Source organism: Chiloscyllium punctatum, chromosome 31, assembly GCF_047496795.1.
Source record: "Chiloscyllium punctatum isolate Juve2018m chromosome 31, sChiPun1.3, whole genome shotgun sequence".
In the NCBI taxonomy this organism is placed as follows: domain Eukaryota; kingdom Metazoa; phylum Chordata; class Chondrichthyes; order Orectolobiformes; family Hemiscylliidae; genus Chiloscyllium; species Chiloscyllium punctatum.
The window spans coordinates 39,046,773-39,118,861 of NC_092769.1; the positions used below are offsets into that span (position 1 = coordinate 39,046,773).

General features: G+C 43.9%; 1 long non-coding RNA gene across 2 annotated transcripts; it reads right to left on the minus strand.

The window, feature by feature from the left end:
• Nucleotides 1-33,991: 33,991 nt before the first annotated feature.
• On the minus strand, nt 33,992-56,376 carry LOC140456939 (uncharacterized). 2 transcript variants are annotated; one of them, XR_011953233.1, is made up of 3 exons: nt 56,131-56,376; nt 54,416-54,527; nt 33,992-34,252 (listed from the first exon to the last, which is right to left on the minus strand). It is a non-coding gene; the product is annotated as an uncharacterized lncRNA (long non-coding RNA). The 2 variants fall into 2 exon arrangements; XR_011953232.1 differs by having other exon boundaries at nt 33,992-34,438.
• Nucleotides 56,377-72,089: the final 15,713 nt, after the last annotated feature.

A 72,089-nucleotide genomic window follows, 5' to 3' on the forward strand; every position in this document is an offset into this window, starting at 1 on the left:
TCTGGTCCAAAGTTTCCAGTTTGAAAACAACCCTCCACCTCCACCATGTCTCCTGCCATAAGGCAGACATACACCGAAACACACACACACACAACCCTCCACCACTACCCTGTCTCCTACCATAAAGCAGACATACACCGAAACACACACACACACAACCCTCCACCACTACCCTGTCTCCTACCATAAAGCAGACATACACCGAAACACACACAACCCTCCACCACTACCCTGTCTCCTGCCATAAAGCAGACATACACCGAAACACACACACACACAACCCTCCACCTCCACCATGTCTCCTACCATAAAGCAGACATACACCGAAACACACACACACACAACCCTCCACCTCCACCATGTCTCCTGCCATAAAGCAGACATACACCGAAACACACACACACACACAACCCTCCACCACTACCCTGTCTCCTACCATAAAGCAGACATACACCGAAACACACACACACACAACCCTCCACCTCCACCATGTCTCCTACCATAAAGCAGACATACACCGAAACATACACACACACACAACCCTCCACCTCCACCATGTCTCCTACCATAAAGCAGACATACACCGAAACACACACACACACACACAACCCTCCACCTCCACCATGTCTCCTGCCATAAAGCAGACATACACCGAAACACACACACACACAACACTCCACCACTACCCTGTCTCCTGCCATAAAGCAGACATACACCGAAACACACACACACACAACCCTCCACCACTACCCTGTCTCCTGCCATAAAGCAGACATACACCGAAACACACACACACACACAACCCTCCACCACTACCCTGTCTCCTGCCATTAAACTGATTTGCACAATAAAACACACACAAACCCTCCACCATAAACCTGTCACCAACAGTTATACACAGGAACACACACACACATAATCCTCCACCACCACCCCGTGTCCTGCATTAAACAGATATACACAAAACACGCACACATAACCCTCCTCCACCACCCTTTATCCCTCTATTAAACAGATATACACAGAAACAGACGCACACACAAACACACATCTATATTGAGACACAGGTACAGTCATGTCTTTAATACAGAGATATATAATTTTTGATGAAAACATGGGTCCAGAGTTACATTGACAATGCAGGGGAATTGTGTTGAGAAACATGTCAGGCAGGTCCGAACAGCAAAGTCGAGCTGATGGGCCAAATGATCTTATTTCAATTTCCTATGCTGTGTGGCCTTCAGATGAAAGGAATATTTTTTGGAGTGTGCAATGGAGGCTGAGCTTGATAAATACTTTACTGAACAGTCAAAGCGATTATGGAATATGTTTGAGGAGCTGATTGGTCTACGTCTGTTCACATTTGTTGTGCTGTTATTTCTCAGAATGGGGGCGACTTTCTGTGAGGTTAACACACTTTAAAATTAAAGAGTCTCCCATTAACTTTTGAGATAACGTTGTTCTGTTCTCCTTCAGACTGTGCAATCTGTGGCGCTGTCATACTCAGGGAACAGTGAAGACTGGGTCATTGAAAATACTCAAGGCTGATCTTGACTGATCTTTGAAGGGACGCAGAATCAATGTTTATTGAGAACAGACAGGAAAGGGGTGTTCAGCTACAGTCAGTCCAGCCATGACGTTTCTAAACTGAGCAGCAGGCTGGAGGGGTCGATTGGTCAAGTGCTGCTCTTATCCCACATGTGGTCCTCCCATTCTCCCCTCGAAGCTGTTACAGAGAGAGAGAGAGGTAGGCCCCTTTCAGCCAGTCAAATGCATTATAATCACAGAGGAGGAGACCATTCTGCCTCTCAATGGAGTTACACAGGAATAGAATATATTCATTCAACCCATTGACTAAGTTACATTGCACAGGAAGAGGCTATACAACCTTTCTGGGCAGCTACACAGGAACAGGGAAGCCCTGGCTAACTAGCTAGAAATACAGAGTAGAGATAAGTTTCAGCTTGGAAAGCTGTAACTAGTGGAATTCCTCAGGGATCAGTGTGAGTTTATCAACAGTTTATAATCTAGGTTTATGCCTTGGATGAAGAGGCTGAATGAACTGGAGCTCAGTTTGTTCATACACCAGGACAAACAGTCAATAAGGAGTCAAGTGGAAGCAGAGCTTCTGCAATGGGATACAGACAGGGGAGGGCAGTGAGTAAACCTGCAGCAAAAACAAAGCAGTACAATGTGGGTGACTGGAACTTTGTGTTTTGGGGAATTAACAAAACAGCATAAATAATTTAAATGGAGAGAGAATGCAGAACTTGGTGGTATACAGGGATTTGTGTGTCTTAGTAGGTGAATCACATCAAGTTACTGTGAAGATGCGTCAATTGATTTGGAAGGGAAATGGAATGATGCTGTTTCGTGCAATGGGTATCGGGTTTGAACTTAGCAATATTTCCCTGCATCTGTAAAAGGCATTGCGGAGACCACATCTGACGTAAAGTTTGAAGTTATGATCCCCAAAACTGAAAAATAAGCGAAGTTGTTTTCAAACATTACAAAGATACTTTTCTTTACTCCGCCTTGGGATGAAGGCATTATGTTATGAAGGATTACCAGTTTAGGCCTGAGAACGAGAGATGTTCTTATTGATCATATACAATCATGAGGTGCGTGCAGCTAGTGAATACCTGATAGATATTTCCTCTTGTGTGGGAGAATAAAAGTGGGAATGTAATTTAAGAATAAGACAGATTCTGAGGCAGGGTCACTGGACCAGAAAGGATAACTCTCATTTCGCTTCAGACATGCTGCCTGACGTGCTGAGCATTTCCAGCAATCTCTGTATTTCTTTAAGAATAAAACATATTCATTTTAATGCAGATATTGTGAAGATATTAAACATTTTATTTTTATATTACGCAGGCACATATAAACACATCTTCAGATCAAGTCGGGTAATTATTTGTTAATGAAATGATTCTGTGTATGACAGCACCATAGATGTACCTGCATGGAGCAGGGAATATGATGGCGTCATATCATTCAAACAATGTTCAAGGAGAGCTCATATGGTCCAGTTTGCGTACTGACAACATCTCTGAATCAATTTAGAGCTGGAAAAATGCAACCCATCTGAGAAGAAACAGCTTATTCCTCCCTTTCTCTTTCCCTGTCCCTCATCACAGCAATGTGTGCGAGCAAAAACAAAAACATAGTCGGTTTTATCACTCACAGAGGACTCCGGTTGAGGATTCATTGAAAACTCCCCACTGCTTGAAGGAAAGGGAATTCAGCCAATTTCATCTGCTCCGGGAAGGAATCACATTTTCAGAAGCTTGTGTGAGCAGAATAACTTCAGAAATAATTATTAAGATTCGATAGTTTGGTGGTGGTGGTGGTGGGGTTGGGGGATGGTGTCAGACAGACAGGAGATTATGTGGCTGCAAATGGGAACCCAGGATTGTGGGATTGTGTGTAACCTCACAAATGCCAGGGTCCAGGATGTCTCAGAGCAGCTGCAAATCGTTCTCAAGGGGGAGGGGCAGCAGCCAGAGGTCATTGTGCACGTTGGTACAAATGATAGAGGTAGAAATAGGGATGAGGTCCTGCAGAGTGATTGTGGAGAACTAGGAAAAATAGATAAAAACCATGCCCATGGCATTGGTAATATCCGGTTTACTTCCAGTGCTACATGCTAGTGACGGTAAGAACAGGAGGACATAGCAGATGAATGTGTGGCTAAAGAATTGGTGCAGCAGGCAGAAATTCAGATTTTTAGATCATTGGTGGGGCAGAGGTAACCTGTTCAAGAGGGACTGGTTATACCTGAACTAGAGGGTGTCCAATATGTTGCCAGGCAAGTTTGCTGGTGCTACAAGGGAGGGTTTAAACTTGATTGACTGGGGCTGGGGATGCTATTGAGAGTGGGATCCTCAACAGTAGGGAGAAAAGTGCGAGGATGGAAGGAGATACAGTAATCAGAAACAGTAAAGTGAAGAGACAGGTCAGGCTGGAACACGACAGAGGGCAAGAAATCTGTTGGATTAAGTTGCATCTGTTTCAATGCAAGATGGCTGACAGCTAAGGCTGATAAACTCAGGGCGGGGATAGGTACGTGGGACTGGGATATCGTAGCCATTACACAAACAGGGCAAAGGGAGTGACAGGACTGGCAGCTTAATGTACCAGGGTACAGCTACTTTAGGCAGGAGAGTGGTGATGTAAGGAGCAGAGGGAGAGTTGCATTTTTGATTAAGGTGAGTATCACAGCAGTGACCAGATATAAAATAACTGAAGGATCTTCCAGTGAAGCTTTGCGGGTGGAACTAAGAATTGAGAATGGAATGGTGACATTATTGGGGTTGTACTATAGGCCCCCAAATAGTCAATGGGAATTCGAGGAAGAAAAATATGTGGAGTGACTGGGGAGACTTGCAAGGTCAGTAGGATTGTCATTGCAGGAGATTTTAACTTTCCTAACATAGACTGGGACTTACACAGAATTAAGGTCTTCGATTGGGTGGACGTATGAAGTGTGTTCAGGGAAATTTCCCCCAGCAGTATGTAGAGGAGCCTACTTGGGGAGGGGCAAAACTCGACCTACTCTTGGGAAATAGAGCAGGACAGGTGACTGAGGTGACAGTGGGGGAGCACTTTGAGACCAGTTACCATTGTTCTATTAATTTTATAATAGTTATGGAGAGGGACAAACTGGTCCACAGCTGCAAGATCTAACTTGAGGCCAGGTGAATTTTGATAGAATTAGACAGAAACTTGCAGGGGCTAATTGGAGTAGTTTGTTTGCAGGCAAACAGACCTCCAGCAACTGGGGGGGGGGGGGGGGGGGCATTTAAAAATGAGATAACAAGAGTTCAAGGTCTATATGCTCCCGTGAGGGTGACGGGCAAAGTTGGCATGAAGAGGAAACACTGGATGACAAGAGATATTGAGGCTTTAACCAAAAGAAGGAGGCGTGGGTGAGGTGCAGGCAGATGGGATCAAAGGAATCCCTGGACATATACAGGGAATACAGGAGTTTACTGAAGAAGGAAATCAGGAGGGTGAGAAGGGGGCACGAGATAACCTTGGCTGAGAAGATCAGGATGAATCCAAAGAGGTTGTTTACATACATTAAAGAAAAGAGAATAACTACGGTGAGAATACGACCCCTCAAGGACCAAAGTGGATATGTATATGCAGAACTGCAGGAAATTCTGAAGGTTCTTAATTAATATTTCTCCTCTGTATTTATCATAGATAAATACATCAAGACTTGATGTGGGAGCTTATGGAAGTTAGTGGTGATATCTTTGGGGACAGTCATCATAGTAGTGGAGGTGTTGGATGTACAGGTATTAGAATGTAGAAAGGTGGAGAAATCTCCTGGTTCTGATCATATGCATCAAAGAACACAGCAGGAGGCTAAAGAAGAAACTACAGGGACTCTGGCTAATATTTTTGCATCATCGCTAGCTACAGGTGGGGTCCCAGAAGACTGGAGGGTAGCGAATGTTGTTCCCTTATTCAAGAAGGGAAGGAAAGGAATAACTGGGCACTATAGACCAGTAAATCTAACAGAATTTGCTGATGAAAGTGAGGGAAGTTTTCAGAAATTGTAGCAGGACCTTGATTAGCTGGGGAAGTGGGCCGAAAAATGGGAAAATGTAGTTTAATACAGACAAATGTGTGTTTTGCATTTTGTGAAGTCAAATCAAGGCAGGAATTTCGTGGTGAATTGCAGGGAGTTAAATGGTGTAGTGGAACAGAGGGACAGAGTACAGGTGCATGGTTCTCTGAAAGTAAAGTCACAGGCAGACAGTTGAGTGAAATTGTTTTTTGCACACTGGCATTCATCAGTCAGTGCATTGAGTGTGAAAGTTGGGAAGTTCTGTTGCAAGTTTCAGGATGTTGCTGAGGCTGCACTTGCATTGTTGTGTTCAGTTTTGGTCACATTGCTATCAGAAGGATGTTATTAAACTGGAAAGATTGCAGACGAAATTTACAAGGATGTTCACATAACCCAACAGTCTGATTTACAGGGAGAGGTTGGAGAAGCAATGACATTTTTCTTTAGAGCATAGGAGACTGAGGGGGACTGATGGTGCGGAAAGGTACAAGATAATGGGAGGAACGGATATGGTGAATGATCACAGTCTTTTTTCCCGGAGTTTTGGAATCGAGAACTCGAGTGCATCAGCTAAAGGTTAGAGGGGAAATAATAAAAGAGACCAAGAAGGGGATATGTTTCACAGAGGGTGATATGCATATGGAATGAGCTGTCAGTGGTTAAGACATTTACATTAACAATATTTAAAAGGCAATTGAACAAGAACATGGAGAGGAAAGGTTCAGAAACATATGGGCCAAGTGCAGGGGAATGGGTTTAGCGTGGATGGACATTAAGGTCAACATAGACTAATTTGGGGCAAAGCGCCTGTCTTCATGTTGTAGGACTCTCTGACGCTACAAGTAGAATAACATTTGGGCCAAACTCTCATTTTTCCTTTTGTCATGAGTTCCAATAATATTTGGACAACGTTCTTTCAAGTTAACATCGCAGAGATTTTGATTTCCAGGTTGTTTCTCCATCAAGTGTGTGTGTGTGTGTGTGTGTGTGTATGTGTGTGTGTGTGTGTGTGTGTGTGTGTGTGTATGTGTGTGTGTGTGTGTGTGTGTGTGTGTGTGTGTGTGTGTGTGTGTGTGTGTGTTCCTCAGTATTTTTCAAAGGGAAAACTAAATGTACATGTTTTCAATACCCACTCATCATTCTTCTTTCGATCATAGTTTGAGTAACATTGTTTTAGTCGTAAACATGTTGTTTTAGCAGATGAAAGAAATCTGCCTGACTTGTTCCTAACACTGACCCTGACACACTCTGAGATCTGTATCATTGGCCATTTCATTAACCTAGTAATAATTGAAAATTTTGGGACCAGTAGAAGAGTGGGACTAGAAAAGGAAACAGTGATCTAAAAACACAGTTAACTATCAACTCAGTGAGCCTAACGTCAGCATAGTGTAGGTTGTTGGAGGAGGTTTTGAGGGATATGTTTTACATGCATTTAGAAAGACAATGACTGGTTTGGGGTAGTCAACATGGCTTTGTGCCATGTAAATCAAGTATCATTAATGTGATTGAGTATTTTGAAGACGTGACAAAGAAGGTTGAAGAAGGTAGTCTGATGTACATTGTTTACACTGGCTACAGCTAGGCATTTAATGAGGTTCCTCATTCTAACAGATTACTAAGGTTAGGTCACATGGAATTCAGGGAACGTTAACCAATTAAATACAAAATTGTCTTGAAGGTAAAGGATTGTTTTCCAGACTGGAGGAATGTGGCCAGGGGTGTCCTGAAAGAATCACTGCTGAGCTCACTGCTTTTCAACATGCAGATAAATAATTTGGATGTGAATATCAGAGGCATTGTTAATAAGTTTGCAGATAACATCAACAGAGTGGTGTAGCGGACAGTGAAGAAGATTATCTTACAGTACAGCGGCATCCTTGACCATCAAAGGGCCAAGGACTGGCAGATAAGTTTAATTTAGATATTTGTGAGGTTTTACATTTTGGTAAATTAAAGCAGGGTCGTGCCCTCGGGAATGTTACTGAACAAAGAGACCTACAGGTGCAGGTTGACAGTTCCTTGAAAGTGGTGTCACAGGATGGTGAAGAACACGTTTGACATGCTTGCCCCAGACCTCACCTAGTGATTTCTCACAGAGTCCTCTGGTGTCCTTAACTGTAATATTCAACAACAGACGTACCAGGAAAATCACACCCACTAACTTTTCAATAACAGAATGGGAGAACATCAGAAACAGGAACAAATCGTTCAAACCCCAATCCTGCCTTGCTCTTCACTAAGGTCATTGTTGATCTGCTCTAGTTCTCAAATCCTCTTTAATGCCCGATTCCTCATAGCCCTCACGTCTCTGAGGGGTCAAACTCCATCTACCCCCCTTGAAATAGAAGATACAACATAGAACAGTACAGCACAGTACAGGCCCATCGGCCCTCGATGTTCCACCGATCTTTTATCCTACTCTCCGATCAGACTAGACTACATACACTACATTGTACTATCCTCCCATGTGCCTATGTAAGAGTCACTTACATGTCCCTAATATACCTGACTAAATCCCACTGCTGGCAGTGCATTTCATGCACCCACCACTCTCTGTGTAAGGATCTGACCTCTGAGATCTCCTCGAAACCTCACTTCAAATGATGCCCCATCGTGATAGCCATTTCTGGCTTGGAAAAAGCCTCTGGCTATCCAATATATATATATGCCTCTCACCATCTTGTTTATCTCTATCAAGTCACCTCTCATCCTTCTTCACACCAATGTTAAAAGCCCTAACTGTCAAACTTTCTTCATAAGACCTACCCTCCAGTCCAGGCAGCATTCTGGTAAATTTCCTCTACACCCTTTCTAAATTTTCCGTATCTTTCCTTTAATTGGATGACCAAAATTGGACCCAATATGTCAAGTGTGGTCTAACCAGGGCTCTATAGAGCTGCAGCATAACCTCACAGCTCTTAAAATCAATCACCCTGTTAATGAACGCGAACACCATTCGCCTTGTTAACAACCCGGTCAATTTAGGCCGCAACTTTGAAGGATGTAAGGATATGAACACCAAGATCCCTCTATTACTCCACACTGGAAAGAATTCTGCCTATAACCCTGCATTCAAATTCAAATTCAAACTTACAAAAATAATCACTTCACACTTTTCCAATTTGAACTTCATCTGCCGCTTCTTAGCCCAGCTCGGCATTATGTCAATATCCCGTTGCAACTTACAACAGCCCCCCACGCTATGTATCAATCTACAAACCTTCGTGTTATCAGCAAACTTACTAACCCACCCTTCCACTTCCTCATCTAAGTCATTTATAAAGGTTACAACGAGCAGAGGTCCCAGAATTGATCCCTGAAGAACACCATTGGTCCCTTTCAGTGATCTCGCTCCATTAACTCTCTGTGCAAGAGAATTCCTGATATTCACTACCCTCTGTTTGAAGAAAACATTCTCTGCTTCTACACCATGACCTATTGATGTGAACAAAAGAGTAAACACGGGGGCTCAGGTAAGAGAGACTGGCCCTGAACTCAAGGCAGTATTAGACTGAGGATGACATCAAGGAGTCTGAGCAAAATCGCACTTAATGAGAATCGATTGTGACCTCTCCACTGTTTGGAATCAGTCACATGCACAACGGAAGATGGCTATCACCAGCGGACATCAATCATCTCAGCCATGGGACACATTTGTAGGAGATCCTCGGTGTAGCTCCCTCAGCCCAGGCATCTCCAGTTGGTCATTATAGAATCCCAACAGTGTCGGAGGAGGCCATTGAGTCCAAACTGAGAAAGAATGGGGATATTCACAGAAGTTTACATCATGTTCAAAACAAGTTGTCACTACTCAGCTCTTGAAGTAGAGAGTGTCCATGTGCAACTAGAACTGGACACCATTCAAGATCATGCTGTTAAAGCCTGGGTAACATTCATGTAACAGCAATGGCAGACACTGCACATTTCCACAGTAAACGGAGGTGCTCATTCTGCACCACAATCTGGGTTCACAAGAATATGGGGAAGTTACTTAGCCAATCAAACTACTGGACAGGACGTGTGGTAGCTCATTCAATCCCTCCTGCCTATTACACAGGAAAAGAAGGGATCTGCTAACTCCCACATGTCACTTACATGGGATCAGAAAGAGACCATTTCACGCCCGGAGTCACGTACATAAGGAACAGGAAGACGTCATTCAGCTTCACAAGTCACTAATACAGGAACGGGAAGGTGCCAGAGATGCTGCAAAATCACAAACAAATGGAGCAGTGACTGAACAGGTGGACTGTTCCAAACAGGTCCACACGGCGAATTACTCATACTGCCTATGTGCTACTTTCACATGGTTTTCTGGTAGTAGGAATGAAGCCAACTTTATTAACCATTTTCCAAGATGTCTTCCATCTTCAAGAAAGCAGACCCATGGTCTCTATGGAGGTCAGAAGCTTGTGCAGAATTGTTAACTCTTTCAAAACGAAGGTATTGTGACTGCTGACAGGCTTGTGTACAAAGTGACATTTAGTACAGTGTCACACAGTAACTGTGCATTCAAGTGCCCAGAGTTCATTCAGAGCCTGTACCTTTCTGTCAATCGACATGGAGGCTCTGCAGAGACATGCAAACTTTTGGGAATCAAACATCCAATGAATAGTGTGCAATTTTGACCCTATTCAGCTGTTTAGGATGTAATGAGTGTCTGTCCGTAACCATCAAGTATCAACTTCTTATTCTCTCACAGAGCTACAGGTTAAACTCATATTTCCTGCACTCTCTCCTTCTGATAACATCATGCCAGGGTTTAGTCTGGTAAAACTCCTTTGGACTCTCTCAGTAACAAAGAGATCATTATTTATAAAACAGACCAAATCTATACGCAATGCACCAAATACTCTCTCAAAAAAACACTACCATTAGGAAAGATATACCAACTCTGGGACTTCAATCATTTTGCATGAAAAGCCACATATTACTTACTTCCTGCAACGCAATAATTCTGTTACTGACTTATGACCAAGGTCATCCAGGTCCTTTTAAACAACAACACTTCCCAATTTCTCACCATTGAAAAAAAACATAAATGTGACTGAAGATGTTTGTTCACATCTGATTCAGTTTTTAAAACTCGTGAACAGCTATTGGGCAAACACTGATTATTCTGATACCCAACAAGCCTTCAGTCCAGAGAAAAATCCCACTCCCTTCATTGTCTCCAACATCCAATTTTTATACCATGTAGTATATATTTCACATCTACATACCCATGGAATTTAAATTTCCCCACTCAACTGTATTCAACAATGTCAAATATCAGCTGAAAAAATAAATACTCCATTCCTATTGGTTCTCAATTTTCAATGTCACAGCGGACAATCTCCATAATTTCCAGCAAGTTAATCAAAGATAATTTCCCTTTCCAGAATCTAAGCCGACTCTACCAAATCAGATCACTATTCTCCAAGTGTCTAGTTCTCAAATCCATTACAAAAGGTTACAATGTCTTTTTCTCACAGCTGATACAGAGCTACTTAGTTTTCTGTTTTCCCTCTCCGTTCTGTTGTAAATATTTACGTTTACAATAGCTGCTTTCCAGTCTGCAGGATCCTTTCCAGAATATAACAAGCTTTGAAGAATAATCAGTAGTTCTTTCACGAGCTTTTACAATATATTTTAATGATATAGAAGATGGTATTAGTAATAACATTACCAAATTTGCTGATGATATTAAACAGGGTGGCAGGGTGAACGGTGAGGAAGATGTGAGGAGATTACAGGGTGACCTGGACAGGTTAGGTGAGTGGTCAGATGCATGGCAGATGCAGTTTAATGTGGATAAATGCATGGTTATCCACTTTGGTGGCAAGAGCAGGAAGGCAGATTACTACCTAATTGGAATCAATTTAGGTAAAGGGGCAGTACAAAGAGATCTGGGTGTTCTTGTACACCAATCAACGAAGGTAAGCATGCAGGTACAGCAGGTAGTGAAGAAGGTTAATAGAATGCTGGTATTCATAACAAGAGGGATTGAGTATAGAAGAAAAGAGGTTCCTCTGCAGCTGTACATGGCACTGGTGAGACCACACCTGGAGTATTGTGTGCAGTTCTGGTCTCCAAATTTGAGGAAAGACATTCTGGCTATTGAGGGAGTGCAGAATGGCCTACTCCTGCACCTATTGTCTATTGTCTATTGAGCTCTAATACCACCTCCTGAATACTCTGGGATGCAGCTCTGCAGATTCAGCAACTTATGAAACTTCAATTCAATTAGATTTTCAAAAAACATAGTTTTCATTAATTCTAATTTCCAGCAGTTTCTTATTTTTACCAGTCCCCCTCTTCCCTATTTCTGGAAGTTAGTTTCTGCACCTTCCCCTGTGGAGATGGAACCAATGTATTCTTCTCAACAGGCAGATGGTTTCTGACAGCTCTTGGTACATCGGAGGACTGCACTTCAGAGATGGTGGATACATTATGCACTCCTGCCTGGAAAGTTCCAGAATTGTAACAGTTCACTTCATGGTGAGAGTCAGCACCCTGGTGCGAAGCGGCAGGTTATACTGAATGAGGGGACACAGCTCAGTGACCACCTCATTTTTGAAACAAACTGGTTTTGCACTTGACACTTGTCATGGGTCCATTTTAGACAAATGTTCCTGGAAATCCAAGGGAGGAATGTGCAGTGCCCAGCCCCACCCTGTTTACAGAGCTTCCCTTCTGTGGAGTCTCAGCTCCATTTGTTTCCCATGCACCCAGACACTCTGTAAATTCACTGTCCAGAGTGGGTTCACCAGAGCATCGGGTCTTCCTGAATGAACGCAGCAGCTGACGATACAAACCCGAGAATCCAATCCAAAAAAACTCCACTGAATTTCTAATGACAGCAGCAAGTCAATTCCCCCAACCCATTCAGGGTTGTAAATGCCTCCCTCTCCTCAGTTTCTCTTCCTAGCGAAGAAAGCTATTACGTCTCCACACAGTCTCCCGATACCAGTTCATCTGTCTACAGAAGCAGTTGACAATGTAACATTAGGTTTCTCTGTATCTGAGCAACTTGACGTGCAGCACCAGTATTGCTGATGGAGTTGATCACCCCACTCAGAGAAGAGAGATAGAAGGAAAATAACTAACTTTAAACAGGGACATACCGAAATGACATGATATTCAGGAATATCGGAAGGCGAAATGTTAGAATAACTTCCCATTCTATTTTCCTTCCAGTTCATCATCAGCAATCCTTCTGTTTGTTTTGCCTTTCTCTTGCTCTGTCTCTCTTTTTCTGAACGTTTATCAATTCATTCAACACAAACCTCCCACTCACCCTTCTAACCATCCCTGATATAAATAATATTATTTCCCAGTTACATTACGTTTTGATAGGATCACTGCATTCGAAACATTATCTGTGCTTCGCCCGACAGAGAGACATGACTACTGAGATTCTCCAACACTTCTAGATGCTGCAGAATTTTATGTCAAATCTTCAATATCCATTTGTTTATTTCATTTTTAATGTTGTTGTTTCCCAGGATGCCAGCATTACTGGTAAGGGCAGCATTTGTTATCCATCACTAATTGCTATTGACTGTGAGGCCATTTGTCAAGAAAATATGGAGCCAACCACAATGTTGTGGGTCTGAATTCACACTTAGTCCAGACTGGGCAAAAGTCTTAAGGTTCTTTACCAAAGGTTATCAGCAAAATGAGGAAAAATAAATCTGGTGGTTTACGGTTGCCATGAGTGAATTTAGGTTTCATTCCAATTTTTATCATTCGAATTTCTGTTCTGTCACCAGCTTTTAGAGTCATAGCCTGTGCCTCTGAAGTACACAGTCAGTGATATTCTTACTCTGATACAGTGTCCCTGGTGTAAAGTAACTGTAGAGACAAGAAAAAGTCTGTGGTCAAAATATTTGTAATGGGGAAGGAAGGTCAGAAGAGAAGTGAAGCCATAAAGTTTGAAGTTAACAAAGGGGTAGATGACAAGCTCATTCAGAAGTGGAGACTGGGGATATTATAGAGGTTGAATTTGACCGTTTTAATGACAGAGAGAATCCAGAATGGTAAAACAGTTTAGAGTAAAACGGGGACTCAAAGTTCTAATCAGTCTAGTTCCTTCTTATATATTCATAAAGATTTTGAAATGCATGAAAAGGAAGTGGAGTTTATGACTGAAAGTTTATATTTGCTAAATATCAATAACCGAAGTAACAATAACGTTCACCATCATTTATAGAATTGACAGAGGTAGGCTTACCAGGAACACCAACGATAGCGAGGATGGGGTAGTAATCTGCCTGAATAATCATCAGTACGGCTTCTATCTGCAACTATAACCATGCCCAATCCAGAGAAAACCAGTAAAGACCAAAGGATAAACTCCTGTCCATTGTTGGAACATTCCAGTCTAACGTTCTCAGATTCTGATCCATTGTTGGAACATTCCAGTCTAATGTTCTCAGATTCTGATCCATTGTTTGAACATTCCTGTCTAATGTTCTCAGATTCTGATCCATTGTTTGAACATTCCAGTCTAATGTTCTCAGATTCTGATCCATTGTTGGAACATTCCAGTCTAATGTTCTCAGATTCTGATCCATTGTTGGAACATTCCAGTCTAATGTTCTCAGATTCTGATCCATTGTTTGAACATTCCAGTCTAATGTTCTCAGATTCTGATCCATTGTTGGAATATTCCAGTCTATTGTTCTCAGATTCTGATCCATTGTTTGAACATTCCAGTCTAATGTTCTCAGATTCTGATCCATTGTTGGAACATTACAGTCTAATGCTCTCAGATTCTGATCTCTCCCTCTCTCTGCATCCGCTGATCCCAATCTTGTTGAGGTTGACTCTGCCCCAAATACTATAGCATAACAAGTAGAAAGAAGGCCATAATTATGGAAGAGGGAAAGCCTCCAGTGACCCAGTTAGATCCAGGAAGACTGATATTAATAACAGTCACTGAACAATCAGCTTCAGTTAACTCATTTCATGACAACCCTGACATACCCCAACAATACTTGAACTGGATGGAATATTGACATCGCTGACTGTTGGGTGAATGGTACATCTCTAATTTTGAGATGAGGGAGGGAGATGATGATTTCTCTCAAAAGCTCAATAATTGTACTTTGTTTTGGCCGGGTAGGAATTTCTGGGCACCTAACGACGTCTGTGTCTGATCATCAGGCCTGGGCATCCTTTCGGTTTATTTATTTATGTTTAACTTTGACATTTATTTGACCATCATTTAACGGCTTAAGTGGAGTTAGGCATTTTGAGAGGCTCCTACAGTGCCATATATTGTGTAGATACAGTCCATTCCTTGTGGTCCTTGCAGCCGTGGCCTGGTCCTGTGGAGTGATGGTCATTTTCTCCCAGAACCAGGATTATTAGTTTTCCCACTCGCCAGTTATTCTGGGGTTCTCAGCAGGGTTGGAAGGCAGGAAATCTCTCCAGGCTGCTACACACTCTCTCTCTGAGATTTCTCTTTTGATTGTTTCTTGATGTTCTTTCCGCCTGGGTTTGAGAACTGTATGTGAGACAATCTATTTCCTGGATTTGTTTTTAGACAAATTTGTGTTTCTGGGATGTTACCATATTGGTTGGTGAAAAATGTGTTGCTGGAAAAGAATTGACGTTTCAGGCAAGGGCTTATGCCCGAAACGTCGATTCTCCTGCTCCTTGGATGCTGCCTGACCTGCTGCGCTTTTCCAGCAACACGTTTTTCAGCTCTGATCTCCAGCATCTGCAGTCCTCACTTTTTCCCCCGTTACCATATTGGATCAGTTACTGTTAGTTAAATAACCTATTATTCTGTTTAAATTTCCAAAAGAATTAAGTTATTCCAAGATTCACTTATTAGATTAGATTAGATTACTTACAGTGTGGAAACAGGCCCTTCGGCCCAACAAGTCCACACCGCCCCGCCGAAGCGTAACCCACCCATACCCCTACATCTACATCTACCCCTTACCTAACACTACTGGCAATTTAGCATGGCCAATTCACCTGACCTGCACATCTTTGGACTGTGGGAGGAAACCGGAGCACCCGGAGGAAACCCACGCAGACACGGGGAGAATGTGCAAACTCCACACAGTCAGTCGCCTGAGGCGGGAATTGAACCCGGGTCTCTGGCGCTGTGAGGCAGCAGTGCTAACCACTGTGCCACCGTGCCACCCATTTGTTCGTTATATTTTGTGTACTGTGCTTGAATAGATTGTGTTTTGCTTAATGTTATATATTTTGACCAATTAAATTGTAGCTGAAACACAGCACCTGACATTTACCTTTACAATAAGAAAACATTCGGGCCGAGACTACCGTCTCCATGTACTTTGAGGGGTTCTGCTCTGCTCCATAACAGAGGGATAGATGTTCGCGTTTTGCTTGGGCAATTGCTTAATGGACAACATATTGCAGAAATATGGGGTTTGACAGCAGAATTGACCCAGCTAGAGGAGTGATAGTTATGTCAGGATTTATATCGGATACTCATTCCTTGTCACAGATCCAGCCCGGACACATATAAGGCAAGATGAGATATCTGTTGATCATGAAATACTGCGTAGACCAATATACTGCTAGGTTACAGCTCCACAATCCATCCAGGATTGAACAATGTTCAGAGCTTACCAAGTGAGCACTGGTGCCATTTTTAAAAGGCCAATGGGCACAGGTTTGACCTTTCTCAGTTCAGAGCTGCTTTGCACAATTTCCCCTGAGCATGGCATTTAAGGGGCAATTAAACCACGGTTTGTTGACAGGGACACGGAGATCCTAGTGGAGAAGAGGTACAGAAGATGACCATTCTATTCCCAGAGCAGGCCACACCACCAGACAAACCGAGCATGGTCTGAGCTCCCCACCAGCTCAGTGCAGTATCTGTTGTCTGAAGAAATTTCCAGCAATACAGGACAAACATCAATAACATAAGGATAAGGGTCACCATATTCTCTCTGCTCCCTCACACTCACTGTATATCTGTTATAGCACCTACTGCCGAACAAGGCTCACACTCCACCACTCTCACTACTGCATGCAGCACCTCCTCACCCTCTCACCTATGCAATACCCCTACATGGTGATAAATTCTTCTGGAAAATACTGTAACTAGAATTCTCTGGATAATGTAGTTTTTTACAATATTCCAGATAGTTTCCCAAATAATTCCCAGGTTCAGGCAAATGTTTGTCCCCCAGTTTGTAACACATCAGTAGAAGGAGATATTTTTAATCCCGCAGGATGAAAGTATATCATGAGACCATTCATCCTCTCAAAAATACTGCATCATTCAGACAAACATAGTATCTAAACACTTGAAGACTCACTCCATTCTTGAAGACAGGCGCCACATTGGAGGTTCGCCAGTTTCACTGGAACATTCCTGTAATCCAGAGAATTATGGAATATTTCGCACAGTGCCCCCAGTCACTTTGCAACCACTTTTAAAAGTCCAGCTATGAATTACTGACGACCTATCTACCCTTATTCTTACCTGTGTGTTAGAAAAATCCTTTTGTTAAAGACAGTTCAAGAACTTTCATCTGACTACGGTTTTGTTTATATTATTGAATTACTTTGTGGCTCCGTATGTGGCTGAACACATGATCAGCTGAGAGTGATGCCATTCTCCCAGTTTCTCTGGCTCTGTCATTTCTGTATGGGGATGTCACATTCCAGTGGGAAGCTTCCGACATGACCACCTTTTCTCTCAAATAAGAAATCCTCTCTGATGGACTGACCCTTGAGCTGTGACTGCCCCATCCCCCTCACTTCTGCCCTCATACCTTCCCCTCTTTCCCAGAACAATGATAGATCTCCCCTTGCCCTCAATTCCTACTGCACTAGAATCTACTTTCACAGAATCATCCTCCGCTACTTCCACCACCTCCAGTCGAACAGCACCTTCAACACATCTTCTCCTCCCATCCACTGCCAGCATTTCACAGTAACGATCCCCTTTCTGACACCTTCCATCACCTCGAACCCTTCCCCCACTTCCTCGTGGCACCTTCCCATGCAATTGCAGAAGCTGCAAAGCTTGCCCATTCACCTCTTCCCTCCTCACTGTCTAAGGCCCCAAACACACCTCCCAGGTGAAGCAACATTTCACTTGTACACTTTCAATCCAGTCTCCTGTCATTGCTGCTCAAAATGCAGTCTACCTTACACTTGGGAGACCAGAGACTGCTTTGAGGAACACTTCCACTTTACGAATAACCCTGATGTTGTGATTGCTCCCCATTTCAATAAATACCTTTCCCTCAAGTTAATGAGAATCCTTTGAAGAGGTAACAAGCAGTTTAGATCAAGGAGACACAATGGAGTTAGCAATGTAGACAATCAGTTTGCCTCTAATACGGTACCGCACAGGAGGCTGCAGAGTAAGATAAAGACCCATGGTGTTCGCGGCCAAGTACGAACATGGATAAGTATGGCTATCTGGCGGGAGGCACAGTGGGGATAAAATGGTCCTTCTCAGGATGGCAGCTGGTGACTAGTAGTGTTCCACAAGGGTCAGTGTTTGGAGCACAACATTTCACTTTGTAGGTTAATGAATTGTACGGCAGAACTGAGGGCATTCTGGCTACCTTTGCAGATGATGCAAAGATAGGTGGATGGGCAGGTAGTATTGAGGAGGCAGGGAGCCTGCAGGAAGACTTAGACAGTTTAGGAGAATGGGAAAAGGAGTATTAGATGGAGAGTGTGGGGTCATGCATTATGGTATGAAGAATACAGGCATGGACTATTTGCTAAATGGGAAGAAAATTCAGAAATCTGAATTCAAAGAGACTTGGGATTCCAAGTCCAGGATTCGCTGAAGATAAACTTGTAGATTGAGTCATTAGTTCAGAAGGCAAATACGATGTTATTATTCATCTCGAGAGGACTACAATGTAAAGGTGGGGATTTTGAGGCTTTCTCAGGTTCTGGACAGACCACATTTCCAGGATTTACACTTCCTGATGAAGAGCTCGAAACCGCGATTTTCGTGCACTTCAGATGCTGCCTGACCAGCTGTGCTTTTCCATTAACACACACCCATGTCTGTGAGTATCTAAATGTGGGTGCAGTTCTGACAGTCTCTGTGGTGCTTAAAATGACACAATCTCTCCCGCAGCTGGCCTCTGCATGCAACTGCAGTGACAGTCGCAGAGTGTGATAACATACAATGATTCGGTCTGGGTGGGAGAGAGGGCAGCAGCTCACAGCACCATCAACACACACACACACACACACACACAGACACAATGCTGGTAGATGGAGGGTTGCAAATATACTTGGGACTGTCAGAATGGAAATGCTCACCTCTGAGTGAACCATTTTGTACGGAAATAAGAATTTATTTCTCATTCTGTGTCTTGCAATGCTTAAAAAATGTGAGAAAATATTGAAAAATCCTGACAAAGGCCTAGCAGTAATATCGCTCAATATTGATGAAACTGTTCTGTGTGTTCAAAGATATCATTCGAAAAACTGAACAGCAATGCAGTTTCAGAGATCGACAGTAAAGGATTTGTTATCTTATCAGAGAGTTAAGATAACAAATGATGCAGTGGTGCAGGAAGGCCAGCAGAGGGTAGAATTGTATGAATCTAATCATAAAGCTCATTGGTTCTCACTGCTGCATCACAGCACCAGGTACCCAGGTTCAATTTCACCCTCGGGAACTGACTGTGTGGAGTTTGCCCATTATCCCTGTGTCTGCATGGGTTTTCTCTGGGTGCTCCAGTTTCCTCCCAAAGTCCAAAGATGTGAAGGTTAGGTGAATTGGCGAAGGGAAATTGCCCATAGTGTCCGGGGGTGTGTAGATTAGGGACATTAGTCATGCATAAAAGTAGGATAGTAGGGGGATGGGTCTGGGTGTGTTACTCTTCGAAGGATCAGTGTCGATGTGTTGGGCCGAAGGGCCTGCTTCCACACTGTAGGGATTCCATGAGCTCTATGAACAACAGGGTCAGACAGAGAGAGAGGAGGAAGGAGACTGATTCCAATTTCAATGTATTTTCGTCAAAAACATTGCATGAAGATGCAGACAGAGGTGCACACAAACGTAGATACTGACACTAACACACATAACACATGCACACAGAGATACGCACATGGATATAGACATTTACACACAAACACCACGAACACAACCCCACGTGCAGGCACACACAATGTCTTTAATACATATATATATTATTAATAAGCAATCAATGGTCAGTTGAAGACACAATAATGGGGTTGATAAACATTTCAGCCGTGATCAAATACCATGGCAGAGTAGTTGGGCTGAATGGCCTTATTATGCTCCAGTGTCTCATGCTGATATGATCTTGTGGTGCCTGGGATTGTCTTCCCACAAGTTCAGTGGAGACCCAAATTGGTAAGTATGTGATTTAGGAGAGTTAATGGGAATATGAGTAGGTTTGGGGATTGAATGGTCAATATTTGTTCCTAATTATAATCTCCCTGTATCTCAAAAGAGTGGTGATTGGTTTGAGGATAGCACATTTTGAGAATAAGCACCTTCCCATTTCAGACTGAGACAGGGATGCTCCTTTCTCTTTAGGGTTGTGTGATCTGTGGTGTTCTCATGCAAAAGTAGCAATGAAGACTGGGTTACTGAAAACACTCAAGGTTGATTTCCATAGGTCTTTGATGAACAACAGAATCCAAGTTTAGTGGAACAGACTGGAGAGGGAGATTTAGTTACAATCACATCAGCAATGCACATTCTGAACGGTGCAGCAGGCTCGAGGGGCTGAATGACCAGCTGCTGCTCCTAACCCATGTGTTGTTCTCTGAAGCACTCAGTAATATTACAGAGATAAAGGAAGTTCCCAATCAGCCAGTCAGCATCGTTGTAATGAGACCATTCTGCCCTCTAAGGATTTATGCAGGAATAGATTGATGTCATTCAGCCTGCTAAGTACATCTTACAATGACCTAAACCCGGACTTCAAACCCACCACAGCAGACGGTGGAACTTGAATTCAATAAAACATTTGGAATTAGCAATCTAATGAAATATTGTTGGTGGTCAAAACTAAAAAGCCCTGGCTCACTAGTGTCCTTCACAGAAGGAAATTTGCTATCTTCACTGGTCTGACTTACATGCGATTCCAGGCCGTCAGCAATGATAGACTCTCAAATGCCCATTTGCAATGCCCATGCCAGCTATTAAGGCATAATACTACAAGTTCTCAAAGAAGTGAAACCAGACAGACCTGAGTACTTGTAGCCGATAGTATGTCTAAGTGCATGGGTTTAGAAAGGCAGTTCCCCAACACCTTCTCAAGAGCAACTCGGAAAGGGAAATAAATGCTGGCCCATTAATGAATGGAAGATGTCCACACTCAGGAAAGAGAGGTGGAGAGGAGAGAACTCACGTGAAACATGGACTTGGAAACATACCTACATGTGCATGATACACAGGAATATGCGAAAAGGTGAAAATTCGTGAAAATACTCTCACATTTTAATTCCATCGCAGCTGATTATCAATAATCCATTTTTAATCCTTCTATTTCTCCATATACTCCAATCATTCCACCAACACACATTCCACAATTTCCCAGGTGCTTTCAGATCTGATACATGTTTAGTGGATTCAAATGCTAACTCTATTTTTCTCTCGACAGAGGCTGCCAAAACTACTGTTTCCCTAGCACTCTGTTTCTTTTTGTTTCTGATCACCAGTAACTTATTTTGTTTGATTTAACTTTTTTTTTATTTTGTGGGACATTGGCCCATTGAATCCACACTGACTGTCTGCACAGCATTTCACCCAGAACCACCTCATATCCTACTTCTGCACTTGCATTTGTTCACCCGTTTTCTAGCTTATACAAGCATTTTCCATAGCTAACACACCTAGCTGCACATGGTGGGTAATTTATCATGACCAATACACTGAATCAGTTTGGACTGTAGAAGGAACCATGAGGAAACACTAGCAGACCCGTGGAGAATGTCAAAACTCAATACAGTGTAAACTGTGTTCCTGGGACTGTGAGACAGCTGTCTTCATCACTGAGATACCGTGCTGCCCTCCCTCTCCCGCTCTCCCCCCCCACCCAAACTGGGTCCCTGGTACTGTGAGACAGCCGTGCTAACCACTGAGACACCATGCCCCCTCCCCCTCCTCCCCACAAACCGGGCCATTGGTACTGTGAAACAGCCGTTCTAAACACTGAGACACCATGGTGGCCTCCCCCTCTCCCCCAAACCGGATCCCTGGTACTGTGAAACAACCATGCTAACCACTGACACACCATACCCCCCCCCCTCCCTCAAAACGGAGTCACTGTGCTTGGGAATACTGGGGAAAATGTAAATTTGAAATACAAAGAGTAAACAGTGACAAAACACCACAGATGAGTCAGGATCTGGAGGTAGAAACAGAGGCAGCATATTGAGTCTGATATGATCATCTTCTGAAAAAACTCATATTGGACTCAAGAAGTTAATTACGTATTCTCTCTTCTCAGAACCTGCACATGTTTTCCTGCACTTTCAACTTAGTTACTCTTTTGGACTGTGGATATTTGTCTGATCTGAAAGGGAACAGTGAAGCTGCCATTTCTGTTGACGCTCAAGTTACGGTTTTTGAATGAATAATTAAAAACTCTGTGCCTGACAACTCCCTAAATACCGATAGTTTATTGCCATTGTCATAATGCATCATGAAAATGTTGAACTCTGTGGTCATGACATCACATGAGCAATCCTCTGAATATAACTGATTGAAGTACTGATCCCAATTGTTATCAAATTCTTATCATGTTCCTGTTGTCACTGGCATCGTACTCATCCAGCAAGGTCTTACCTTTCTGATAGTTTGCATATAACTATGAAAACATAAAATATCTTTGTATTTTTAACAAGACATATTCTTCCGGGATTTGGAAGGCACCAGCAAGGGCAGACTTAATTTGTCATCCCCAATGGCTCTGGAATAAGCGACACAGAGTTGCCCTATTTTACCTCTTCAATCCGAACTGAAGCAGATTCAGATAGAGCTGTTTGTAGGGGCATTCCAAGATTTTTTAACAAATACTTGTGAAGGAACAGCAAATTAGTCCCTTGTCAGGATGACATGCAACTTGGAAGATACCTTTCAGAGACTGATTTTTCTCTTGTTCCCATTCCCACTGCAGAATGTTCTCCAATTCCCATTAATCATAGTTTTGCTCAGGGTCCTTGATTCCACCCTCAGTCAAGTCCTGCTTCGATTGAAAGGGAAGTCACTCTGATCTCACCTCGAATTACAGGGAAATATAAGTTGAAAGAATAAGGAGCAAAAGACAAGAACACTGTTTGTTTGAACAATGTCCTCGCAATATTCAAAAGAAAATTATTGCGTGGTCTTCTTTAATGCATTATATCTACATGACATCACTTTTCAAACAATATTCAGAATGTTGGGTATTTGTTCTTTGTATTTGCTTCCCATTCAACGTAGAAATGAGAACGTGAATTAACTTCTATAGTGTGTTTATAATCCAGAATTTAATTCAATCTTTATCATCATTGCTCTAGCTCTTTCAAACAAAATTAATGAATAAGCCTGTGTCCATCCTGCAGATGAAAGGGTTCTTTCAGCTCCGACTATTACAACGAATATTGTAAAGAATAAATTACAGGACCACGTAAAATGGAAATGCTGCAGGACAAGGTGCCAAAAGTTAGTCCAAGGTTAATGATGTCCAAGCATTATGAATAATACATGCAGAGGGGCAGAGTATAAAAGCAGAATTCAACTCCATGTCCAAAATACTGTTTGAGGCTCTCTCACAAAAGACCATAACTGATTCACGCTGTAAATTCACCAAAATTGGAAAAAACAAGAGACTGGAATTCCCAATTCTGAAACCACGTTGGTAGAACAGGAAGAAAATCAAGTTTTTTTTCTGAAATTCATAAATGGTGATGATAAGAATGTGGGAGATGGTGGGGGGTGGGTGATATTGGAGGATGATAAACAATGTTGTAGATGACACAATGATTAGCCAGTGGGTCATAATGAGGTAAAACTGAGATATGTGAGGTGTTGCATTTTGGAAGATGTAACAAGACAAGAGAGAACTCAAACCATGAAGATAGGTTACATTTGCTTTTGGAGCAGAGAAGGGTGAGGGGTGAACCTGACAGAGGTGTACTATAGCATGAGAGGTATGGGACGAGTGAACAGACAACAGCTATTCCCCTTAGTCAATGGGGAAATACGTTTGAAGTGAAAGAGAGGATACTAAGAGAGAGTTTGTGAAATCTGTTTTGAACCCAGAGCATAATATGTGTCAAAAATGCATTGTCTGGGAGGGTGGTTCAGGAAGGTAACCTCACAAACTTTATATAGCACTTTTATCAGCACTGAGTGATGGAGACACGATGGGCGTTGTCTTTATTAAATGATTCCATGTGTTGGCATCCATGAAAGCTCTGATATATACTGAAGCAGCAGACAGTTGGACTTGTTGGCTTGTTCCATCGAACTGTGCTTAGTAAGTGACGAGATTACTAACAAGCATCATCCCATGGAGTATCAGCACTTACTCAACTTCGGACAGCCCAGCCATCTCTGAAATCATCCAGGATAATTCACATGCACAGTGCAAGAATTGCCCAACGACAGCATCAGCATTACTTCAGCTGTTTAACACAGTTATTTTAAGTTCACCAATAACACAGAAACAGACTTCGTTTCATTATTATATAGACTTCTCGTGTAAGGTTGTTATTTCTCTGAAGACTAATGAATTCCTTCCCATATATTTGTATTGACAAAGAGTCTGTTATCTTGCGAGCTGTTCATCACAACGTGGCAGTTTGTTTAACACTCCATCCACCACCAGTAATATTTACTCCCAGTTAAACCGTCACATGAGATGCACTGCTGGTACTCCCTCTCAACAGCCACTTGGATGGACCAACATCAACTGGACTGGAAATTCTCAAGGGCAATTAATGCTGGTCTAGCGACGTTAAAATCTCAAATGAACTAAAAAGACAACCCGATTTTCTAATAATTATTAAACAATGAGGACATTTTATTGATCTGATGGGTTTGACGCTGTCATTGAAATTGTGTGATCTATTTCTGTGAAATCATTTCGTGCATATATTGAAAGAACAAAACAGCTCAGTACACAGATACACGGTAATGCAGCGTTTAAACGCAAAATGAAAGGGAATAGTAGGCTATAGGTCTTCAGGTAACTGGGAATAACATAGATTGGTGTTTTCTGGCTGATGTATTTGTTTTGGGCTGGAGGGTCGGTTTGTATGCTGTATGACTGTCACTTTAATTATTGGAAACAGAGAATGTGGTCTCACTATTTCCATAGCTTGTGAGCATCAAATAGTGAGGAATACAATCTCCAAGGACACACAGGATTTGAAGCTATATCATTCTCCCTTCACTATCAAATTGTTAAGAACCCTATTTCTCCCGTTGTAACATTCATAGAACATAGAACATAGAACATAGAACAATACAGCACAGAACAGGCCCTTCGGCCCACGATGTTGTGCCGAACTTCTATCCTAGATTAAGCACCCATCCATGTACCTATCCAAATGCCGCTTAAAGGTCGCCAATGAATCTGACTCTACCACTCCCTCGGGCAGCGCATTCCATGCCCCCACCACTCTCTGGGTAAAGAACCCACCCCTGACATCTCCCCTATACCTTCCACCCTTCACCTTAAATTTATGTCCCCTTGTAACACTCTGTTGTACCCGGGGAAAAAGTTTCTGACTGTCTACTCTATCTATTCCTCTGATCATCTTATAAACCTCTATCAAGTCACCCCTCATCCTTCGCCGTTCCAGCGAGAAAAGGCCGAGAACTCTCAACCTATCCTCGTACGACCTACTCTCCATTCCAGGCAACATCCTCGTAAATCTTCTCTGCACCCTCTCCAAAGCTTCCACATCTTTCCTAAAGTGAGGCGACCAGAACTGCACACAGTACTCCAAATGTGGCCTAACCAAAGTCCTGTACAGCTGCAACATCACCTCACGACTCTTGAATTCAATCCCTCTGCTAATGAACGATAATACTCCATAGGCCTTCTTACAAACTCTATCCACCTGAGTCGCAACCTTCAAAGATTTATGTACATAGACCCCAAGATCCCTCTGTTCCTCCACCTGTTAGTGTTCCTGTGCCACAAGAACCCCTGGGGTTGATCACCATATTCTGATCAGAAATTAAACACAGGCAACAGAATGCTGGCCTTGCTAATGAAACGCACCTCATAACAACAACTGAAAGGAATCTGCATTGTTAAAGTTATCCATTCGACCCAATCTGATTCCTAAAGCAGTTTCAAGCGAGGCTTTCCCTTTGTCCTATGCTCCTGATGTCTCTACAACATCATGAATCTTTCCTGAGTGCTTTTGAGTGCCGTTTAAAAGTCACATATGGAAAGCTGTGCCCAATAATCTGAAAAGAAAAATCTTCATGTTCATGAGAAACGTGTCATTTTTTTTCAGTATCTGAAGACAACAAAAATGTAGAAACTAGCGTCAGGAATAAGGAATCTAAACAGCTCCGTCATGTGATAAGGTCGTGGATGATCTGATTGTGACCTCAATCACACATCACTCCTTTGCCCTGACAACGTTAGTGCGTCATTCTTAGTCAACAATCTGTTTTAGGATTATTCAATGCCTTATCCCTCAGTGCTATCTGGGAAGAGAGTTCCACAAAGACACAACACTTTGAGAGGATTACATCAAATCACCATCTTCTTTACTGAGATATTCTTCCGTCCACTCGTGGTAATCGCTCACACAAGCTGAAATATTGTTTCAGAATTCAATTTGTAACAACTACTTGGAATATTCTGGAGTTAAACAAGATCACATGTTGTTTGCCTAAACCCCAGCAGATCCAGGGCCAGTCAGTTCAAGATTTCCTCCTGAAATAAACGATCCTCACAAGAGTCAGCTGAATGAATCTTCTCTGTACAGCATTTCATATCATTGTGGTCATAGCACTTTCGATGTGGTTAAACCATTACCTTGTAGATCTGTAGAAAATATTCCCTATTTTTAAATGTATTCTATTTCAGAAACTTTCAACATTTAACTTACCTCCCTAAAAAATGATGTGCACCGAAAGGTTTTATTTTGTAATTCAGGTTCCCAGTTCCTCGGTTCCTCTGTGCCTCAAGCCAATCTCTCCATTGAAATAATACCCTGCGTTTCCATTCAACCTTCAGACAACTTTGAGCATAGACATATTTTCCAACTGTGCTCTATACACCAATATTTGGCTGTTCACTTGACCCATCTTAATCTCTTTATAGACTCATGTCGTCGTCATATCTTCATTCTCTCACATTTTCAAAAGTTTGTATTCTTCCATAATACAGACAGAATATTTGGCCAAAGATATACACTCTGGCGACATTTCAAAGTAATTGACAATTAAATATTTTTTACTCAATGACTTAGCTCGAAATTTGTGGTAATGCTGGAGTATTTTGCAGTCCCATCACTCAGTTCCCATTACTCGAAGTAGAGTCAGATGGTATGGAATATGTGTGGGCAGAATTGAGGAACCACAAAGGTGCAAAACCATAGGTGGATTTATGTACAGGCCTAAGAATCGTAGGCAGGAGCTGGGACACAAGACAGAACAGGAGATGGCAAGAAAAAAAGCATGTGTAGGAAAGGCAAAGGTACACTGATTTGGGGGATTTCAATATGCAGGTAGACTGGGAAAATCACTGGCAGTCGTTTGCAAGAAAAGGAATTTGTGGAATGTCTACGAGATGGATATTTGGAGCACCTTATGTGCAGGCAACAAGGGAATGGGCAATACTGGAGTTAGTGTTGTGCAATGGGGCAGACTTGAGAAGGAAGCTTAAGGTGAAGGAACCCCTTGAAGGCAGTGATCATAACATGATTGAACCTACTCTTCAGTTTGAGAGGGAGAAGGTAGAACCAGAGTTAATATTACAGCTGAATAAAGGCACCTACCAAGACATGAGGGAGGAGCTAGGTAGAATTGACTGGGAGAGGAGCCGAGCAGGACAGACAGTGGAACAGTTATGGCAGAAGTTTCTCGGAGCAATTTAGGAGTCACAGCAGAGATTCATCCCGAGGTAATAGATGCATTGTACAGGGAGGATGAGGTATCCATGGATGACTGGGGAATGCATGGCTAGGGTAAAAGAAAAAGAGAAAGCAGATAACATGGCAAATGGCAGTGAGAAACCAGAGGATTGGGAAGCTTACAAAGATGAACAGAAGGCAACAAAATAAGAAATAAGGACGGAGAAGATTAAATACGAAGTTAAGCTATCCAGTGATAGAAAGGACGATTGTAAGAGTCTCTTTAGATATATTAAGGGCAAAAAAGAGAAGCAGAAATGGATACTGGGGCACTGAAAAATGACGCTGGAGAGATAGTAGTGTGGAACAAATAATAGATGAGAAACTGAATAATTATTTCACGTCAGATTTCACGGCAGATGACATGAAACATATCCCAAATATTCAAGAGAGTGAGGAGGCAGAGCTGATTAGGAGAAATTGCTCGAATAACTAAATGGATAAATAAACTGGATGGAGACATTAATAGTGATCTTTCAGGAATCTCTAGAATCAGGGAGGGTCTCAGAAGACGAGAAAATTGCGAACGTGACACCCTGTCTTTTTAGTAGATATTTTTATTGAAAACAGAAGATTTTTGAAATATTTTACAAAATTACAAAAATAGTACAAACTCGTTTTTTCTGCTTTACAATATAATAACAACCCCAATATAGAATGTGTAAAAAACTACTAATCTATTCTACAAACTATCAAAACATGAAGTAGGATATCCTGCATTACTAACAATAGACAAAAGGAGTAAAGAAAATAAATAAGTAAATAAATAACTAGATACATATTCAAAGTAAATCTATATTAAGTCATAACAGAACCTATATTCGTACAGGATTCCTCCTCTCAGGGGCCCCCGAACCAGCCAGAACCGTCCCCACGGCTAAACAAAGGCTCTGAACAATGTGGCTGATATATCTGTGCAAATGTAGTTCAAAAATGCTCCCATATTCCATAAAATAATTAAATTTTTGGTGCACCATATTCATAAGTAAGTCAGGGGGATATATTCCATGACTATCCTGTGCCAATTTGAAACTCCTGCGGGACCTTCGGATACCAAATTCGATAAAATATTTTTCCTCAATCAAAAGGGAAGGATAGTGAATTATTTCCTCCCGTGTACTTCCAAAAAGGGGAAATTTGGGGAGCCCCAAAGTAGAGACATTGGGTCCAACCCAATCTCTGTATCCAAACTCTTTGCCAGGGCATTCGCTACTCTGCCCCACTACCTGCAGATCTTATGGCAGGTCCACAGACTATGCATGAGATTACCAACGACTATTTTGCATATGGGACACATTGGAGATGCTCCTGCCTTGAACTTTGCAATCACTCAGGTGCCATCTGAGCCCGACGAAGTATCTTTAATTGGATAGCCTGAGTTCTGTTACAGATAGAGATCTTCCTGGCGTTTTCCCAGATACCGTCCCACACGTCGAAGGAGATTTCTATCCCCAATTCTTGTCTTTAGGTTTTATATAACCGTTCCATGTCCTTCGATACCTTATTAAATAGTTAGTGGTAGAGAGTACTGGGCACGGGCGGACGCATCAGCCGAAGCACTATACTTTCCCTCTCCGATTTATAAGGATTAATTATCAATTTGCAAAAAGTCGCCTATTTGAAAATATCGAAAAAGATCTTTGCTATGCAGCCCAAAATTCTGATGCAGTTGTTCGAAGGACGTCATGACCTCCCCATCGAACAGATCTCCCAAACAGAAGATACTTTTGCACTCCCAGGTTCTGAATACCGCATCACTCAGCCCTGGCTGGAATCACAACGTTCCCACTATAGGAGTATAAGGGAGGTTTTTTGTAGTTTACCCGCATCCTGTTGCATTATCTTCCAGGCTTTGATTGTATTTAATACAATAGATTTTTTACAATGATCAGTAATAACTCTCATCTTGTCCAAAAATTGTAGATTGATGAGGCGATACTTTCCGAGGGAGGATTCAATATGTAACCAGATTGACTGTGGTTCACAAGAGACCCAATCAGTTATGAAGGATAATAGAGAGCTCAATTGGTACCTCCTGAAAACCAGAAAATCCAGCCAACCCCTTACTTGTGGAAGCTGCAGCTTTTCTAATTTAATAAGCGGCTGTCTATGAATCCAAATAAAGGAGTCGAGCCAACCATAAAGCTAACGCAGCGCCTGTCTCGGCAGCAGCAAGGGGAGCATTCTCATAGCGTATAAAAAGCGAGGTAGGATGGTCATGTTGACCAAAGCTATTCCAACTAGCCAGGATATCAGGAGATCTTCCCAGCGTTGAAGGTCCTATCTTATTTTCTCCATCAAATGTGTATAATTGGTTTTATATAGCTGAACAAATGCCGGAGTATTCAAAATACCAAAATTAAGAAAACCTCCCAGTGACCACGGAAAGGGGAAACGGGATTCATCCGGAAAATTGGATATACTGGCAAGACGTCCCAGCACCCTCTCCAGTCTTAATGCCAACATTTTTGTGAGAACTTTAAAATCCACATTAAACAAGGTATAGGTCTATACGAAGTACAGTCATCTGGGGCCTTTACCTTTTTTAATAATGAGAGAAATATTTGCTTCTCTCAGAGAAGACGAGAGGCAGCCCTGACTATGTGAATAATTATACATATTTATAAGTGGCCTGGCCAACTCCCCAATAAATTCTTGATAGAACTCAACCTGGAATCCATCTGGTCTGGGCGCTTTGCCACCCTGGAGCTGCCTTATCGCCTCCTGTATTTCCTGGGTTGCCGGGGGGCATTCAGGAACAAACCTGTTCCAAGGTTAGGCCTGGGAGGGCCATATTATTTTTTTAAAAAGATTATATTCGTCGTTCTATCCTCACAGCTCTTTGAACTGTACAATTTGAAACAGAACTTTCTAAAGGCTGCATTGCTCATTTCACGATCACAAGTCAGGGTACCAGCACTCTTTCCAATAGACGTAATGGCTTGGGGAGCCTTTTTCTTTCATGCAAGGTATGCTCGATACCTGCCAGGCTTGTCACCGTATTCAAATAATCTCTGCTTCGCAAATAATATATCCCTCTTTGCTGTCTGAGTCAGTGTGGCATTCAAAGTTGCCCTAAGGGCTGTGATCAGCTGTAGTCTAGTAATGGAGGGTCTACCCACATATGCTGTCTCACCTGCCTTCAGCCGAGTCTCGATCAGATGCTTTTGTTCTCCCTTGTGTCTTTTCCGGGTCACAGAATATGACATGACCAAGCCTCGCACATTTGCCTTACCAGTCTCTCACATCACCGAAGGGTTACCGGCCGTGTTTGAGCTGATATTCCAGAAGGTTTTAAATTCCTGAGAGAAATATGTTATGAACTTACTATCCTTCAATAGGAAAGGGTCTATACACCAATGTCGGGAAGCTATCTCGTCATCACTAGTCTTAGCCTCCATATGTAATGCGGCATGTTCTAAAATAGTTATATTACCTAGTTTACAAAACAATATTGAGTTCAAAAGGGTCGAGGGGGCAGGCGAATATCAATTCTGGTATGGCACTTGCGTGGGTTAGAATAAAAAGTAAAGTCTCTACCCTGAAGGCGAAGACACGTCCACATGCTTACCAGCCTTACCTCCCTAATCAGATCCACCAACTGCCTAGATCTCAAAGATATGCCCACAGAGCTCTTAGGTATTCTGTCCACCTCGGGACGATGGTACAATTAAAACCTCCCCCTATAATTGTGTGGCGCACCCCAAGAGCAACCAACTTGTAGATCACTTCCATTACAAATTTAAATGGTGCACCAGCGGGCAATAGAGATTCATTTTCCCATATTCCTCTCCATATATTAGGGCTTTAATTAATATATACCATCCAGACTCATGTTTTATCTGGCTTCGCATTTGGAAGGGAAGATGCTTCCCAGTAAGACTGGCAACTCCCCTACTTTTTGAGCTGAAAGAGGAAAAGAACACCTGGCCAAATCCACCCTGTTGCAGCCTCGAATGCTCCTTATCAAGTAGATATGTCTCCTGTAGAAGGGCGACATCCACCTTTTCTTTTTTTAAGACTTGATAATATTTTTTTCCTTTTGATTAATGAGTGGCTCCCCTTGACTTTGCAGGTGTACCACCTAAACGAATGACTAGCCACGATAGTCTAAGCAAGCCCGAGACCCCACAGGAGGGAGAACCCCACCCAAAAGACATTGGTTAGAAACCAAAAATGAATCACACATAAAATACTCTTTAAAAAAGCTAAATCAAAACAACTAAGAACTATTCATAAAAACAAATAACACAAAACATATTTAAAAGGAGACTTTGCCCCTTGTTTACAAGGGGCATTACTACCTTCCAATAATCCCACCATAACATCTCCCAGCCAGAGGCATTCCCTCGGCACAGGCATTACAAAGTAGAGTAAATAAATTCCAACATCTTATAAGACAGATGTTAGAAGTGTGCGAGCTAAACCACCATCACCTCGATACACTTTGCAAAACAACACAAGATGAAAATGAATAAAATTACAAAATTACAATCCCAGCAAGTAATAAGCAACCAAATAAAAAAAAACACTCAGAAAAGTCCCCCTATCATCAAATAAATCGCACGATAGATAAGAGTCCATAGAAAGGAGAAGGAACTAGCACTCCCCCTCCCCCACCACCACGGAAAGATGGAGAAGAGAAAAAAATAAGAAAGGAGGAGAAAAATAAAAAGAAAAGGGGGGCAAAATTAGGTCATAACCATACAGTTCAAATCCTGCAGTTTATTTGAGAGCATTCAGGAATTCTTTTCCTTTTTTCGGTGATCTGATACAGATCCTCCATGACTGTAGCATAGCATTGCCGGATATCGCATAGAATATTGAATATTTAAATCCCTCAGACGCTTCTTCGCCTCATCAACTGCCTTCCTCTTGCGGACCACAGCCAGAGAATAACATTATCCTGGAGGCCTTGTATATCATGGCATGGCGATCCTTCCCCAACATTTGGTGGACTCAAGCAGCATCTGTTTTTCCCTCTAATGCTGAAGTAGAACTAGGACCGGGCAGAGGCGCTGGTCCAAGCCGGGCCGGCGCACAGCAACCCGGTGGGCCCGCTCAACCGGCAACCAGCCCAGCTCCAACTCCAGTTTCAGCAGCTGTGGGAGCCATGGCTCCAGGAAATCAACAAGCTGACGTTCCTCCTCCCATTCGGGAAGGCCTAGCAACCGAATATTTTTCCGATGACCTCGATTTTCGAGGTCATCAATATGATCATCTAAGGTCGGATCTCGATGTTCCAGAGCCCAGTCCTGACCCATGGATGACTCATCAGTGGTCTCGGAGGCCGAGGCCCATTGCCCCGCCCCACCCCTCGCCCGACACGCTGCCCGAGTTTCTCGACCTCTCCGTCATGTTTCTGCATCATGACCGAGATCGACTCCCACCTGAACAGTGTCTCTTCAATGGACTCATCAATCTTCTCTCAGAGTTTAAGAAATTCCGAGATTAGGCTTGCCCTTGCAGGTCACGCCCCGGGGTGGACGCAGGCGTCTCTGTTGCTAAGGGGTAGTGGGGGAAAAGTCCCTGCCTGGGCTCTGCCCGTTGTGAACTGTGAGAGACTTTACCTCTGGTCATTTTAAAAAGCATCAGACTGCTAAAGTTTGATGTAGAATGGCTAGGGCTGCTGGGCAAAAGCTATTTTAGCAATTTAGCAGGTGAGATGAGGGTGGGTACTTCAATTTGCCTGAGTTTTGGGCAGAGCTCTGCAGACTGAGACCTACTGGGCCGCCGCCATCTTGGATCTCACTGGCTTCCTGTTTAAAAGGGGCATGAGGCAATAGACAGAAAATTAAAAACTGATTAGCCTAACCCCGGTCATGGGTACGTTCCTGGAATCCATTGTGATTGATGAGATTTCTGAATAATTGCCAGTGCCTGGTAAAGTACGGCAAAGTCAGTATGGTTTCATCAACGGGAGGTCATGCTAATGAATTTGTTAGAATGCTTTGAGGATGTAACAAGCAGGTTCGACTAAGGAGAGCTAATAGATACTGTGTGTCTGGACTTCAAGAAGGACGTTGACAAGGTGCTTCACAGGAGATGGCTGAGTAAGACAAGGGCCCATGGTGTCAGAGACTAGGTACTAGTGTGTACAGAAGCTTGACTGTCTGGCAGAAGGTCGAGAGTGGGAATAAAAGGATCCTTCAAGGATAGCAGCCAATGACAACTGGTATTTTGCAAGGGAACCATAACTTTTTACTTTGTACATGAAGAATCTAGATGAAGAAACTGAGGGAAATACTGTGTTTGAAATCTTATATTCAGCAAAAGAACTGAGACATCTCTTATAAACAATGATATTTGTTTATTGAACACAATTAATATTAGAACAATAAAACGTACAATACCGTAATGAAAAACACTACAATCTATCTTATTGTTTAACTGAACTTTGGATGATCACATATCACCCCACTAGAAGTTGACCAGATTCCACGTGGTGAAGTCTTCTTGTTCTTCTGATGGTCTTGTAGGTGTCTTGTCTTTCAGTGGTTTTTCTCGAGCTACCACTCGCTAAGCAGTTTTACGTTGATTCTTATCCTCCCAAGTCTTCACGCCTTTTGGGAGGGTGTGAAGAATCTGCCAATGAAATTCACAGGTTCATTTACCCTGATTAATCAGATCCAACCTGGGGTTGTCACATTGATGGCCCAAAGGTGACATTCCATGGTCCCATTCAGGTCCAATTTCAGGTGTGTATTACAGGGTCTGGAGCTGTCAGGTTTGTTTGCAACCATTTGTGGGTAGCTGCAGCCTGTCTGCATTCTGTAGCATGTGGAAGAGCACAGAGACTTTGGTCAAGGCTAGGTTCTTCTTCCCAGCATGTTTTAATCATTGTTCATTTTTGTAACTCCATGGTAAATATATTATTGTCCATCGTAAGATTATTATTTAAGGTGGCCTTAAATACAGTGATGGCATTTCTTTTGCAATGACTTGAATGGATGGACTTCTGTGGCTCTACAAGACTCTGGTCAGACAAAATTTGGTTTGTTGTGTACCGTTTTGGGCCCCATAACTCAGGAAGGATGTACCACCCCGGAGCATGTTCAGAGTAGCTTCATAAGAATGGTCCTAGTAATTACAAGCTCAACATATGAGGTCTCTGGGTCTATAGGTGCTGCAGTTTATAAGGGTGAAAGGGGATCTAATAGAAGCATACAGAATACTGGTTGCCTGGTCAGAGTAGACATTGGGAAGATGCTTTCACATTGAGGAGAGAAAAGATCAAGGACATAGCCTGAGAGTCAAGAGATAATCTTTAGAATGGAGATAAGGAGGAACGTCTTCAGTCTGAGAGTGGAGAATCTATGGTAGAACGGCAGTTTCCTTCCCTAAAGGACATCAGTGAACCAGGTATGTTTTTCTTGGCAATCGATTCATAACCACCATCAGTCTCTAAATTCCGGATTTGAATTCAAGCTCTGCCACTTGCTGTGGCAGGATTTGGACCCAGGTCACCAGAACATTATCTGGGTTTATCACATAAGAATTCAATGGTAATACCACGGGGCCACTGACTTGCCCAATCCTCCACAGTGTGACTAACATGTGCAGTATGACATGCACTGGGATGTGCCTTCATGTTATCCTTGACTTCCTTATCAAGGTATGGATGATTTTTCTCCGTTATGCAATTCCTCTTCAATCTTTAGTATCTCCCTAATTGTTTGCCAAATTTCTTCAGCTGTCCTGCCTTTGACTGTTCTTTGCTCCCCCCAGACCATACAGCCTTCCTTCCTTAGGTCAGTATAATTATCGTTGCCTAACACTAAAACTCTCATGTATGACTCAGTCTTCACTCTTTCAATCTGAACGTGAAACTTCAGCATGTTGTGGTAACTTCTTCCAAGATAAAGCTCATCCACCAATCCTTCCTTGCCAAATAATATCAAGTCTAAATTAGATTAGATGCCCTACAGTATGGAAACAGGCCCTTCGGCCCAACAAGTCCATACCGACCCTCCAAAGAGGAACCCACTCAGTCCCATTTCCCTCTGAGTAATATACCTAACTCTATGGGCAATTTAGCATGGCCAATTCACCTGACCTGCACATCTTTGGACGGTGAGAGGAAACCCACGCAGACAGCGGGAAAATGTGCAAACTACACGCAGACATTCCCCCGAGGCTGGAATCGAACCTAGGACCCTGGTGCTGTACTAACCACTGAGCCATCGTGCTGCCCCATTCTCTGGTTGTTTCCATATCGTCCTGCTCTCAGAAATACTCTCTCATACACTCTATATTCAAGGATATCACTGTCCAGTTGATTAATTGAGCCAATTTGCATGTTCAAGCCACCCATAGTTACTGTTGTGCCCTTTTTACAAACCCTCACTCTTTTCCACCTCAGAAGTACTTTGGGGGGACAGTGGCCGAAAATTACTCTTCCCAAGAGGTTTCTTCTCTTGCTTTTTATTTGCACTGAGACGGATTTCAAATATTGTTTTTGCACAAAATACTTTGAAAAGGTCTGAGTTCCCACTCACACGAACAAATGTTTATTTTCTTTTCACTAGCCACATTTCACAGTAAATAGCGAGGAATTAAGAGGGCTAAAAGTGGTCATGAGATATCGTTAGCAAACAGGGTTGAGGAAAATCCCAAAGAGTTCTTTTCATAGATATGGAGCAAGAGGGTAACTAGAGAAATGTTTGGCACACACAAGGACAAAGGAAGAAAGGATTAAGAGAAATTGGGCGAGATTCTTAGTGAGTACTTTGCATCTGTATTCACCAAGGAGAGGGACATGACGGATGTTGAGGTGAGGGATAGATCCCCGAATACTCTGGATGAAGTCGACATAAAGAGGGAGGAAGTTTTGGATACTCTAAAAGGTATTAAAGTAGACAAGCCTCCAAGTCTGGATGGGTTCAACCACAGGTTACTGAGGGATGTGAGTGTGGAAATAACTGGGGCTTTAACATATATCTTTGCAGGATGATAGACCATGGGTGAGGTCCCGTAGGACTGGAGAATTGCTAATATTGTCCCCTTATTTATAAAGGATAGCGGGATAATCCAGGTAATTGTAGACCAGCGAGCCTGACATCAGTGGTAGGGAAGTTGCTGGAGAAGGTACTGGGGGACTTGAGTAAAGCATTTTATTAGGTTCCCCATGGTCGGCTGATGGAGACGGTGAAGTCGCATGGGGTCCAGGGAGTTCTATCTAGATGGATAGAGAACTGGCTGGTCAACAGGAGACAGAGAGTAATAGTGAAAGGGGATTTCTCAAAATGGTGACCTATGACCAGTGTTGTGCAACAGCGATGCGTGCTGGGACCACTGTTGTTTGTGATATATATCAATGATTTGGAAGAAGGTATCGGCTGCCTGATTAGCAAGTTTGCAGATGACACCAAGATTGTTGGAGTAACAGACAGTGAAGGGGACTGTCAGAGAATACAGCAGAATATAGATTGATTGGAGAGATGGGCACAGAAATGGCAGATGGAGTTCAATCTGTGCAAATGTGAGATGATGCATTTTGAAAGATCCAGTTCAAGAGTGAACAATACAGTAAACGGAAAAGTCCTGGGGAAAATTGACTTAGAGCGAGATCTGGGTATTCAGGTCCATTGTTTCCTGAAGATGCCAACATAAGTAAGTAAAGTGGTCAAGGCGGCATACGGCATGCTTTCCTTCATTGGATCAGGTGTTGAGTACAAGCGCTGGCAGGACGTGTTACAGTCGCATAGGACTGTGGTTTGGCCACATTTGGAATGCTGCATATAGTTCTGGTCACCACATTAACAAAAGGATGTGGATGTTTTGAATAGGGTACAGTGTAGGTTCACCAGGATGCTGCCTGGGATGGACGGTGCTGGTTATGAAGCAAGATTGAGTAGATTAGGACTATTTTCATGACAAAGTCGAAGGTTGAGGTCAACAAAATCAAGACAGATATACACAGGGTGGATAGCAAGAAGTTTTTCCCCCACATTATGGAACTCAAATACTCGGGGTCATGAGTCCAAAGTGAGAGGAGAAAGGTTTGGGGCAGATATATGTGGGAGGTTTTTTACACAAAGGGCGGTGGCAGCCTTGAATGTGTAGCCAGCGGAGGTGGGTTGGGGCATGAACGAAAGCGTTATCTAAGATGTATTTATACAGAAATATAAATGGGTAGGGAGCAGAGGGATACAGGACCTTAGAAAATAGGTGGCAGGTTTAGACAATAGGAGGATCTGGATCAGCACAGGTTTGGAGGGCCGAAGGATCTGTTCCTGTGTTGGAATGTTCTTTATTCTTTATCATTCATTCTAAAAATAGCAACTTTTCAACTTATTGTATGCTACAATTTAATAATATAAACGATTTATTTATTTGATAATGCATGTCAAATTATTATCATTTCTAAATTACAGTCACAGGGTCAAAGAGATAGACAGCATGGAAACAGACTGTCTGGTCATACTTGTCCATGCCAACCAGATATCCCAACCCAATCTATTCCCACCTGCTTGCACTCAGCCCATATCCCTCGAAACACTTTCTATTCATATACCCATCCAGACACCATCTCAATATTATAATTGTACTAACCAGCACCACTTCCTCTGGCAGTTCATTCCAAGCACGTACAACCCTCTGAGTGAGAAAAAAATGCCCCTTACATCTCTTTTACATTTTTCCCTACCCAACCGAAACCTATGCCCTCTAGTTCTGGACTTCCCTATCCCAGAAGAAAAAGACCTTGTCTATTTACCCTATCCATACCCCTCATAATTTTATAAACCTCTATAAGGTCACCTCTCAGTCTCCAACATTCCAGGGAAAACAGTCCCAGCCTGTTCAACCTCCAGCATAGCTCACACCCTCCAACCTTGGCAACATGAATGTAAATCTTTTCTGAACCCTTTCAAGTTTCACCTGATTAATCAGGTTCTGGGGATTTTTCCATCTTCATGCATTTCAAGACATCCAGCACTTCTTCCTCTGTAATATGGACATTTTTCAAGATATCACCATCTATTTCTCCATATATCTACATCTCCCATGTCCTTCTTCTGAGTAAACACTGATATCAAATAGTCGTTTAGTATCTCTCCCATCACCTGTGACTCCACGTAAAGGCACCTTGCTGATCTTTGAGGGCTCTATTCTCTCCCTGTTTATCCTTTTTATCTCATGTATTTGTAAAATCCTTTTGGATTCTCTTTACCTCTATTTGCCAAAGCTATCTCATGTTCCCCTTTTTGCCTTCCTGATTTCCCTCTTTAGTATACTCCTCCTGCCTTTATACTCTTCTAAGGATTCACTCAAACTATTCTGCCTGTATCTGTCATATCCTTCCTTCTTATTCTTAACCAAACCCTCAATTTCTTTAGTCATTCAGCACTCTCTATACCTACCAGCCTTTCCTTTTACCCTAACAAGAATATACTGTCTCTGGACTCCGGCTATCTAACATCTGAAGACTTCCCATTTTCTAGCCGACTGCTTACTTGGGAATATTTGCCGCCCTCAGCTTTTGAAAGATGTTGCCTAATACCGTCAAAATTGGCCTTTCTCCAATTTAGAACTTCAACTTTTAGATCTAGTCTATCCTTTTCCATCATTATTTTAAAACTAATAGAATTGTTGGCAAATAACTGAAGCTCACACATTTCAGAGGAGAAATTAAATCGATTGATTATATTTAAATGTGTCAGAGTTATAATTCTATTTGATTGTTCAATCATTTGCTCACTCTGAATATTAAATCATGTAGAGGTCAACCATTTTGCAAATGATAGGGTGACAATGTATGCATTTGAATACTGAGATTCAATGTGTAATTGTGATCACCAGCACAGTCAGACAACATGTCCTTTTTCGATACAAATAAAAATGTGATTCCTTACTTTTGTATCATAAAAGATTGTTTGGTGTTTATATTTTAATTCTATCAATATAAAATCAACTTCATTGTTTTCAGAGATGATGCAGTTATTGTTCATTGAATAATTGAAGCTCATACTTTATTATTGCCCAATTCATAAATATGGCAAACTCCTGATCATTGTTCAGGTCAGCAAACCCATCACTTTGCATCATGACCGACATTAAAAGTGGATTCTAAAAGGCCTGAATTCAGGTACAGTGCTACTGGACCTCACAGCTGCATGTAGCGATGACAGAGACCCTGTCCTGGTCCTGAATCTGTGAAGAGAGTTTCCAACCTGTGTCAGGGCAGTCATAGAAACATTCCCTCACAGAGAATCATTTGGAATCCCCATTGAGCAGGAGGAAACTAGCCAACAGTCTATCACTGCTCTCAGTGTAGGCACAAATACTGTCTAAATTAGATACCAATGACTGACCAGGAACCAGGTCTGACAAGTTCATCATCAGTCAGAGCCTGGCCCATGGAGCAGATGTATGGACATGAAGTGTCAGAATCACAACGCACACATTACTTATGGTGATGACATCTGGCATATCACCCAGACTCCCTACATCTGCACCCTGGGCCAGACACTGGGTGAAAACGTTCACATTTGACAGTCTATTGAAGCATTTTGTGTCTTACAGTGAACCCTCTGAAACTACATCCAATAAATGTACCTTCACATTCAACAGTATCAAAACAAAATGAAACATGTCTGTGGATATTCAGATACTAATTCATGGGTCACCCAGCAGAATGTATCTGTAGAAACCAGGAGCAAACAGCAAGCCAAAATCGTTTTAATAACTGAACTTGTGGATTTTGTCTGGTCTTGATAACCACACATATTGTGCTGACACTTAGGTGAATGTAACAATTACATCAAAAATGGAAGTCTTGGTCTAACGTCCCTACCCACCTTCCTGACCTCACACACCTCACTCCCTCACACACTCCATTCCCTCACTCCCTCACCTCCCTCACACATTCACCAACTGACGAAAATCCACAAGCTGAGTGAAATTTGCAACATAGAACAGTACAGCACAGTGCAGGCACTTCATCCCTCAATGTTTTGCCAGCCTTTTATCCCACTCTAAGATCAGACTAACCTATATAACCTTCAATGCACTAACTTTCGTGTGCCTATCCAAGAGTCTTCTTAAATATCCCTAATGGATCTGACTCTACTACTACTGCTGGAGGAAAGCCCTAGCAGCTCAAACTTTCGTTGTAAGATATGCCCTCCAGTCCAGGAAGCACCCTGGTAAGTCTCCTCTGCACACTCTCTGAGGCTTCCACGTGTGGTTGAACCACAGCTTTATAGAGCAAAGAAATAACTTCGCTGCTCATAATCTCTATCTCCCTGATAATGAAAGACAACACACCGTATTCCTTCTGAACAACCCTATCAACTTGGTGGCAACTTTGAGAGATCGATGGACAATGACCCCAAGATCCTTCTGTCACTCCGCACAGCCAAGAATTCTGCCTTCAACCCTGTATGTTTTATGCAAATACAACCTTTTAAAAAAATTGCTTCACATTTTTTAAAGTTGAGCTCTATCTGCCACTTGTCAGCCCAGCTCTGCATCATATCAATGTCCTGTTGCAAACTACAATAGCCCTCCACACTATCCACAACCCGACCAACCTTCGTGATATTGGCAAACTTACTAACCTACTTGTCCACTTCCTCATCAAAATCATTGATAAAAATCACAAAGAGCACAGGTCCCAGAGCCGATCCCTGTAGAACACCACTGGTCACTAAGCTCCAGGCTGAATACTTTCCAACTGCTTCCATCTTCTGTCTTCTGTGGGCCAGCCACGCCCGTATCCAGACAGCCAAATGTCTCTGCACCCCATGCTTCTGTACCTTCTGAATGAGCCGACAATGGCGAACGCCTTGTTCACCACATCTACTGGTCTCGCTTCATCAATGTGCTTTTTCCATCTTCAAAGATTTCAATAAGGTTTCTGAGGGATGACCTGCTCCTCACAAAGCCATGCTGACTATGTCTAATCAAACCATTGTTTTCTAAGTAATTGTAAATCCGGCCTCTCAGAAACGTCTGCAATACTTTGCCCACACTGATGTAAGACTGACTGTTCAGTCAATCCCACAGTTATCCCTAATCCATTTGCTGAACAAGGGAGTATCATTTGTAACCTTCCAATCATCTGGCTGGCACTGCTCCAGTGGACTGTGAGGACGCAAAGATCATCACCAAAGGCACGCCAATCTCTCACATCACTTCCTGGAGTAATCTAGGGTAACCCCATCTGGCCCAGGGGATTTACCTATCCTTATGTTTGTAATTCATTCAATCAGTGTATACTTCCCCTCAACTTTTCTGCACCCTGTCCAACCAACTGATTGACTGCTTTCCATTTCAGTGCAATACACAGTGCTGCCTCCCTGAGTAAGTACAGTTCACAACATTCTGTGAATCATGGAATGAAAAAATAAAGGAATGCACCAATGCCTTCCTGATGAAGAATTTATGACCGAAAGATCGACTCTCCTACCCCTCGGATGCTGCCTGACGTGCTGTACTTTTCTAGCACCACACATTTTGACTTTGATCTCCATCAACTGCAGTCCTCACTTTCTCCACTACTGAGGGCTGTCCCCTCTGTACACTGAGTGGGGAATTAACCATCAGAAACTCATTGTATGTGGAGCTGACTGCTCAGTTCTGGAAAGTTGCATTTGATGAATATGTTTTTTTTTAAAAAAAAGAAATTACAATTCCGCATATATTCATTTAGTGCCAGAGTTAGAGTTGTGGTTCATGGTTTGAGCAGCTTGATAAGAAACAGGAAATGACTGAAGAACTCCGAGGTACAGGGTATTCCAGGTATTATATTCCAGCTTAGATTAATGCTGGGAGTATTATCAGACAGGCTGACAGATGCGATAAGGGAATGAGTTGACATGTGGAGGTGTGACAGTTTTACCATCACAGAGGCTCTTTTGAGGGAGGTTAGAGCAAACAACTCAATACTCTGTTGTACTGGAACTATAGACAGGACAAGGCAGGGTGTTAAAGAGGAGGTGATGTTGCTTTATTAATTAACAAGTCAGTTACTGCTGAAAGGATGGACAATAGCTTAGAAGGGTCTTCAAATGAGACTTTGTGGGTTGAGGTTTGAATCAAAATGATAACACACACACTGCTTTTTTCAGCACATTTTAGCTTACATGTGGAACCAGTTCCTTAGGTCCAACAGGTCCACACAGACCCTCTGAAGAGCAATATTAAGACTGACAAGTTGCCAGGCCCGAATCAAATTTGTCCTCCGCTGCTTTGGAAACGAGAAATACAATTGCTTTGGAAACAAGAAATGCAATTGCTTCGCCACTTGCGAAGTTCTTTGCATCCTCGATCTCCACTGGAGTCGTACCTGAGGACTGGAGGGAGGCAAATGTAATTCCTCTCTTCAAGAAAGGAAATAGGGAAATCCCCGACAATTACAGACCAGTAAGCCTCACGACTGTTGTCTGCATGGTGTTAGAAAGGATTCTGAGGGATAGGATTTCTGACCATCGGGAAAAGCATGGCTTGATTAAATGCAGTCAACACGGCTTTGTGAGGGGCAGGTGATGATGAGGATCGAGCAGTGGATGTGGTGTGTATGGACTTCAGCAACGCATTTGATAAGGTTCCACATGGTTGGCTCATTCAGAAGGTCAGGAGGAATGGGACACCGGGGAACTTAGCTGTCTGGGTACAGAATTGGCTGGCCTACAGAAGACAACGAGTGGTTGTAGAAAGAAAATATTCTGCTTGAACGTCCGTGACGAGTGGTGTTCCACAGGGCTCTGTCCTTGGGCCTCTACTGTTTGCAATTTTTCCTAATGACTTGGGTGAGGGGATTGAAGGATGGGTCAGCAAGTTTGCAGATGACACAAAGGTTGGAGGTGTCGTTGACAGTACAGAGGGCTGTTGTAGGCTGCAGCATGACATTGACAGGATGCAGAGATGGGCTGAGAGGTGGAAGATGGAGTTCAACCTGGATAACTGCAAAGTGATGCACTTTGGAAGTTCGAATTTGAAAGTTGAGTACAGGATTAAGGATAGGATTCTTGGCAGTGTGGAGGAACAGAAAGATCTTGGTGTGCAGGTACATAGATCCCTTAAAATGGCCACCCAAGTGGACAGGGTTGTTCAGAAAGCACATGGTATTTTGGCTTTCATTAACAGGGGGATTGAGTTTCAGAGTTGTGAGATCTTGTTGCAGCTCTATAAAACATTGGTGAGATCGCACTTGGAATACTGCATCCATTTCTGGTCGTGCTATTATAGGAAAAATGTGGATTCTTTGGAGACGGTTCAGAGGAGGTTTACCAGGATGCTGCCTGGACTGGAGGGCTTATCTTATGAAGAGAGGTTGACTGAGATCGGACTTTTTTCATTGGAGAAAGGGAGGAGAGGGGACCTAATTGAGGTATACAAGATAATGAGAGGCAGAGATAGAGTCGAAAGCCAGAGACTATTTCCCAGGACAGAAATGGCTAACACGAGGGGTCATAGTTTTAAGCCGGTTGGAGGAAAGTACAGAGGGGATGTCAGAGGCGGGATATTTACACAGAGATTTGTGAGAGCATGGAATACGTTGCCAGCAGCAGTTGTGGAAGCAAGGTCATTGGGGACATTTTAGAGACTGCTGGACATGCATATGGTCACAGAAATTTGAGGGTGCAGACACAAGGATCAGTGGTCGGCACCACATCATGGGCTGAAGGGCCTGTTCTTTGCTGTACTGTTCTATGTTCTATGCTCTATTTCAAAGTCCTTGCACTTAATAATAAATTGCTCTTGGGTGTGGAACTGAGACCCATCATTTCAATGCTCCATACTGTGAGTTGTGCACTGTTTTCATCATATTGTTATAAAAATGAACTGAATAAAGTGGGGATTTTGTGTTTATTGGACAATTTAAAAGTTCGTATTACGAAAGGATGTCGGACCTTCAGTAATAAGACTTTACTGTTAATGGTTAGAACAATGTTGCAAACATTTACACAGAGATTTCCAGATCAAGTCACACACAAGTACGTTGGGCTGTAAAGCTGCCGGCCATCAATGGCGCTGCACAAATCTGTTTGGATACTGACATTGTAGAGATAACATACACTGGATATGGTTTATGAGGGATTCAATGTAAGATGCCATGTGCTGCAGGAGTCCATCACCTTTATAACACTTTCATTCAGGATTGCGTCCAAGGTACAGAACTACAGAGTTTAGGTCCCACACTGGAAGGGATATACTTCCAAGACATGGCTGTTTACAGGTCATTGTTATAGATGTTGAACTGCATTTTGACCAGTGCCATGTGCTAGTCCATTGACCAGTCTGCCCCACACACATCTCCCTGTTGTTCAGGTATGTCTCTAACCAGTCTATTGTGAGGGATTGTGTCAGTAACTGTCCAGCTCCAGTTAGGAAGCTCTCTGAACAGATCTTGGAGATGGCCAGTGTTTTGGACGTCATGGAGAGGCCCAGTAACACTGTGTCTGAGTTCAGGCTTTTTCTCAATGTCATTTCCAACAGCTTTGCTGCCTGTAAGATGGTGTGTTCACTGAACTGAACATGAATTGGCTGTTTACTACATTCACTGAACTGTAATAGTTAGGTTTGCGCTCTGGTAAATCAATTATTGTTCATTTCAATTGCTTTCAACTGAAAAACAATGATGTTTGTTTAAAAATGTAAGAAATAAATTGAAATTAACTCTTCAATTATACAGAATGTAAAATTGACTTGTTGTATATTTCCCACAGACTAATCAAGCAACAATCAGATATTGTCTGTAAAGCAGGATTCTGTGAACAGGACTATGTCCCAGGCATCACTATTCTCTCTGGTAGGTTCTGTACCACTGAAAGGTACAGGCAGGCAGAAGAGGGCAGCTCCATGGCACATAGTCAATATAGAGTGGCATGGTGGCTCAGTGGTTAGCACTGCTGCCTCACAGCACCAGGGACCCAGGTTTGATTCCAGCCTTGGGCAACTACCTGTGTGGAGTTTGTACATTCTCCCAGTGTCTGCGTGGGTTTCCTCCCACAGTCCCAAGAAATGCAGCTCAGGTGAATTGGCCATGGTAGTGGGTTACTCTTCGGAGGGTGGGCGTGGACTGGTTGGGCAGAAGGGTCTGTTCCCACACTGTACGGAATCTAATATAATCATAGTGCTCAGCATTGATGCTGGACACTGTGGTGGCTTGACTGCTCTGCGGCAGGTTATGGGGAACCAATAAAAGGGAAACCTATAATTGACCACATCATCACTGATCTGCCTGCTGCAGATCACCCCTACATTTCATATATCGGTAACAATGTTCACTGCACAGTCCTTATGGGGAGCAAGGGCTAACCTCACATTTTGCAGACCCTTCACACCATGTTATGTACTGAATTGTACAGACTTTAAACAGGTTAGGGAAACAATCACGATCATCCATGAGGTACAATGGCCCATCAGCAGCAGCAGAATCATATTGTGTATAACTCATACAGTCGGCAGCTTCCTGGACCGACATACCTCCCACTGTACAGTAACCGTCACAGCCCGACATACCTCCCACTGTACAGTAACCATCACACCCCGACATACCTCCCACTGTACAATAACCATCACAGCCCGACATACCTCCCACTGTACAGTAACCATCACAGCCCGACATACCTCCCACTGTACAGTAACCATCACACCCCGACATATCTCCCACTGTACAGTAACCATCACACCCCGACATACCTCCCACTGTACAGAAACCATCACACCCCGACATACCTCCCACTGTACAGTAACCATCACACCCCGACATACCTCCCACTGTACAGTAGCCATCACGGTCCGACATACCACCCACTGTAGAGTAACCATCACACCCCGACATACCTCCCACTGTACAGTAACCATCACACCCCGACATACCTCCCACTGTACAGTAACCACCACAGCCCGACATACCTCCCACTGTACAGTAACCACCATGGCCGGACATAGCTTCCACTGTACAGTAACCATCACACCCCGACATACCTTCCACTGTACAGTAACCATCACACCCCGACATACCTCCCACAGTACAGTAACCACCATGGCCCGACATAGCTTCCACTGTATAGTAACCATCACACCCCGACATACCTCCCACTGTACAGTAACCACCACAGCCGGACATGCCTCCCACTGTACAGTAACCACCACACCCCGACATACCTCCCACTGTACAGTAACCACCATGGCCGCACATAGCTTCCACTTTATAGTAACCATCACACCCCGACATACCTCCCACTGTACAGTAACCATCACGGCCTGACATACCTCCCACTGTACAGTAACCACCATGGCCGGACATAGCTTCCACTGTATAGTAACCATCACACCCCGACATACCTCCCACTGTCCAGTAACTGTCACAGCCCCCACTATATGTTAACCATCAAGAACGGCACGATGGCTCAGTGCTTAGCACTGCTGCCTCACAGCACCAAGGTCCTAGGTTCAATTCCGGCCTTGGGTGACTGTGTGGAGTTTGCATATTCCCCCCGTGTCTGCGTGGTTTCCTCCCACAGTCCAAAGATGTGCAGGTCAGGTGAATTGGCAATTCTAAGCTGCCCATAGTGATAGGTGCTTTAGTCAGAGGGAAATCGGTCTGGGTGGGTTACTCTTCGGAGGGTTGGTCTGGACTAGTTGGGCCAAAGGCCCTGTTTCCATACTGTAAGGAATGTAAGGCCCTGTTTCCACACTGTAAGGAATCGAATCTACTCTCCAAGGTTCAAGTCAGGGACATGATGGAATAATCACTTGTCTGAATGAGTACAGCTCCAACAGTACTCTAATCTGGATTTACTAGCAACCGGCAACACAGTTGTGTGGGGAGGATCATGTCTCACAAACATGACTGAATATTTTGAGGAAGTGACAAAATTGATTGATGAGGGAATGGGGCTGGATGTTGGCCGTTTGGATGTTAGCAAGGCCTTTAATATGCTTCTTTATGGCAGACTCATACAGAAGGTGAAGTGAAAGGGGATCAGTTGGTAAGATGGATAGAGAACTGCTTGGTCTGAGAAGACAGAGTACTGGTGGGTCAGTGCTTTTGTGATCTGTAAATAGATTGGCGGAGGTGCATATTGTGAGGATGATTGCCAGAGAATACAGCGGGATATAGGTCAGCTGCAGACTTGAACAGAGAAAACATAGATGTAACTTTATCTGGACAGTTGTGACGTGATGCGTTTTAGAAGGTCGAATGCAGGAGAGAAGTATAAATTGTATGGAAAAACTACTGATTGCATCAACATCCGAAGGAATCTAGGTGTACAGCTCCACAGTTCCTTGAAAGGGGTAACACGGGTGGATAGGGTGATCAAGAAAACTGATGGCAAACTTGCAGACATGCATCAGAGCATGCAGTATGAAAACTAACAGGTCATATTGCAGCTGTAGAGAAACTTATTTCGAGGTACATTTAGAATATTGTGTACAGTACTCTTTGCCACACAATGTTGAAGTGTTGGAGAGGGTATGGAAAAATTTTACCAGCATGTTGTCTGGTTTGGAGGGTATTAGTCAGAAGGAGAAATTGAACATATAGGGTTTGTGTGCACCTGGGCATCATTGGATATGGGGCTACCTGACAGATATTTACAGAATTATCAGAGGCATAGATAGAAGGACAGTTAGAGGCTTTTTCCCCCCAGAGTAGAAGTATCAATTACTCAGGACTGTAGGTTTTAGGTAAAAGAGAGAAAGTTCAGGAGATGTGATAGGTAAGTTTCGTTTGCTGTTACAGACAGAATGTAAAGTGCCTGGAATGAAATGATATAGGGGAAGAAGCCAATATAGCAAGGTTTAAGAGGGATCTTGGCACAAGTATAAGCAAGTAGGGAATAGAATGACATAGAGGTTGTTGGAGCAAAAACTTTTGTTTTAACTTTAGAACGGCATCATGCGTCAGTGCGGGCTTGCTGGGCTGAAAGGCCTGTTCCTGTACTGGACTGTTGTTAATGTCAAGATTTGAGCACGGGAGAGGCGAGATCCTCACTGAAGGATTACTGATGATCAACAACCACATTATTATAGATCCACCCCCTCATCAACTTGCAGCTTCATATCCTCCCCCACTGTGGGGAAACTCAATATGGAGAATTTGACACGAAAGTCAGACCTGTTACCTGGTGACTCCATCTCGGCGCTTGCTCCTGCAGACTTCTATCCTGAACAGCATCATCTCGGGGGACACTGCACAGAGAGGAGCTGCATGTACACACCCACCAATGATGGCATCTGACACATGCCAGCCTCACCATGCATTCCCAGCACATCCCGGACCCACTGACAGTACGCTTCAGCACTTCAATGCTGCAGCTCAGGGTATACTGACAACTCTCATTGCAATGCTGCTACAAGGACACTGTGCTCAGGAAACACACTCACAGCTCATGGCTTGTCCCTCTGGGCTGCTCACTCTGTGTTTGTACACACTCACTTTGAACTGACTTGAATGCTCACAGAATTATTGCCTTGCCTTACCCTGCCTTTAGCAGCGTTTCCCCTCAGCTAGAGCTACCTGTTTCACCCGTCTGCTGTATTGTCTTGGTGGTTAGCAGGAACACAAACTCAGGAAGCTTGATATCATTGTCCACAGTCAGTCACGGTGCCCAGCACAGTGAGTCAGGGGGAGTCTCAGATCCCAGTCCGGGAGCTCGGACACGGTCAGTCACGGTGCCCAGCACAGTGAGTCAGGGGGAGTCTCAGATCCCAGCCCGGGAGCTTGGACACGGTCAGTCACGGTGCCCAGCACAGTGAGTCAGGGGGAGTCTCAGATCCCAGTCAGCGAGCTTGGACACAGTCAGTCACGGTGCCCAGCACAGGGAGTCAGGGGGAGTCTCAGAATCCAGTCTGGGAGCTTGGACATGGTCAGTCACGGTGCCCAGCACAGTGAGTCAGGGGGAGTCTCAGATCCCAGTCCGGGAGCTTGGACACGGTCAGTCACGGTGCCCAGCAGAGTGAGTCAGGGGGAGTCTCAGAATCCAGTCTGGGAGCTTGGACACGGTCAGTCAGCCTCTCGTGGTTGTTAGGGTCAGGATCCTTCCCCTGTTAGGGGGTGAGGAGATGAATATTAGGCTGCCCCATATCCCTCTTCGTTCTTTGTGCCCTAGTGTGGGATGGTTCCTTCTGGAATGTGAGAATTACCAAGGAGGATTAGGGAAATGGAAGTGGTTGGTACAGCTGTTAGTGCTGGGACAGTTGGGGGGAAGGTGTCGAGGTGTTCTGAGTGAGTGAGTGGGCAGCACAGACACCAGGCAGAGTTGGGCAGAGAAGAGATTACAGAGAGACTGAGAGAAGGTGCTGCATTCACTGACAGTGGGAGAAAATGAGCCTTGGTGGGATGTGGGTGCAGTAACAGAGAGAGTGAGAGTGAAGTCACAAAGTGCAGATGGTGGCACTTACCCTGGTGCAGGGGAGAAGGTCACTGACCTCCTTCCTATACTGATAGATATTCACCCAGAAGGCTGGCACCTCACTGACCCAGGGATCAGCTTCTGACCAAGTTGGCAGGGTCTAGTGTCATAGCTTCCCCTGCAATCCCTGGAGGAAGATAATGTCCCTCTCATGAACCATGTCATACACCAGGACCAGGGCCTTGCCCACAAAGTGGAGCCCCAGTTTAATCCCTTCTGCCATGTCCAGGCTAATTTCGACTTCACAATCCAAGAGTAAAATGACTTTTTAAAGATGGCTCCTGGAAACAGGGAGGCTGGTAAATTCTTGGGTATCCAGGCAGAGGGCAATTCTTATGAAGAAGGGGAAAAATCATCACGTTAGTGTCAGATGAGAGAAAGACCACGCAGGCAGGTAGGGTATAAGGCAGATTGGGTATGGTATCATGAGAAAATGCAATTCACCTTGTGGAGAGAAACACTCCATGAAACCCGATTAAAATGAGACTTGACCAAATCATAAGATGGGTTTGGCCTCTGTCTGTCTGAATCAAAATAGGGATGAAATATTGGGAGAAACAAACTTGGAAAGGAGAATTATACAGGAGATTCAATTCCTTAAAAAGGGGTAATACAATGTTCCAGACTGTTAAAAGGTGCCGGGGAAAATTCCCTGCCTTATACTTACCTACATTATCAAATCCTCCCTGGATGCAGGGATGGTGCCGGAGGCCTGGAGAACAGCTAATACCGCAACTTTGTTTAATGTGGAGCAAGTGACTGACTGAATAGGTCGAGGTTAGAATTCTGCGACAGTGGATAAACTGTCACTGAGGAAATCCCAGGGACTCCAGGAGAGTCGGTCTTGATTTTTTCAAGGAAGATCGTGTGTAATTAATCTGACTGTGTCGGTTTGAGGCAGTAACTTGGAACTGCATGTGACTTACTTGGATTTGACAAGAGATCCCATGGCAGACTGCTTAAAAACAGAAACTGTGGGGTCCAGGTGAATGGAGCAAACAACCCAGAGAAGTGCAAGGCAAGGCATTTGGGGACATCAACAATAGAGAGGAATACACAATAAATGAGAGTATGGTCAGTGTGGGCAGATAAATGAAGGTAGCTGGACAGATAAATAATCTTTTTAATGCAGCAATTGGCATGATTTTCTCTGTCAGCCAAAATACAGAATTTCAGAGCAGGAAGCTTAGGCAGGAACTGTATAAATAATGAGTTCAGTCACAGCTTGGGGACTGTATACAGTTCTGGTCACCCGATCACATGGAAGGATGGAATTGGACTGGAGAGGGTACAGAGGAGATCCGTTACCCTGTGACAGTGGAAGTGCAGTTATGGGGAAAGATAGGGGAATGGAGGATACTGAGAGGAGATTTGATTGGGGTGCACATATTGTCAGGAGCCTGTGTAGAAAGGGAGAGAACATTTTGCTCTTGTAGAATTGCATTACAAACGGTGAATATTAAACGTAATTAATTGAAATATTAGCGAAGTACTGAGGAAGGTTGTTATTTCACCCAGAGTATGGTTGAGATCTGGGAGTCACGCATGGAAGTGGAGTCGAGGTAGAAACTGTCAAACCATTTTAAAAAGGTGCCGGGAGCTGAACTGGAAGGCCTATCGTCTCTGGGGAGAGAGAACTAGGGCTTCAAAAATAACATGACATCTTGTCCAATGTAGACAGTGTGCAGAGTGATTTCCTCTATACTGTACTATTTTATGAAGTTTTCAAGATTTACCAATATCTGACAGGATCAATACGCAGGAATGAGGGGAGAAAACAGGGAGGAGCAGTGTGTGAATTGATTATCATCACAATAATACTGATCCCAATCTTTATACACAGTGTACTTCACTGAGTTAGCCTTTTTATCCTTCCTGTGTAAATGGTAAACCCCTTTGATATATCCAGTTCTCGGTCATTGTCACACTGGAGCCACATCTCCATTATGACAGCTCCATCTGACCTGGTTCATGTTATTTAAATCTACCATTTCATTGGCCTTGTTCAAACGTTAGGAAGGAATTCAGGGATGGTAGCAAGTGCAAAGTCCAGAATTGCTGTAGGGTCCATAGGTGGTTAGAGAGATAGGAAGTTGTGTGAAAGTTATGGGATATTGCAGGGATATGGGTTGTTCTAGAGGCTGAAGAAGATTACAAAGACAAGAATAGTTTTAGGTTTTGTTTGAAGTGAAAATGAAGCTGGAGCAGCCAGATCAATATTCTGGCTACGAGAGCCTTGTAGAGAGAAACCCTCCCCGACACCTGATGAAAATGTTACCGGGACAATTTATCACATGATTTATTTATCTTTACCTCTCGGCTCCAGATATAAAAAAATCTGTCCACTGTGCCTACATACTGCCAGTCTCTGAAACATCCTACATGTTCCATGACCCTTCCCACTTCTGTAAACCCACTAGTTTCTACAAACATTCCTATTTGTGTAAAGGTCTCCATGCCTTATGAAGCTCCCTGTTTCGAATACCCCTTCCTCCTTATGAAGAACGTCACACACAAACGGCAGACCGAGTCTTTGGAACCAGTTAGTGATTAGGAAGAGACATTTTGGGTGGAGAACATTGAGACGGAGAGTTTGTAGAAAACAGGAAAAAAAGCTTGTATTGGTCCTGCAGGAGATTGATAACAGGAGGATCGACTGAAAGGTACAGGACTGTCCTTGGGGAACTTTACAGAGACAGCATTGGCGAAACTGGAGGAGGTTTCAGAGACTAGGGGATTTGTAGGTGTTAATTAACCTTAGAGATACGTAGAGTGTTTTTACAGTGATTGGAACGAGGTCAGTCAGTTAAATCTCATTAATACGTGTTACCTGATTGGGACTGTTAACTGGCTCTAATCAGGGAATCCTGGCTCATAAATAAACAGAAGCTTCAGGGGCTCTGTTAACTATAAGAGCCGGCTCTGAGCTAGCTTGGGTCAGTGCCATGGATCATGCATGAAGACATAAAAGGTGATTTGGTAACAGGATACCAGCCTCTGTGGAGTTATTTCAGTTTTAACATCTGGTAGATATTACAGAGAGGGGGAGGGCTGGGAGAATTTCCACAGATAAGGACAGGTTTAGAATCTGGAGGTTGCAGAGACAGTGAGCTGTGTCGGGGCAGAAGGTGGTTACAGAATCAGGAGCATGGTTGGGACTAGAGGATATTACACAGCTGGTTAGGCATTGGATTAGGGTACACAACAGGGAAAATTGTAGGAACTGGAGCAAAGAAAATAGATTGGCAGTGTTGTCAGTGATGGAGAACGTTGGAGATATAATGAACACTGTAGTGGCTGGAGTCTATGGAGATATTGCAATCTGTCAGGGCAGGAGGAGGTTAGTAAGGCTGATTGTTGTGTGGATTGGAGGAGATTGCAAAGATTAGGTTTCTATGGATCAGATAGTTGCAGAGAAGGGGAGAGCTGTAAAGACTTGAGAAATATTTTATAGAGAGGAAAGGTTATTGGGGCTGGAGGAGATTCCAGAGAAAGGAGGTTTGTATGGCCTGTATGAGTTACAGAGATAAGGACGGCGACATTGGCTGATGGAGATTTAGAATGTATCATACAGGATCGACGAGGTTATAAAGACGGGATATTTATGGATTTGGAGGACTCTCAAGACATCACACGGAATGACACAGACGCCTTTTGGCACAGAAGGGTATCATTTGGTCGATCATGACTACACCAGCTCTTCAACTGAACTCTTTGCTGAGTAATGATCTCCTCCTTCATTCACATCCTCACATTTGTTTTGTATCAAATATCATCTAATCGCCTCCTGAATGTTTCAGTCAAACATGCATCTACAACGCATCTAAGTGCATCTTAACTACTTGCGAAGATCTTTTTCCAGGTATAAATCCTCTTTCTAATTTTGACGCAGCCTTACTCCATCTTTTGATACGTTCGTTATGAGGGGCCCGCAGGAGGATTCCGGGACAGCTCTATGGTGGCTCTCAGTTTTCCCATAATTCCCCTCTGCTCTACCATCTCCCCTCTGAACCTCCAGCATTCCTCGTGGCTCTTAATTCGATTCTCCATCTGACACAAATTCTATTGTTTATCACACGAAGCAGCATTGGGGTTGTTTATCCTGCTGTTCCTATTTGAGGGACCATTCCTCAACTGGACCCAAGCCATCTTGTCTTTGCAGGGAGCCCATGGTTCAGTTTGTCATTTTCTGACCAAATTGGTGTTCCAGTCAAACCTTCCCAGCTTCATTCTTGCCCCATTGAAGGCTGCTCTCAGTCCACTAATGTTTCTCACTCTCAGTTACTTATATCATTCTCTACCATCATCCTGAACTTTACAATAAAATGATCGCTGTTCCCCAAAATCTTCCCCTACTGACACTGGATCTACTTGCCCCATCTTTTTCCAAGGACCAGGTCCAACAGTACATGTTGTCTTGGGCTGGACACATACTCCGGCAGTAAGCTCTCCTCCATGTAATCTAGGAATACTCGAACCTCGTGACCCTGCAACACCAATAACACAGTTAATATCAGTTAATATTTATTCCCTCCGTCATTTTCTTTTGGTTTCTGCCGACAGACTGTACCTCACAGTGTAATTGTATATTTTTTTGTTCTGTAGCTCCAGCCAAATTAATTGTTTCCTTGGATGGATCATCTTTGTCTTGGACTCCTAAACTAATGCTAATTTAAACCAGTACTTTTCCCTTCATCCTTTCCCTTCACTTCTATCATTTTGGAATTCTTTATCCCCAGCAATATTTGACACCCAGTCCTGCCATTCCTTGAGCCAGATTTAGACACACCAATCTGCACCTGTAACTCTACACACTCCGAGTATTAATGTCTATGCAGAGAACCTCAGATTAAGGCTTTCTTTCTTGCTCCATCTTCCACTGATAAACTTGTTGTTGTAAGTTAGTACCAAATGTATCTCCCAGTATTTTGAGAATCCTGGTAGTCTCCTCTAATATTCCTTTTTGGATCCTAAGCACAGGCCAAGTTATTTTCAATCCCTCCCAAAAAACCCCGTAAGAAATTCAGTCCCGGTTCTGTCACGTTAGCCCATCCACCTTGCACAATTGCTGCCTTCCTCAGAACCAGTCCCAGTGTCGCAGGAATCTGAAGCCCTTCCTGCTGCACCATCGTTCCAGTCACACTCTCATCTACCTAAAACTCAGAGTTCTGTTCTCACTTTGACACGGCACTGGCAGTAACCAAGGGATTGCTACATTTGAGGTCCTGCTTGCTAACTATCCACCTAGCTCCCTAAATTCTGATTCCCAGACCACTTCACCCTTCCTACCCAGATCATTCCTATCAGCATGGACGTGACCTTGGACTGCTCACTGTACCCCAGACGAATGTCCTGCAGACACAGTGACATTCTTAACCCCACTATCCTGAAATTACAGAAACACTGACATCTTCTTCAATTTCCGGAATCTCCTGTTCCTATTGTTCCTTCTTCCTTCTACCTCCGATCCTGTACAGTCAGGCTGCTTGTGGGGCCACAGACATGGCTCTGACTGCCCTCCCTTGAGCAGCCTACACCTTAAACAGCTTCCAAACTGGGAAACTGAATTGGGAGGGAGATATCACGGTATTCCTGGATTCCCTGACTGTTTCTCTTCGATTGCCTAGTCCCCCATTCCCTTCCTTATTCCAGGCTGTCATGTCTGCAGGGTGATCTGCTCTCTGTGTGCGCTATCCCCATAACTCTCAGCATCACAGAGTCTCGAGCACTGTCTGATCTCCGAGACCCCGTGTTCATCTAGGACACGAGCAGGGGCTATGAATTCCCAATGTAACAGAACATAATTTCCATCTGACAAATATGTCTTGCCATGTCGTAAAATGCAACAGTCTAGAATAACTTAAATAATTACTTAGAATGAAGTTAACATCCGGGAAATAACAATATGGTTAAGTCCCTTATTCCACTGTGGCTTACTGAGGGTAATTGACTATATTGGCACAGAATTTCACAGTGTCTCTTAATTCTGAGTTCGAACCTTACTTCAGAATTGGAAAATTAACTTTGCAGACTTACAGCAATTAACTGATAGTCGTTAATAACGGTGTATTTATCAGCCAATGAACTTACAGCCTTTTCTGTGATGGCTCTTGCACTTCTTCCAAACTCAGTGCAGGCAGGTCCCAGTAGCAGAAAGTTGTCTCTGTGACTCCCAGATACGTGTAATCCTCCAGCTTCCACTCCACTCTGCTCCCTCACAGGGTCACCGTCTCTGTGACTCCCAGGGATGTGTAATCCTCCAGCTCCCACTCCATTCTGCCCCCTCACAGGGTCACTGTCTCTGTGACTCCCAGGGACGTATAATCCTCCAGCTCCCACTGCGCTCTGCTCCCTCACTGGGTCACCGTCTCTGTGACTCCCAGGGATGTGTAATCCTCCAGCTCCCACTCCATCCTGCTCCCTCACAGGGTCACCGTCTCTGTGACTCCCAGGGATGTGTAAACCTCGAGCTCCCACTCCACCCTGCTCCCTCACAGGGTCACTGTCTCTGTGACTCCCAGGGATGTGTATTCCTCCAGCTCCCACTCCACCCTGCTCCTTCACAGGGTCACTGTCTCTGTGACTCCCAGGGATGTGTATTCCTCCAGCTCCCACTCCACTCTGCTCTCTCACAGGGTCACCGTCTCTGTGACTCCCAGGTCCGTGTAATCCTCCAGCTCCCACTCCACTCTGCTCCCTCACAGGGTCACTGTCTCTGTGACTTCCAGGGACGTGTAATCCTCCAGCTCCCACTCCACCCTGCTCCCTCACAGGGTCACCGTCTCTGTGACTCCCAGGGACGTGTAATCCTCCAGCTCCCACTCCACTCTGCTCCCTCACAGGGTCACCGTCTCTGTGACTCCCAGGTCCATGTAATCCTCCAGCACCCACTCCACTCTGCTCCCTCACAGGGTCACCATCTCTGTGACTCCCAGGGATGTGTAAACCTCGAGCTCCCACTCCACCCTGCTCCCTCACAGGGTCACTGTCTCTGTGACTCCCAGGTACGTGTATTCCTCCAGCTCCCACTCCACCCTGCTCCCTCACAGTGTCACCGTCTCTGTGACTGCCAGGGATGTGTAATTCTCCAGTTCCGACACCAATCTGCTCCCTCACAGGGGCACTGTCTATGCAACCCCTACTTACGTGTAATCCTCAAGCTCCCACTCCACTCTGCCCCCTCACAGGGTCACCGTCTCTGTGACTCCCAGGTCCGTGTAATCCTCCAGCTCCCACTCCACCCTGCTCCCTCACAGGGTCACTGTCTCTGTGACTCCCAGGTACGTGTATTCCTCCAGCTCCCACTCCACCCTGCTCCCTCACAGTGTCACCGTCTCTGTGACTGCCAGGGATGTGTAATTCTCCAGTTCCGACACCAAACTGCTCCCTCACAGGGGCACTGTCTATGCAACCCCTACTTACGTGTAATCCTCAAGCTCCCACTCCACTCTGCCCCCTCACAGGGTCACCGTCTCTGTGACTCCCAGGTCCGTGTAATCCTCCAGCACCCACTCCACTCTGCTCCCTCATAGGGTCACTGTCGCTGTGACTACCAGGTGTGACTCAGCCTTAATCCTCAGTGCTGATTTATATCCTCCTGCTTTGCTGCCTCTGTAACTCCCAGGTATGTTAGACTCAAGCTCCTGCTCCAAGTTGCTCCCTCATATGGTCACTCCCTCTGTGCCTCAGTGCTGGTTTCAAGCCTCCTGCTCTGCTTTTTCTCCTACTCCAAGTCCCAGTCGGTCCCGACCCTCGCTACTGATTAATATTCTCCCGCACTCTCTCAGGTTCTCTGTCCTTGTGACTCCCAGGTAATGGCAGGCCTCAAGCCTCAGCTGAGATTTATAACGTCCCATTCCGCACTGCTGCCTTACAGAATTACTGTTGTGCCTGGAAAACAGTGGAAAAGAGGAGAATTAGACAGAGCAGAGGGTGTCACAGTGATTGAGCGAGCCATATGGAATGGAACAGGTTATCTAGGGAGCTAGGCTGATCTGCAGCATCTGAAGAAGTTTGCTAGAAGATACACGAGAGTTGCATATACTGATGAAGGCAAAGGACACAGAGAGATAGTGGCTTATTCATGACGGAGCTTTGTACAGTCTAAAGGGCTTTTTCTGAGTTGATTACAGAGATGTGTATTCTTCAACAAATGCAAATTGATAGCCAGAAAGTGTCGTATGGTACTGGAGACTGTTGGATATTACAGAGTTAGAAGACTTGCAGTAACTTGGGGGTAATATAAACTTTTGGAGCACTGGTGGTGTTCAAGGACCCTCAGGACATGAGGAGGTGCAGAGAATGGGAGCATTCCAAATATTGGGATTATAGGGGCTGGAAGTCCTGAGATGTATAAGGAGGAAGAAAATTGCCAATTTAGCACATGCAACCATTGTAATTACAGAGATTTAGGAAGGGAACCTGTGCTATCATTGATTACATTTATATGGAGAGTTACAGCAGCTGAAAGGGTTACACATTTTAAAAGGGAGAGATTTTGGGTGATCAGAAGTTTAAACAAGAATAAATGAATTTCAGTGATCTCTAGCACAGATGGGAATGGAGAAGGTGAGATATTGCGAGGAACTGTCAGATTTATATGGCGGGGAGTATATAGGATATGAAAGGGAGAGCTGCATTGTCTGTATGCAGTTGCAGACATGAGGACAAGCACCTGCTGAATGGGACACAGATAACAACAGTTCCAACGGCTGGTGCAGTGGCTCAAGAAGGCAGCTCACCACCACCTTCTCAGGGACAACTCCATATCACCAATAAATGCTGGCTCAGCCAACAAAGCTCATGTTCATTAATGAATGACGTATTAAAAGATCTACAAGCAGCACTGAGGTCACTCAGGCAGGCCCTTTCAACAGTACTTCACAAACCCGGAACCACTATTCCCTGGAAGGGCAGGAGCTCCAGGTGCAGAGGAACACCAGCATTTCCAAGGTGCCCTCCAAGACATGCTTCATCCTCCCAGCACTGTGTCTGTCCCCCACACCCAAAGGACTGCAATGGGTCAGGAAGGCAGCTCCCCACCACCTTCTCCAGGGAATTACAGATGGGAAGGTAATGGGGAAACTCTGCTGTTTACAGCCAGACAGAAAAATAAATCCAGCCGTGGGTGTGAAATGAAATTTCCGTTTCAGAACAAAATGCAGAACATGGATAGAGGATTTGTCTGATTGGCACAAGGCAGAGAGTGTGAAGAAAGGGCAAGTTTTCACGATGGGAACTGGTGATGAGGGGAGTACCGCAGGGGTCAGTTTTGGGATGACACTCTGCTCATTATACATTAAGAGTCTGGACAAAGAATGTGAAGGGGTATGAGAAATGGGTTTCCAAGAAAGATCCCAGCGATGAATTTTGTGTCATATGAGGAGCAGGTGAAGTCTCTGGGTCTGCACTTGATGAAGTTTAGGCGGCGGCGGGGTAGAACCCTGTTCAAACATAGAGAATACTGAGGGGCCTGGATGGAGTGGACGGGGGCAAGATGTTTCCACCAGCAAGAGGGACTAGGGGACAAGGGCACAGCTTCAGAGTGAAGGGACGGCCCTTCAGAATAGAGATGTGGAGGAATTTATTCAGCCAGTAGGTGATGGATCAGTGGAACTCACTGCATCATGGGGCTGTGGATGCTAAGTGATTCAGTGTATCTAACTCAGAGATAGCTAGGTTCTTGATGAATAAAGAGATCAAGTGTTACCCGGAGTAAGTGAGCGATTGGGGTTGAGAAACAATTCAGCCATAAGCAAATAGTGGAATAGACCCGATGGACCGAATGGCCTAATTCTGCTCCTATACATGATGGTCTGATGGACTGCCCTTTTTCCGTAGGTTTCCAAGTGTGTAGTTATCATTTCTGGCATATTGTTTACCATACATTCCAGCACTTTCCTGATTATTGCTGTCACCACTTGGTTTCAGATCAACTCCAGAAAGCTACATCACAGAGTAACTTGAGAATCATTGTGTATAAATCTCAGAAAGGTGGCATACAGGGCCAGCAGGACACAGAGAAGGCAAAAGGAATGCTGGCATTGATTTCAAAGGGAATGGAGAATAAAAATACGGAAGGCTTGTAATAAATATAGAGGACTCCAGCCTGCCCACACTGAGAATACTGTGAACAAGTTTGGTCCCCTACCTGGAGGGAAAATGTCCTTGCATTGGAGGCAGCCCAGAGAAGGTTCACTAGGTTGTTCTTCAAAATGGAGGGATATTTATGAGAAGAGGTGGAGAAGGTTGAACTTGCAGTCGTGAAAATTTAGAAAATGAGGCAAATTTATTGATACACCGAAGATTCTTGTGTTCTTACAGATTCGGTACAGAGACATTGTTTCCCTGAGCAAGGATCTGTAACTGGAGATAAAGGGGAATACAGATACCAGAGAAGCTAACAGAGAAAAGCTGGGTTGTAGAGACTGGAGGATGTTAGCGTTCAGGTGGTTTGAGATCACTGTTGGTGGTTAGAAATCAGATAGGTTTTTGGGCTGAAAGATGTCAAGGAGATTTACAGGGTTATCAGTCCTGAAGGAGTTAGAGCGATAGTGAGGAATATAGGGACTAGAGATTACACAGATATGGGTGGTCGTTGGAGCTTCAGGAAATACAGAGATTGGGAGGGTTGTCGGGACTGGAGATTAAATAGAGATTGGTGGTAGTTGGAGCTACAGAAGTTTTAGGAGAAAGGGAGGATTGTAGGCACTGGATATTAGACAGTTGGAGTGGTAGTTGGAGCTGCAGTTTATCGAGCCCGGGAGGATTGTTGGTGCTGGGAGCTACACTGACATGGACAAAAGTTGGAGTTGCAGGAGAGAGGGAGATAGAGAGGGTTGAAGGGTCTGGATCAGTTCACACAGCCAGGGAGAAGTGTAGGGATTGGAGGAGCCAGAGATACTGAGGGTTGTAGGTCTGAAGGAGCTCAGAGAACTTGTGAGGACTGTGAAGGCAGGTTTGCAGCATTCCTATCAGTTACACAGAGATGTGGAGTGCTGTTCTGGAGGAGGTTACAGAAATCAACAGGATTGCAGATTATGGAAGATATTACAAAGGCAGTGAGCTGTAGTATTTGAGGAGGTTACAGGGACAGGATGCGTTGAGGAGTTGGAGGCTGCTACTGGTGTTAAACATGCTGCAAGGGATCAATATCCTTACAGCGATCAGGGGGATTGGAAGCTCTGGAGATAAAGAATGAGAAATGCAGTAACTGAAGAATATCACAGAGATGGGGAGGAACATATGAGGGGCATTAATCACTCAGATGTGAAAGCAGAAGTTTTCGTTAGTAGGTTTACAAAAGACGTGAAATGTGAGGCCGTTGTCCACAGTGAGGGGGATGGTCTCAGGCTGCAGTCTGAAGGTTGAGGCTGGGACAGAGTTTCAACAGAGTAATTTCAATTGATAACCAGGTAAGAGCACAGCAGGCAATGAGGGAAAACTGATGAATTAAGCTGCATTTATTTTGATGTAAAATGCCTGACAGGTCAGGCAGATGAACGCACGGCATAGATGGGAACATGGGACTGGGAAATCACAGGAATTACAGAAACACAGCTGAGAGACGGACAGGACTCACAGATCATTGTTCCAGAGGACAGATTCAACAGGAAGGATAGAAGGGGAGACAAGAGAGTAGGGGGAGTGAATCAGTGAAAACATCACTGCAGCACAGAGAGGATATTCCTGAGGATCGCCCACTGAAGCTATGTTAGTGGAACTGAGAAATAAGAATGAATAGTCAGTTTGATATGACGGTATTACGGGCCCGCAGTAGTCAGCGGGAAATTGAGCAGCAAATATGTTGGAGATCTCAGATATCTGTAAGAAGGATCGGGATGTAATGGTCGGGGATTTTAACTTTCCAAACCTAGACTGGGACTGCCACAGTGTTCACAGCTGGGATGGGAGGGATTTGTTCAGTGTGTTCAAGAAAACTGTCTCAATCAGTATGTAACTGGCCCGACTGGAGAAAGGGATAAAACCTGACCTCCCCTTGGGAAACAAAGTAGTAAAAGGGGCTGAAGTGTTTGTGGGGAAGCACTTTTGCAAAGTTACCACAATTCTATTAGTTTGAAAATAGCGATGGAAAAGGACAGGCTTGGTCCACAAGTTAAAGATCAAAACTGGCCTTGCCCCAGTCCAAAAGGTATTAGGCAAGACTGTCCAAAAGTTGATTTGTGGAGGCTGTTTGCTAGTAAAGGAACGTCGGGCAAGTGGGATTCTTTCAAAAGAGAGATAAATTAAGATTTCAGGGCCAGCATATTCCTGTTAGTGTCAAGGACCATGCTGACTCAAGTGGGAAAAATTGGATGACTGGCGATATTGAGGTTTTGGTCAAGACAGAAGGGGACACATGTCATATACAGCCAGCTGGATTAAGTCAATCCCTTGAAGAACATTGTGGATGTAGTATTACTCTAAAGATGGAAACCATGAGGGCGTAAAGGGGAATGACAGGGCTTTGGCAGAAAAGGTTCAGGAAAATCCAGAGAGATTCTACTAGTATATTAACAACAGAAGAATAACTCGGGACAGAATGTGACCCCTTAAAGATTAATGAAGCCATCAGTGTGTGAACCCACAGGAAATGGGTGTGATCCGAAACAAACACTTCGCGACAGAACTTACTGTGGAAAACACACTGGAAAGCAGGGAAATAAACAGTGATGCTTTCAAAAGAGTCCACATTGGAGAACAGGAGGTGGTGAAGGTTTTCAAACACATTAAAATTAGACAACTCCCTAGGAACTAATCAAGTATATCCCAGGACATTGAGGTAAGTTAGGGAAGAAACAGACAACGATTGTTCTATCACTGACAGCCACGGGTGGTGGGCTGGGTGACTGGAGGTTGCCTAATGTTGTGCCAGTATTTAGGAATGGCTGCGACCGAAAGCTGGGGACATAAACGCCAATTAGCTTGATGTCAGTCGTGCCAATGTCGTCGGAAGCAATTCCACGGGACAGGACTTACATGCATTTGGAAAGGCAACGATTGATTAGGGATAGTCAGCATAGCTTTGTGCATACAAAGTCATGTCTCTCAAACTTGATAGAGTTTGTTGAAGAGGTGACCAAGGAGATTGAAGAAGGCAGAGCAGTAGACGTTGTCTATCCTGACTTCAGCAAGGCCTTAGACAGGGTTTAGCGTGGTGAACTGGTTAGTAAAGTTAGATCACATGGGATCAGGGCTAACGAGACAAACAGACACAAAATGGGCTTGACAGTAGGAGACAGAGGATGGTGGGAGAGGGTTGTTGTGCAGACTGGGGGGCCTCTGACCAGCGGTGTGCCATAAGGATTGGTGCTGGGGTCACGCATGTATATTATTGACATAAACAAGAATATATGAATTATTGTTAGTAAGTTTGTGGATAGTAAAATAAGAGTTATAGTGGGCAGAGAATACAATTATCAAAGGTGATCTTAACCAATTGAGCAAGTGGGTTAAGAAATAAAAGATGGAGCTGAATTCAGGTATTTGATTTTGTTAAGACAAAACAGGGACGACGAATACAATTAATAGCAGAGCTCTGGACTGTGTAGTCGAGCGGAGAGAGACCAAGGGCTGCATTTACATTGTTCCTTGGAAGTGCCATCACAGGTTTTTTTTTAGACTATTAGATTAGATTACAGTGTGGAAACAGGCCCTTCGGCCCAACAAGTCCACACCAACCCACCGAAGCGCAACCCACCCAGACCCACTCCCCCACATTTACTCCTTCGCCTAACACTACGGGCAATTTGGCATGGCCAATTCACCTGACCTGCACATTTTTGGATTGTGGGAGGAAACCGGAGCACCCAGAGAAAACCCACGCAGACACGGGGAGAATGTGCAAACTCCACACAGAGAGTCGCCTGAGGCTGGCGCTATGAGGCTGCAGTCCGAACCACTGTGCCACCGTGCCGCCCACGACAGGAAGGAGAAAAGCAGATTAGGCAGACTAGCCCTCATGGGTCAGAGCATTGAGGACATGAGTTGGTCCATCATGATCCGGCTGTATCAGACATTGCTGGGTCTCCAGTTGGAGCACTGTATCGAATTCTGATCATCCTGATTTAGGAAGCATATTCTGAATCTGCAAATGGAGCGAAGATTGATGAAGATGTTACTGATACTGCAGGGTTTGACAGAAACAGAGAGGCTGGATAAGCTGGAAAGCAACATGGGTGAAATTAGATAGATTTGGCAGATAAGGTTAAGGAGAATCCAAAAAAGATTCTACTGCATACAAGTACAAAAAAACTACTAGAGAGACAATAAGGCCCCTCAAAGATCAATGAGGCAATCTATGCCTGGAAACACAGGAGATGGCCGCGACCTGAAATGAATATTTCTTGTCAGAAAGTACTGTGGACAAAGATTAGGAAACAAAAGAAAGAAACAGTGATGTGTTGAAAAGAGTCCCCATTACTGAAGAGGTGGTGATGGAGGTCTTAGAACACAAAGGTAGAGAAAGCCCTAGGTCCTGAACAAGTGTATTCCAGAACATTGTGGCAAAGTGGCAGTGGGGAATGTGGCAGAGATTTGTATCATTATCTTTCTATTCCCATTGGGTGTAGCTGGCTGAGGGGTGACCGTATAAAGGTTTATAAAAACATGAGGGATATACGTAGGGTGAATGGTGAAGGTCTCTACCCCAGGGTAGGGGAATCCATAACTAGAGGACATAAATATGAGGTGGGAGAGGAAATACTTAAAAACGACCAGAGGAGAACATTTTTACACAGAGAATGGTGCACATATTGAATGAGCTGCTGCTGTAGTGGTAGAGAAAAGTACAATTCCATCACGGAAAAGACATTTGGGCAGGTAAATGGAGAGGAGAAGGTTTGACGGGATAGGGACCAAACGCAGGCAAATGCAAATCCTTCAGGAACTGTGGTCAGCATGGACTAGTTGGATCAAAGGAACCATTTCTGATCTGCATGGTTTTTTCTCCAGTTATTGGAGGAGGAGACGACTGAGATAAGGCATGTTTAGGCACTGAAGCAAGTTACAGCGATGGATATGGTAATCTAGAATGCAGTATATTTCAAATCTGTGGAGGGACTATCAGGAAGGGAGGAGGTTACAGGGACAGGAACTGTTATAGGAGTTAAAAATTATTGAAGAGACTGGTCCATGAGACATTGTAAATGTACAGTGTTGGAGAGAGAACACAGAACAGAAAGATCCCAGGCAGCATTCCCACCCACTCATGGGAAGCCTGCCTTCCCCTCTGTTATACTGATGTTCACTAAGACATCACAGGCCTGGATAGATATCTGTGACACTCCCGATGCTGTCTCAGTTCAACAAAACTTACAGTAGGGGTGGTGATTGTCTTGGGGTGTATCTGTACTGTGCTCCCCCTCCAACACTGTATCTAAGTCATGTCTTGTTCGCCGATGTTTGGAACCCTCTCGTTGCTCTCTGCTCTGTTCACTGTGAGTGATGTTACCTCACTGCAGGATTTATTCAAGGTTCCAGATCTCCCTGCCCTTTGTCTCTCTGGCTGACCACCCATCTTCAATGTGGTGATGAACAAGATACCCAGTAGTTGGGAAGTCTATTTTTCCTGATTACCTGCAGGAGATAGAAAAATAGGCAGAATGGGAAATTAGACTGATGTAGTGAGGATTACACATAGAGAATGGCAGTGAGTCCCACAGAGATCTGGAAAATCCCAGTCTCCATTCCTGGCCTGTGCTGTTGTGTCTCTGTGGAGTGGAGAATTCTGTTGGCTCAGGATCTGGAGTAGATCTGTAAAGGTGAGAGACACTGACAGAGGCAGAAATTGGACCGACACAATGAGGGATACCACATGGAGAGATACTAAGTGATATCACCAGAGTGCAGGAAGGTATCAGGATCAAACAATCATGAAGGAAAAGCAGGTTTAGCTCCATGATGCACTGGTATCAGTGTTCAGGGATGAATAGCCTGTGAGCAGGCGAGGTGAAGGTCTAGTGGTGTTATTGCTAGAGCATGTATCCAAAACCTCAGCTAATGTTCGGGGGAGGAAGGTTTAAACCCCACCATCTGAAATGGTGGGATCTGAAATAAATTATTTTAAAAATAGTAATTGACAATCTAAAAATACCATAACAGATGTACAATAGATCCAAATACTTCGCCTTTCAAGAAGGACATCTGCCTATCCTCACGTGGTCTGCATGACATCCCCACAGCAAACGTTTGCCTCTCAATTACCCTCTGAAATGGCCGAGCAAGTTACTCCGCTGAACGGCAGCTAGGGCTAGGCAAGAAAGGCTGGTTAGCCAGAGACATCCATTTCCCATACTTGACTTTTTAAAGAAATCCACTCCGATGGTCCCACTGAAACTGTGCTGGGGCCAGTGTCCTGGCCAATCATGTCGGTAGGTTTATGGACAGGACTTTAAACTGACAGAGAGGACGCAGGGACAGGGTTCAGATGAAAGGAGCTTTCCAGATCCAAAGAGAAAAGGTGACGCATTAGAACAGCATGGGGAATGTGGCCGTAAACAAGTAGAAAGGAACAGGGTGGGACAGAGTTTATCTAAAACTATACATCAGCGAATCGATTTGTGACAGGAAATTGTGGGAAAGAATAAATTACGTATTTTTTGGAATGGACAAAGTCTCTTCAATAAGGTGGATGGATTTGTGACACAGAGGTGAAAGAAATTTAAACACCAGAGATACGTGGTGACAGGGCGAACAAAAGGTGAACAGGAATATTCAATAGTTCACAAACTTGCAGAAACTCGGTCAACATGGGTAAAGCTAACAATAATGGATACCAAAGGCATTACAGAGGAAGCATTTGGCTGCAGATCATGAAGTAGAGTCAGTCTGAATGTAAATTCTGGCTACTACTTGCCAAGGAAACAAGCAGTAGAACAGTTTTAGCCACCGAACAGTATTTCATTGCTCATCACTGCATTAACCAGGAACTCATTGGAATTTTTTTAATAAGGGCATTGTGATCATTTCGGAAAACTTCAATATTTGTATAATCTGGGACAACACACGGTCAACATTGATATTGGAAAAGGAGTTCGGTTAATTTTTTTCAGTGTTTCTTTGAAAAGCACATTGTGCAACTGTTCAGGAACATAACTATCGCAGAACGACTGTGTAATGAAACTTAGTGAATGAGTAATGTCACCTGCAGACATCCTTCGGGAAATTGTGATAAAGTGCAGTTTAAATAAATATAGTTTTAAAGCGAATCACAGAAAGGACAAGCTACAACTAGAAACAAAAATAGCCAATGACATGTTTGCGAGAGGAGAACTGACCAAGGTAAACAGGCTAAACTGACTGAAACATGTGCCTGTAAATGGACAGCAGAATATATTTGAAGGAACAGTGTAAAACACTCAACAGAAGGACATTCCACTTAAACAGTAAAAACCTCAGCAAGAAATCCCCACTAGTCCCGCACTCAGGACATAAGGGATCATACTAGATTATGAGGCTGAGAAGATCACCAAAAAGTACTTAAAATCCTGAAGTGAGAGAGTGTTTTAGGAGTAAATGTTAAACAGTTTGCAAACGGTCTGCTAGCAGGAGGTGGGCTGTGTGAAGGGGGACCATGGTCAGGGTTTATTGACACGATAGGAACAGGGAGAGGTGAAAGTGCTGGAGGTGGTGAGAGTGTTACAGAGAGTGGTCCAGGGAGTGGTCAGGGTGTCACAAAGCCAGGACGGATTGCTGCAGCTGGAGGGGTTTGCAGAGGGGCGGAGGGACATAGGTATTTTTATTTATTCATTCATGGGATGTGGGTGTCACTGCCTGGACTAACATTCTTTGATCCAACTGCTAATTACCCAGAGGGTAGCTCAGAGTCAGCCATATTGCTGTGGGTCTGGAGTCAAATGTTGGCCAGACCAGGTTAGAATATTTAATGCTCTTCCTTAAAGGAAGTAAGTGACGAGAGGAGTTCTTCCTCTTGATCAACAATGTTTTTATGGTGGCCCCACCAATGTCTTTTACAGATACAACATGACATCCCAACTCTTACTCTTAATGCTCTCCCCAATGAAGGTAACCATCCCAAAGGCCTGCTTCACCAGCCTGTCTATCTGGGACACCACATTCAAAGAACTGTGTACCTGCATCCCGGGGTCTCTAACTGACAACACTACCCAGGGCCCGAACATTAACTGTACAAGTCCCACCCTGGATTGTTTCACCAAAATGGAACACCTCACCTTTATCTAATTAAACTCCATCTGCTATTCTTCAGCCCACTATCCCAGTAGTACTGTTCATCCTGTTGTCTTATAGATAACTTTCTCCACTATCCACTTTACCACCAATTTCAGTGACATACAAAACAATTACTTACCAGGAAACCAATATTCCCATCCAAACCATTTATCCAAATGACAAACAACAGGGGACCCACTCCACCGCTGGTCACATGCCTCCAGTCAGAAAAACAACATGTCTCCCACCACCCTCTGTCTCCTACCATCAAGCAAATTTTGTATCCAGGTCACTAGCTCCTCCTGAATGCCATATCCTTTTTACACTGATCTGAGCTTATTACCCAGTTTACCAGAGAGAACACAGAATGCAGAACAGTTCAGCCCAAGACCCTTCGGCCATGATTTCATGCCAACCTTTTATACGACTGTAAGATCAAACTAACCTATATATTCTTCATTTTACTATTATCCATGTATCTGTCCAAGAGTCTATTGAATGTCCCGAATGTGTCTAATTTTACCACCACCATTGGCAGTCCATCCAACCACCTACCATTCTCTATCCTCTTATCCATCCTCCATTCACCTTAAAATTATGCCGCCTTGTAATAGCCATTTATGTCATAGGAGAAAAAGTCCCTCACTATTCACTCACTCTGTGCATCTCATCAACTTGTTCACCTCTACCAAGACACCCCACCCCCTTCTTCACTCCAATGAGAAAAGCCTTATCTCCCTCAATTTTTCTCCATAAGAAATGCCCTCCATTCCAGTTAGCATCTTGGTAAATCTCCAGTGTCCGCTCTCTAAAACTTGCACGTCCTTCCTGTAAAGATGGGACGAGAAATGAACACAATATTCCAAGTGTGGTCTCACCAGGTCGCTATAAAGATGCAGTAAAACCTCACTGCTCTTGAAATCAATCCCCTTGCTAAGAAAAGCCAACACACCATATGACATTTTAGCAACCCTATCAACGTGCGTGGCAACTTTGAGCGATCTATGGACATGGACGCCATGATCTCTCTTTTCCTCCACAATGCCAAGTATTTTGCCTTTTAACGCTGTATTCTATATTCAGGTTCGACCTTCCAGAATGAACCACTTCACACTTTTCCAGATTGAACTCCATCTGTCACTTCCAGCCCAGCTCTGCGTCCTGTCAATGTCCCATTGCAACCTACAACAGCCCTCCACATTCCCCACCACTCCACCAACCTTCATGTTATTGGCAAACTTACTAATCCACTCTCCAACATCCACATCCAAGTCATTTACAAAAATCACAGAGAGCAGAGTCCCAGAGCTGATTGTTACAGAACCCCACTGGACACTGAGCTCCAGGCTCAAAACTGTCCATCTGCCGCCATACTCTGTCTTCACTGGGCCATCCGATCCTGCATCCAGACAGACAGATTTCCCTGTATCCCAATCATCCTTCTTTTCTGAATGAGCCATCAACGTATTCTGTCATATCCTCAAAGAATTCAATAAGGTTTGTGAGGGATGACCTGCCCCTCACAAACCCATGCTGTCTCTAATTTAACTATGGCTTTCCAAGTAGTCATAAATCCTTTCTTTAGAGTCCTCGCCAATAATCTGCACACCACATACATTAGACCAAATCTGTAATTTCCAGAATTCTACCACTGTAATATGGTCCAGACGCTACAAATCTTCTCTCCTCTGCCTTGATCCCCAGAAGGGCACTGGAGGGTGGTGGGGATTACAGAGTCAGGGAGGAATATCAGGACAGGAGGATTTTGCAGATATTAGGAGGGTTGCAATGCCAAAAGGAGGCTTCAGTAATTGTGAGGTTTCATGGTGATGAAGGCATTTGAGGAGGGAGGGAGGGAGGATTGTAGCGAAATGAGAGGTTTCACAATTTAGGTGTTTTGTTAGGGCTGTAAGAGGTTACTGAGTCGGGGAGGTTTAAGCACTGGTGGATATTACAGAAACATGTGGTTTTGGTTGCAATGGCAGGAAGAGGATTCAGGAAGCTGGAGAGTATGGGGTCTGAACGAGGTTACACAAATAGGAAGAGTTTTAAGGAGTGGAGATGTTTACAGTGACAGCAATGGTCTGATCTGGAGCAGAGGACCCAGATTGGGAGGGACGTGGGGACTGGAGGTGGTTTCACAGGGAGGGAGGACCATAGACCCACAGGAGCTTACAGAAATGTGGAGAGTTGTAGGGCTGACGGGCTCATGGAGTTGGGAATGTTGGGAGGGATAGAGAAGTTTACAGGGATAAGGATGTTTGTCGGACAGGGCTGGATTACACAGACAGGGACTGTTTTAGGAAGCTGAGCAGATAACAGAGATAAAGAGGTTTGTATCATCTGGCGGAACAAACAGAGATATGGGAGGGTCATCGTGACTGAAGATGTTTATAGATATAGGAAAGCTTAGGTTCTGGGGGTTATTTAGACATGGAGGCTGTGAAATCTGGATTCTTTTTTGAGAGATTGGGTAGCAAGTTTGGTTGGAGACAGTTTCACAGATAAGGGAGCATAGCACAAACAGAAGGAAGTTCCTGCGGTAGGGAGTGTTCGAGTGGAGAGTGATGTTTATACAGATAGGAGTGTAAGAGCTTCAGAAGGTTATGGAGACGAGTAAATGTTTAGAGATACAGGAGGATCTTACATTGACAGGGTGGGTGATAGTCATGGGAGGATGTTACATTGTTAATGAGTCTTGCAGGAACAGGATCGGGAGAGGCACAGGCATTGGAGTGGGATCTACAGATCGGGAGTGTTGCAGGGACCTGAGAGGATAACACAGATAGGGATAGTGATAGGGTCTCCACAGACTAATGGCGTTTTAGGGACTGGAAGAGGCTTGTTAGAGAGGGAGGGCTGGAAGACTGCAGGAGATTATGGAGAGTTGAAGAGTTGGAGCAGTTCACAGAGGGAGGGTTCTCCAACAGGAGTAGGTCACAGATAGTGAGGGATGTGTGGCCTGAGAAAGTTAAAGAGAGGGAGAGCTTTCGGGTCCGGAAGAGATTACACTGACAGGGACAGTTGAAGAGACTGGAGCAAAAATGCATGGAGAAGGTTACACAGATAGGGAGGGATGTAGGGACTGACGGTGAATACACAGACATGGAGGGTTGTATTGTTAGACAGAGCTTAGAGAGAAAGGGACTGTTGTAGGGATTTACACAGATAGGGAAGGTTGTGCTTTTGGAGAAGGTTACACTGATACAGACAGTGTTCGGGAGTCTTTAGTAGACTACAGAGGAGCTCAGACAGAATGTATTATGGGGAGTGGAGGAGATTACAGACACAGAGATGGCTGTCGTTTTGAAAAGAGGTTCTACAGATGCTCAGTGCTGTAAGGCTGGAGGGAGGGTACAATAATAAGGGTTTCCTACACTCAATGACTTTTTTGATATAGAGAAAGTCTCCGAACAGGACTGTCAAAAGGAAGTATAGACAGTCCAGATGAGTTTACAGAGATATAAATGTTTTTTGGGGTTTCAGGATGGAACAGTGATTGAGAGTGCCGTACCGAATGACAATAGTTATAGAGAGGGTTCTAAAAGCAGGAAGAGGTGACAGTCATATCGATCTTTGTAAGGACTAGAGAAGCTTACATCGCCAATGAATGTTTTAGAAACTGTTGGAGATTACACATATAAGGACAGTATTGGGGATGAGGCAAGGTTCAAGAGACAGGGATGGTTGACAGGACTGGACAATAACCTGAATAGAATCTCCACAGTGTGGAAACAGGCCATTCGGCCCAACACATCCACACCAACCCCTCTAAAGAGAATCCTAACCAGACCCATCCCTCTCCCTGTCCAATAAACCCTGCATTCCTCATGGTGAACTCACTTAAATCACACTTGCCT